The 70950-nt window shown below is 51.2% G+C and overlaps 1 protein-coding gene across 2 annotated transcripts; it reads right to left on the reverse strand.

The window, feature by feature from the left end:
- Positions 1-9263: 9263 nt before the first annotated feature.
- On the reverse strand, positions 9264-57794 carry RBPMS2 (RNA binding protein, mRNA processing factor 2). Of its 2 annotated transcripts, none has more exons than XM_054042046.1 (8): positions 57273-57792; positions 34162-34239; positions 32156-32194; positions 30564-30626; positions 28448-28598; positions 27709-27857; positions 11310-11379; positions 9264-10549 (listed from the first exon to the last, which is right to left on the reverse strand). In XM_054042046.1, exons 1-7 carry the CDS (start codon positions 57330-57332, stop codon positions 11317-11319), a joined length of 603 nt encoding a protein of 200 aa, XP_053898021.1. In that variant the 5' UTR covers positions 57333-57792; the 3' UTR covers positions 9264-10549; positions 11310-11316. The 2 variants fall into 2 exon arrangements, 1 of the variants encoding a protein (XP_053898021.1); XR_008446467.1 differs by lacking the exon at positions 9264-10549 and adding an exon at positions 23508-23661 and having other exon boundaries at positions 57273-57794.
- Positions 57795-70950: the final 13156 nt, after the last annotated feature.

Here is a 70950-nt window from a genome sequence, read left to right on the forward strand (position 1 = left end):
TTCCATGACAGGCAGTAAAGTACGTCCACCCCATGGGAATGCACTGGCTTCAGCTGAGTGGAGGGACTGGGCCAGATTTGTCTCCTTTGCACCATTCAGCTGGCAGCAAAGAGCTGGATTCCAAATATAATTGGCCATCTGAGAATTCCCTGGGCAAAGGGGGCAGCTCCCCATTATGTATTGCTCTGGATGCAGCAAAATAATCTGTAGAAAACCCACTGGCCCAGTAGTGCCCAATGAACTGTGTTTGCCCAGGACACACACCACACCACAGAAACACCAACCCAGGAACCAATCCCTGTAGCAAATGTCATTGCCTACTCTGTCCCCATATCTACTCTGGTGACACCATCAGAGGACCCAACCACATCAGCCACACCATCAGGGACTCATTCACCTGCACATCTACTTATGTGATATATGCCATCATGTGCCAGCAATGCTCCTCTGCCATGTACATTGGCCAAACCGGACAGTCTCTAGGTAAAAGAATAAATGGACACAAATCGGACATCAAGAATAGTAACATACAAAAGCCAGTAGGTGAACACTTCCTGGACATTCTATTACAGATTTAAAAGTCACTATTCTTGAACAAACAAACTTCAAAAACAGATTTCAAAGAGAAACAGCAGAACTAAAATTCATTGCAAATTTAACACCATTACTTTGGGCTTGAATAGGGACTGGGAGTGACTGGCTCATTACAGAAGCAGCTTTGCCTCTTCTGGAATTGACACCTCCTCATCTATTATTAGGAGTGGAGTACATCCACCCTGATTGAATTGGCCCTGTCAACACTGGTTCTCCACTTGTGAGGTAACTCCCTTCTCTTCATGTGTCATTATATAATGCCTGTAGCTGTAATTTTCACTCCATGCATCTGAAGAAGTGGGTTTTTTACCCGCAAAAGCTTATGCCCAAATAAATCTGTTAGTCTTTAAAGTGCCACCGGACTCCTTGTTGTTTATGTGAAAACTAGCTACTTACATTCTGCTGGTTTCTAAACCATAGACCACAGTTAGAACCACTAGATGGCTCACAACCTATTGAAAGCACTACTACCCAATTCCTACACACAACACCCTCCTGCTTCCCTTTACTATAACAGCATTAATACCAAACTGGCTGTCACAGCATGCACAACCTGTTACAAGGTCAGTCCGAGAGGGGGGTGGACGCCTTCGCTCTGGTCTCTGGAGAACGCACTGGGCGGCAAATGGCTTCCCTGACCCCAGCCCACAAATCATTTTGATTTTCCTGTTTCCCGTCCAGTTGATATTGAGGCTGTTCAAGGCTTTGTGTGACAAAAACAGAGAGCTCCACACCCTGAATCAGCCAACAGCCCAGTCACCCAGCGTGGCTGAGGGGGGGCAGCACCCATGTTCCAGCCACTGTTCTGCACAGTCCGGAACAGGGACGTGCAGCTGAGATACCAGCATCTTACGTGAGGGTCCCTACCACTGACTATTGGCTATTCTGGGCTGTGGGCTCTTTTGTTATCTCCGTCCCCTCCCCCTCCTTGCTGGGTGATCCTGCACAGTGCCTGTCCTCAGACACACTCTCCATATTGGTTGCAGCCCCGGCACCATCCTGCGTCCCTCTCTGTAGGCCTGGGGCATGGGGCCTGGGCCAGCTCCAGGCATCAGCACAGCAAGCAGGTGCTTGGGGCGGCCAGCGGAAAGGGGCGGCACGTCCAGCTCTTCGGCGGCGGGTCCCTCAGTCCCTCTCGGAGGGAAGGACCAGCCGCCGAATTGCCGCTGAAGAATGAAGCGGCGGCGGTAGAGCTGCTGCCAATCGCGGCTTTTTTTTTTTTTTTTTTGGCTGCTTGGGGTGGCAAAAACGCTGGAGCCGGCCCTGCATGGGGCAGAGGTGACGCCTGTCCAACTCTGGGGACTAATAATGATTCCCCCTCCCCCCAGGCACAGGGTGTTGTAGGTGAGGGTCTGGGGCCTAGTAGTGGATAGAACACTTGGGAGATCTGGGTTCTATTCCTGGTTCTCCTGCTAGGTGGCCTGGGGCAAGTCACTTCCCTGCGCTGTGTCTCAGTTTCCCCAGGTGTAGAACGGGGCTAATGCGACTGTAAAGCATGCCGAGGTCCGTAGCTGGCAAGTGCTCAGGGACTGCTGGGGATTACTGTTGTTCAGGCAATTCACAAACACAGCAGTTGCAAAATCCTGCCTGTCTGCGGGAGCACCCGAGATGTGGCAGCCTCCTGCCAGGGGGCTAGTGGGCTGTGCCACAGCCAGCTTTCCCAGCACCAGGCCCAGTTTTTGTGGTCACACATTGACTGTCTGAGGCCCAGGGCTCTCCCTGAGAGCAGAGGTTGCAGTAGAGGGGTGAACGCAGGGTCATGCTCCCATACAACACACCACCAGATGGCAGCTCTGGCCCGCTTGATGCCCAGGCACATGCCGCTGGGACTGGCTAGCCAGATGGTCAGCAAGCAGCCAGTACTGGGGGCTGGGCCATGTGCCCAGTGCCAACCCCATCTGACCTATCAAGAACCCGGGATTTGCCACTGCTTGCCCTGCAGCTCCTGGAGGGGCAATGCAGCCTCTGTCCCACTCACAGAAGGCCGCCTGCAGCCAAGGGCCAATGCGAGGGAGCCCAGCGCCCTCTCCCAGCTGCCCCAAACCAACACAAAGGCTCCTTGTCCCATTGCATCCTGCCCAGCCCAGGCTACAGCTGCCCTTTGTCCTCCTGGAGGTGCCAGGGGGTATGTGGGGCCCTGGAGTCCGTTCAGAACAAGCAGGGGTTGGGGGGTGTCAAGTGAGCTGGGTGAATCTGTCCCCCTAGTGCTCACTGTAGGGCCAGTCACTGCAGGGTGTGTCCCAGCACTAGGGTCAGGGTGGCGCTCAGCAGTTGGGCAGCCACAGGGCCGGGACAGAGAAAGCAGACGTGGGGCTAGGGTGGGGCAGGCTGGGGTGTGTGTTGAGGCCTGTCTGTCCGGCCTTGGGCAGCTCACAGGCAAAGGCACCAGCCACTCCCCTCCGAGCTCAAAGCCACTACCATGGCCCAGCACGAGAGCAGCAGAAGAACGAGGTGCTGCCGGTCAGGGGGTCCCACCTGGAGTGTACACCCAGCAAAGGAGCGGGCAGCCAGGCTGCTGCTGCATCTCCATGAGCCCTCAACGCAGCCGTCTCCTTTGCTCAGCGCACATGCCAGGCCATTTAGATAACTCAGCTGCCTGAAGTGCCAGTGTGACTCTGGGTGGGGCTGGCAGGTAGTACTGCCCCGACCATGGCTCTGCCCCCATCCTGCCCCCAGCAGGAGGCAGCAGGCCCCTGGTCACAAACACACGCACACACACACACACCCCGTCTCTAACACACTGGGCGAAGGTAGGACGCAAGGCAAGAAACAGACACCAACCCCAGCGTTTCCCAGTTTAGTGTGACTCTCATGATATTTGAGGTGTTTCCTAAATCCCCAGCTCTTGGAGGCACGTGGTGACCGGAGAAACTCAGCTTTCCCGTTAAAAAAAGGAAGTCTTTGCCCTGGTGGCTGCAGAGAAAGGTTTGAAAAACGTGACCTGAAAGCTCAGAAACCATCTGGCAACGGATGAGAGCCTCATGCTCACTGTAGTTATAAAAGCTTGTGATTTTAGCCAGTTGTGTGATTTTGGGGGCCCTGGCTCGTGAGTTTTGGGTGCATGGAGGTTCCCTTGCCGAGCCCCCTGCTTTGGCAGCAGATTCTTCACAGCCTCAGAGACAGTAGTCTCAATTTCCCTTTGGCACCGCTGCTGACCTTCCTAGAGCTGTGCCCATCAGAACTCCCCTGCCAGCTGTGTGCTGCAGCCCCACTGCCAGCTGTGCCCAGGGAGGGGAGAAGGAGGCTGTTAAAATGACAGGGACGTGCCACCTAGCTCAATGGTCCAGATTTCACTTTGACTCTATCTCCCCTTGTAAGTACTCTCACACCTATTATCAAACTGTCTGTACTGGGCTAGCTTGATTATCACTTCAAAAGTTTTTTTTTCTCTTAATTAATTGGCCTCTCAGAGTTGGTAAGACAACTCCCACCTGTTCATTCTCTCTGTATGTGTGTATATATATCTCCTCAATATATGTTCCATTCTATATGCATCCGAAGAAGTGGGCTGTAGTCCACGAAAGCTTATGCTCTAATAAATTTGTTAGTCTCTAAGGTGCCACAAGTACTCCTGTTCTTCTTTTTGCAGATTTCACTGACCATCCCCAGCACCCAACTGGAGAGCAGCCCCTGCCGCCACCCAGCGGGAGTCCCACAGGCTCCTGTGGGGCAGACTGAGCCAGAGCCCTTCAGGGCAGGAGTCAGCACCACCTCCAGGGCAGGGGAAAGGGAGCAGGAAGGAGCCAGCGCTGCTGGGACATGCTAGGATGGCCCCTGCCCAGGAGAGACCCCTTGGGGGTGAAGGGAGGGACTGCACAGCCACAGCTGTACCCACCCCCAGGGACAGGGTCCATGCCCAGCCACACACACATAAGGCCAGGCAGGGGCAGCTTGTGATCCTCACACACAGGGAGGGGCACACACACACACACACACACACTGGGAGGGGCACACACATACACACACACTGGGAGGGGCACGCACGCACATACACACTGGGAGGGGCATGCACTCACACCCACACACACACACACTGGGAGGGGCTGGGTCAGCCTGAGCACACAGACACAGGGAGGGGCTAGGTCAGTGTGCACACACAGGGAGAGGGTGGGTCAGCGCACACACAGGGCGTGCACACATACACACTCGCAGTTTCTACAACAGCCACGGCCGAGGAACGCTTGGAGCAGCCGTGACCTACTTCGGCAGCAGCACAGGCTGGGCTGGGTCCCTGTGTAAAAGCTGACTAGCACTGGGTGTCAATTATTCATGGCCCAGGCCATGTTAATGCATGTGCTAAAGGTTTTTTAAAATCTTCTCTATAATTTAAAGCCCCGCAGCCCGGCAGCGCTGGCCCCCAGCTCTCCCCTGGGAAGCTTTCCACTTAGGTGAGCAAAGCTGAGATGTGGCTGGATCTGGCAGCCAGACGGAGGGGAGAGGAGGTGAGGAGAAAAGGCTTACCACAAACTCAGCCAGAGACTTGAGCAGGGAAGAGCTCTGAGTGTGGGGGGAGGCTCTGGGGCAGGCCCTGAGACGCAGGCTTGGGGAACCCAGCCCAGTGACAAAACTGGCCCATTCCAGGGGCAGTGCTAGGGGCTCCAGAGCCAACCCTAGGAGAGGTTCAGGGGCACAGCCTCCCAGCGCAAGAGAAGGAGGTTGAATCAGTGACGTGCGTCCCCCAATGCAGCGGGCAAGGTCATGGTGGGTTGGGTACTAGCATCAGCCGCTTTGCTCTGGGAAGGGAAGGTGCCCATTGCAGGCTCCCCAGAGCTTTCTTCCCCCAGCACTGCCAGCCCAGGCCCTGGCCTACATCCCTGCTGCTGCTTGCTTTCAGGAGGATACAGCAGAGTGGAGGGGCTCAGTCTCCTGGGCTGGTGCTTGGCCTAGCTCCCTGGGGCAGGCTGATCTCAGCTGCAAGGAGCTGCCCCCAGCCCCACCTTCTGGCCCAGAGCAGAAGGTGAAGCAGCTCTAAAGCCCCAGCCAAGCAGGGAGGTCGCTCGGAGACATTTGCTCAGGCTGCCCTGCTTGGAGCTGTTTCTCCTGCCCAGTGGACATCAGCGTGAGCCAATTCCCAGGCACCGTGGCCAGAAGGGCTATTTTTAGAGCTGACTTTTTAAACTCTTTGGTTTTGCTTGTTGCCTTTATTAAGCTGCCTGGCTCTGCCCTTGGAAAGCTGGGCCCTGCTCTGGGGGAGAGAGAGAAAACAAGCCCAAGAAGCCACAATCTTTGCAGGAGGAAGCAGAGACATCAGCGGGCACAGCTGGTTGTGAGATCAGAGCCATCACACAGCCCTCTGGGTACCAAGGTTGCCGGCACAGGGGGCATCTCAGCCAGAGGACTGCACAGAGCCACCTAGAGCCACTCAAGGGCAGCGTAGGGCCCACAGCAGGAGCCAGCCCAGCTAAAGGCCAGGAGGGTCCAGTCTCCTCCCCTCCCCTCCTGTGGCCAGCCATTAAATGCTCCCTCCCAGCTCGGGCTAGTAGTGGTGACACTATCCCTGTGCTCTAGCAATGAAGATACCCAGAGCCACTAACTGCTGCCCCTGCTGGGGCTAACCACCTGCCACTCCACTCATCACTGAGCCATGCCAGAGCAAAGAGGAAGGGCGACCAACCCCAGCCAGCTACACCACCGCACCAGTGGCTAACTCACAAAACAGGCGGCCTCCTTTTGCCCCACACCACTGTTGCTGGGACACTATGGGGCATCTTGGCTGCCCCCCCCCCCCCCACAGGCCCATCCTAGCATGGGATTCTAGTAGTTCCAGGAGCAAGGAAAGGAGCTGGTCCAGCTGCACGCAGCTACCCCAGAGCAACCATCCTGCAGCTGGGAACTGGCTCACAGCTAGGCTTGTAAGTCCCATACAGCCTGAGGTGAGCAAGGCCACCCCTCCCCCCCCCACACCCTATCAACTGCGGGGCCTGTTTCTCCTCCAGCCGAAAGGATCTGGAGTGATCGCTTCCGCATGCCTGGCTATTTCATCATTTATTCATAGGAACACGCCTCTTGGTTCAGAGCTCGGCATGATGTTTCATTGGCCCCCAGAGTGGCCCTGAGCCTGTGCAGGCAGAGGGGGAGGGCTGCCCATTCTGCCAGCTTAACAGCAAGAGCTGGTGTTGACCGGAAGCCCACCATGCAGGACTGGCCCCACCCTTGCTAGCTCCTAGAGCGCTCACCCAGCTGGCTTCTGCGCATGGATGGGAAATATTGAACACTGAAGGGGTCTGCCAGGTGACAGCGGGGAGAGCAAGCTGAACCTTGCTGCAAAGAGCCAGTCACCCAGCACACACTGCTCCCCAAGTCAGGAGCACAGCAACACAGGGGTGGAAGCCTTCCAGCTGAGCCCCTCTTGGCAGCTGATCAGAGCATGAGCCCTTAGTAGCTGGAATCCCAGAGCAACCAGGGTGGGCTGGGTCTCTTCTGCTCCAGCAGCTCCGCTTTTGGCTAAGATCTTGAGCTAGTCGAGCTGTAGGTCACACCTGAGTCAGTGTTCAATGGCTGGGCCAGCAGTAAAGGTTGAAGTGAGCAGCTGCTAACATGGGGCTGGGGCCAGCACATGGCCTGGGCTGCTAGACTAATCCTGCCTTGTACAGACTTTGCTATGGCTGCAGCCTCATGTCCTCTTCCCCACCTTGCCTTCTGGAGCTCTGCATTGCCATGGCGTAGAGTAAGGGCTGGGCAGCTGAGCCAGCCAGCTCACTGCAGCAAAGGAGTGTATGAGTACCTGGGAAGAGTATGACCACAGGCAGCAGTGGAGGATGTTTTCCTTCTATGGAGATCTCTGCTTTCCCAGCCTACTCAGGAAAAACAACAAAACATTCCAATGGCCAAGGGAGAGCCCTTCCTAGCCTCAGCAGAAGGCCGGAGAGCAGCCTTGTCTCATGAGTAGGAGCTCAGTGGGCAGCAAAATGGATGGAAGCCTCTGACTGATTAACTTAGAGGTGGCGACAAGCAGAAGTTGGCGCCACACACACACACACCCCTAGCCAGGGGGCAACAGGGTTACAAAATTGCATCTGATTGCTACAGGTAGACAGCAGTTCAACCAGGCATTGACTGCTCCCCTCCAGCAGCAGAGGCTAAAACCAGAGCCCACAGCAATGTGGAGCAAGGGAAGGGGGCAAAGTGCTTACATGATGCCCTTTGGATAAGGAGGTCTACAACCAGGAAAACTTCAGAAGCAGCACCTGGCCAGGACAACACTCAAGCCCTTAGTTCTTGGGAGAGCATATCTAGGGCCAGCTGTTACTCTAGCCCTAGGAAATGCCACCAAGGATCAGGGGAGAAGTACAGGTTTCTAGAAGCCAAGGAATTACTTGCAGGGGAGAGGGTGAAGGGTGGATGGAAAGGGGCAGGCTCCACTTTGCTTACATCTTAGGGCTTCACACAGCAAGCAGCTTGGGGAAGTGTTTGACCTCATCCAACCCATGCCAAGAGCAGAGGGCCTCATGTACAACGAGCAGAGGAAATGTCTCCTTTTGCCTCTCATTGGGGTGTGAGCTAGACTGAAAGCTTCAGAGCTACACAGACCAAGGCCTCTAGAGTTATCCTGAGATAGGTTGAAGGGCAAAAGAAAGATCTCAGCCAGTGCTTCTAGGCAAGACCTGGTCAGTAGCACATGGTGACATTCAGTAAGGCCTGTACTTCTATACTTGCATGCCAGGGCCTACTGAACACAGGCTGCCATTGTGTTCTACTTTGCGGAAGCCACTGCCTCAGCTCTCCCCTTATGAGTTTAGTGGCACTCATTTCACAGGCATGGCCCCACGAGGGACTGTGGGGGAAGACACATCATGCAGACATGCCAACATCCTACCACTTCAAGAGGCTCTTGCAATGCTTTCCTCTACATGTTAAATGACTGAGGAAGGACCCCCACCCCCAACAACTAGAAGTAGGTCAGAGCCTGAAGCATCCACTCAGCCACAGAGTGCTTCTCCTGCAAAGCCAAACGGGGAAGAGGCTTGGGAATGAAGAAGTCCCTCTGACCTAGGAGAAACCATGCTGTACACATAGCAGGGCTGTGAAGACAATGCAGGCAGTGAGGTGAAGTATCTCCATGCAGGCAGGCTCTGACACTGAGTGAAGCTCAAGTAGCTTTTGAGAGTGAAGGAGCAGGTCACTGACTGAGCAAGGTCACAACCCTTTGCAGACATCAGCCAGGGGTGCCCCAGAGTGGCTAGAAAGGTGCCCACTCAGTGCCCTTGCCTTGGCACGCCCCATGCTGAATTTGACTGGGAGGGGCAGTCTGGAGGATTTCTGCTGAGAGGCAGTCACAGCATGTGATCACAAGAACCAGGAGACACTTGGTGACAGACACTGGAGGCTCCTAGCTTGCAGGGGGAGAAAGTCACTCTAGAGCTGGTAAATTTGTGGCTTTTCAGAGAAACAATCAAGCTACTGCCCGTTAGAGTGCACAAACTAACCCAAGCACTTTCTGCCATGAGAGAGAGAGAGAGAGAGATTGTGTACGTTTCTACCAGAATGCCTGTGTTCTGCCACTGACTTGCTCTGTGACCTTAGAAAAGGTCACTCAACCCTGGTGCCTCCCTTTCCTTACCTACGATGGGCATGGCAGACCTGCCTCCTAGGGGAGGCACAGGGCTCCTCTCAGGCTGAGGTGCTTTGAGAGTTCTGGTGCTCAGAAGAAAAGACCACAGACAACAGAAAAGAGTCACAGCAGCCTCTGGGTATATTTTTTGCATTTCATATATTATCCAGTTTCACATTCTCATAGGATCAGCAATTCTATAGCAACTTATTCTCAGAAGTCTTAATACAAGCAAGACAGCCATGGTTGTATATAATACTTAAGCACTTCAATACCAAGCAATAAGATGCTAAAATAAAAAACAAAAATTGCACAGTTTGTTTACTACGCCTGACGGAATCATTGTTACAGAAAAAACTTCTTTCAAGCTTTTAACTAAACATTAACTTATCTTACCGGATTACAGTTTCTCTTCAATAATTGCACACGAAAAACACACAAAAATTCTTTGATGCATAAATATTTCCTTATTACACATAGTACAAAAATACTCGTACTTTTTGTTCTGAATTCCCATAAGGATAGCTGATTTGGCAACACTGGAATCTCTCCAATCAGAAGGATGTGGGGGGAGGGAGGAGAAGGAGGAGGAGAGAGGGAGAAAAGAGTTATAACAGCTGTAAAATATCTAAGTCTGAGGAAAAAAAGATAACCCTGACTTTAAAAAAAAAAAAAAAAAAAAAGAAGAGACCAGACAAGAAAAGAAACCCAGTGCATTGTACTCTAAACAAACATTTTTCAAAAATCTTCTGGTCGGACTGGAGAACGTGGGGCGGGGGAGGTGGACGAGGAGGGGTGAGACAAGGATAGTATTTTTGAAAGCCAAGTCTTCACAGAAGCAAGATGAAAAACCTTGCTGGATCAATAGTTAGGCCAAGACCTGTTGCTACAGTTACACAAATGCTAAAACAAACTTATACACTCACACATACACAAGTTAAGTGTTTTAAATTCATGCCAGAAAACATGCAAAACTGATTGTCTTTCATTTCCTTCAGCAGAGCTGCATAAAGTTGAGGGCAAGGCAGCCTGAGTATTGCTCTGTACAGCTAGGCCTCATTTGGCACCAGTGTCTTGGTAGGGACAAACCCGTCTGTTACCACCAGGATTGAGTCCCTCCATCTAGGCTTCAGTGGCGCAGGAAGGAGAAACTCAGTCTGGGAATCGGTTAGGAGGGGAGGCAGGGGAGGGAAGGGAAGGGAAGGGGAGGACAGGCAGAATGCAGTCCACTGAGCTGGGTATGGATAGATGCACAGTCTAACAGGGAAGCCCACAAGGCTGTACCAGGAGAAATGTGACATTACTGCAGAGTGTCCACAAACCAAACGGATTTTGATGGATCCATTGCTTCATCCCTGGCACATCACTCCAGGAGAGACAAAGAAGGAAACAAGCCAAGAGACTCTGGAACATAAGAGAAGAGCAATGCTCAGTGTGCCCTGTAATTCATTTACCAGGCCATTGTGATTACCTGCAGGGCAGATAGTGTTCACCCTCACCACAGGAGACAGCAAGTGACAAGCTGCCTCCTTCCTGCTGAAGTGGTAACATTAAGCAGTGCTGGAGCTCTGTCCAAGTGAGAGTGTTACCCAGGCACTCACGTTAAGGAGTAGGTTTGGAGAATAGTTGTGCTGGACTTGCAGCAGGCATGATGGGACTCAAAATTTACTACCAGGATCTTCAGTTTTACACACTTACTCTTCGTTACCTTTAAGGATTCTGCAAGCCAGCTGCAATCTGAGTGAGCAGATCTGACATTCAGACCCTTAATGCAACACATCCAGGCCAATGTTTAGTATTAATTTGGCCACAACTTCCTATGCAGTCCTCGGGTTGGGGTCAGTGTATTTACACACCAGCTGTTGGGAACAAGAGGGCCCCAGAACTCATGCAGTTAGTAGAGGAAGACAGAAAAGGGAATTCTGCTACTCCAGTCCCTGCATCATCTAAGCAGGAAGCTGTAGGAGAGGTGTGGGCTATTGAGAACACTTGCCACTCTGCCTGGATGAGTGACTCTTCCCTCCATAATGATATATACAAGTCCCACTCAAGGCAGCACCGCAAGTCCAGGCCAGATTTTCATGCAGCCTGGAGGTCAGGAATGCAAGGATCCAGACCAGATAGCAGCACTGGCCCAGGCCCACTTCCAAGCAAACATACTTACTGAAGAACTAACAAAACTGACGAGACTTCCATCCTTGCTGGGTAGCTTCGGAGGGAGGATACCAGCGCATCTGGAAGAGAAAGCCATTCTGCTACTGTGATAACATGTCGCACTGAGACTAGAGACTGGGAGTTGAACACCCCTTTGCACCACAGAGCACCAGTTCCACCCAGCACATGGGGGGGGGGGGGGGAGAGTGGCCTCCAGACCAAATACCTGGATGCTGTCCCTCAGGAGGGCCTGCTACTACCATTATGACTGCATGCAGCTATCCAGACCCCAGCACCACCAAGGGCTCTTGTACCAGTTGAGCTTAAGTTACTGTGAGATAAGTCAGAAGACTCCTATTCCCATTTTAGGCCCTTTAGCCTAAGAGCCTCTTCCCCCATTTAGCAGGGCTGGCTCCAGGCACCAGCTTAACAAGCAGGTGCTTGGGGCGGCCAAGGGAGAGGAGCGGCACCTGCGGCAATTCGGCGGAGGCAGGTCCCTCACTCCCTCTAGGAGCGAAGGACCTGCTGCTGAACTGCCACCACCGATTGCGGCTTTTCCCCCCCCCCCCCCTTCAAATTGCTGCTGCCGATTGCGACTGTGGCTTCCCCCCCCCCGCACTTGGGGCAGCAGAAATGCTGGAGCCGGCCCTGCCATTTAGCACCTAAGATTTGGCTTTAGGAATGGGGCCAATATGGAGTTCAGCCAAGATGTGGAAGTGGTCTGGATTTGGGACAATCTTAGCCGCCCCCTCCAAGAGCACACAGGCTGGCATTGCCAGTACATCAGTACAACAGGAGCATGGCTTGGCGTCCAGAGTTGTTAGAAGCCATCTTGGTAGGAGCCCACAATAGCGGGCCTGTCAAACCTGCAGCATCATAGTCCTTGTCTTAACACACTGACAAATCATTAACCAGAGTACTCCTGTTCACACCACTCAGATTTGAGTCTAAGACTCCAAGCACAACGATCTGCCTTTTTTAGGCCTGTATATCATAAGCCCTGGCAACAGTTTCCTATGGGAGTTTACCTGGGGGTTTGGGAAGTGAGACACTTCAACACCATTAGAGTGAGGGGGTCCTTTCACACCACCCACTTCTAATAGAGCTGGGGAGAAAGATTTCCTATGAAGGAAGCGGGAGCCACCAGCTGACTGCCATGCACTCCTCTGAAAAGATCACTCATGGAGTCACCGTTAAGGGCAAGTACATTAGATAACAGCAAGACAGACTAGCATGGGGGGGCGCGCACAGGTTGTTACAAGATGCACAGGCTACAGAGTTTGGGGATAGAAAGCTTCTCAAGTTGGCCTGCTGAGTTCCAGCTGTACAGGAAGTGTCTAACACTGCAACTCATGAGGAAGCTGGGGGAGGGGAAGGGGGTTTCCCTATTGCTTATCTAGATAGAGCTATGACATCAAGTTAGTCACAAATTCTCACTGACTCAAACCTTAAAACTAAGGACATGAGAGACTCTGGGTGGAAGGAGGTAGAGAACCAATGCCCAGCAGCCCTGGTTAGCATTAGGGAAGGAATCTTAGGGTATAGTCGCGAGAGGAGCAACACTGATCAGTCAGGAGATGCTCAAGCCACCAGCAAGGATGCTGGGGGTTATCAAGCCATCTGGCATTTTTGAAGACCCCAGCAGGGTACATCACAGTAATTATACTATCAGGGGGTAGCCGTGTTAGTCTGTATCTACAAAAACAACAAAGAGTCTGGTGGCACCTTAAAGACTAACAGATTTATTTGGGCATAAGCTTTCGTGAGTATAAACCTCACTTCTTCGGATGCATCCGAAGAAGTGAGGTTTATACTCACGAAAGCTTATGCCCAAATAAATCTGTTAGTCTTTAAGGTGCCACCAGACTCTTTGTTGTTTTAGTAATTATACTAGTGATCCTGGCACATGGAACTGATAGGTCACCTGCTGTGGCATCCCTGCTTCATGTGAAGTCCCCCTTCCCTATGGCAAGGCATGCCCACACATCTACCCACACACCCATTTCACCAGGGCCTGCAATCCTGCCCCCAGGAGAGAAACCTGAAGGACAAGCCTGACCCCATCAACTTAGACAGCTAGTACAAGATGGGGACATGCCCCTTGGCACAGCTGAGAGTCACAGGGCCCCCTTGCTGCTTTCCCCTTCACTAAGTGGACCAGACCCAGCACTGCAACCCCACTCCCAGTCACTGGCTCAGTAAACTGGGAGGCCAGTTGAGAACTTTTGCTGGAGTAAAAATAGAAATAGAAATAAGATGGGCAGAACAGGCATCTGGCCATCTGCTTTCATCCAGCCTGCTAACAGGGGTATTTGATCCAGTGACAAGGCTACTGGCATATGGACAAGTGTCACTAGGACTCAGAGGTGCTTGTGACTGAGTTTCCCATGAGGACCATGTCCATAGCACAAGGAGGGGTGCTCTGGAACAGCCATGACCTGGTGGATAGCTGCTACTTGTGGATTGGGAGCCTTGGCCAATATCAAGACCTGATGTCCCAGAGCTTCCTCCCCCAGCAGGAGAACACTGCAGCACCAGCCTAGTGGGATCAGCCCTAGAGAAGGGGGTGCACCCAGGATCCTGGGAGCAGTCAGAAGTGGGAAGGCGTTACCATGATGCAGCAAATAAGGAAGACAGAAACATTCCCTGGGTCTCAAGGTGACCTGCCCCACTGCCTTGGGCTGGTCATCTCCCAGCCTGCCCTTGGAGAAGCCACATACCTAAGCCAAGTGTACACAGCCCCTAGAGCTGAAGGGCTGTGCCACTCTGAATGGGGAAGCTCCCAGAGAACAGTCACTGGATAATCCCAGCTCCACTGGGGGAAATGAGGCTAGAATCCTGGCAGGAGAAGAGCAAAGAGACTGCACAGGCCACTACCAAGCTAGAATGTCTATTTAGATCAGGTTAGCAGAAGGTCCTTTACCTTCTAATTCCTCCACTAGAGGGCAGCACCATACTCCTGCCCCATGTTTCTTTAGTTAAATGCCCATTCACTTGCTAACAGCTGGCACTGCATAGCCCTGCAAGGTGCCAGCCTCATCACTTACCAAGCATCAGTGCTAAGGACGAGCTAGAACTGTGCACCTGGGCCTCTTATAGCATTGGACTGAGAATGGCAGCGTCAGGAAGACTGTCCATTTCAAAGGGAAACGCTGCAGAGTTATAGGAGCAGATGATTGTGTCCAGGCTGCTGGCAAATGGCACCTTCCCTGTGGTAGAGGCTCTAGGAGACACCACTAGGAGAAGTTACCTTGGAAGAGTCTGCAATAAAGTTCCACCTCCAGTCTGAGGAATGTGTGGGGGTGCTCTCACTTGAAGTTTAGAGCTGTAGCGGCAGCCTGCGCAGGGTTAAGCCAGTTACTCCCAAGCTAATCCCTTACAGCCAGCTGCTTGCAATAGGCATGCTAGAAAGCAGTGGTTTGTATTAGTCACTATGCTGGCTCTCACGCAGGCCAGGCTGGGGGATGCCACAGGAAGCGCATCAAGAGAGCTAGTCCATGTTTGATGAAAGCTCTGCAAGCAGAGACTGTGCACCTCTGGGTGCCAGGTGGGTGTTGGCATGCTGGGAGAATGAGGCTGACTGCAGACAGATGAAGATAACTGGAGATTTTCCAGCCCAAGTGCTGAAAAGCCAGACCCCTCCATCCTGCTGCACAGACCTTCCTGGAGGTTGTTTTGAGAGCCCAGGCCTGGTAGTGGTACAGGCAGTAAACCTGCCCTGTGCTGTGGCCTCTCCACAAAAGGAACAAGCTGTTCCCAGAACAGACTCAGTAGTTCTTAAAGTAGATTCCAAGACTGCCTGAGTCCCATGTGTACAGCAAGTCTTACTGTGCAGGTAGGACACTGGAGTCCTAATATTAACTCCTTTCCAGCAATCCACTGGATTGCTACAGAAAAATGCCATTCAGAGGCTGTGCTGGAAGCCCCCCTTGATGGGAGGGGTTTGCAACTGGGCTGGCTGACAGACCCCCTGCTTAGATAGTCACTGAGCATATTGCATCATCTAGCTAGATAGCAGGAAAGCTGGAGGAGTCTTCCACCCTGTGGCGTAGGTGTTCTGGGCAGTCCTCTTACAGGAGGAGCTCCTCCTCCTGAGGACAGAGGCCAAGGGGCTCAGCTGTGAATTTATGCTCTTTCCTTTGACACATTTGCTGCCTTGCCCCCACCCCTACTTGGCAGCAATAGGGTCAGTCAGGAACAGCCTTTCAAGCTTAAAAGGTTGGTACAGGCTGGGGCAGGGTGAGCAGACTGAAGCTGCATTTGAGCCCAAGAAGTGCAGTTCAGAACCAAGCCTTCCCAGCATTGGGATCTGGGGCTCATTTGGCCCATCAGGGAGATGGGATGTCTGGGGTTTGAGATTGGGCCAAGAATTTCACAGCCCTGTAAGACAGCATTTTGCATTGATTGAGCCATAACACCTGCAGCCCTCTTTCGAGAAGAGAAAGAAATCACTCCCAGGAGATGCAATGGAAGTGGACTTGAGCTACTGCAGGCAGCCACATGGTCCTGGACTGAGTTACTTTTGTGGTAGCTGAAACCAGCTGAGATTGTCAGAGCTAGAGCATTGCTATGATCACAATGTCAGAGTTCAGAGGCTGGATTGACAGCCACAGAGACTGGGGTGCTGTGGGTTACAGGACAGGAACAGCAGAGGCTGAGGGGAAGTCCCCCCCCTCCTCTCCTGCAACAGCCCCTCTAATCTAGCCTAGTGGGATGACTGAGGCTAATGGCCCTGTTAGTCTCTGGCCCCTTTTGAAACTGCTGATGAGTCCAGTTCCAAGTGGACTTCTTGTGCCAGTCACATGCATGGTGCTTCAGACATAGCAGGACCATCCCTGCCCTGGTTGAGCTTGCAATCAAAGCCTCTGTTCCCACTTGTCATTGACACTCAGGTCACTTCATGTTGCGCGCATTCATTCATTTTAAGGCTAACTGGCATCCACAATATGGCAGCCACTCAGACATGGCTCCTCATCTACAGGTGAAAGTTAAAGCCTGAACCCTCCAGTCCCTCCCAGGCTGCAGGAAGCTCACCAGCCCAGGGCATGCAGAGGCCATGCCAGGCACTACTAGGTTGTATAATGGTAGGGTCTCCCCCCTCCCCCCCCATCCTACCATAGACTCTGGACTGGATGCAGAGCCTCCAGCCAGGGGATCTGGCTTAAGTGGCATTGCCAGAGGGCAGCGGGGAGCGAGTTTCAACTAGGAAATAACTGTCACACTTCCCACATGGTACCAATGGGAGGACAAAGGCCATAGCAAGTCCGAGCTGGAATTAGAACTCCAAGCCTCAGCCCATTAGGAACTGTCTACACTGCACACCAAGCCTGGGCTTGAATCAGGTTTGAGCCCACCCCACCGCCTCAGTCCCTTTGTTGGGCTCACATCAGCAAGCCCTCAGGACCTTGCTGGGGGAGAGGCAAGTCAGACCTGAGTCACAGCAGGACCTGGGCTCCAAGCCCCAGCATTCTGCAGTGTAGATTCAGCTCTGCTGCTTGAGCTGCGTCAGAAGACCCGAGTTGTGCAGTATGGATGTGTTGGCACAGCTGAACACCCAGGTCCAGCACTTGTAAACCCAGGTGTTTCCAAGCCTATGCTTGAGCATCCCACAGACCTGGTTTACAATGCAGTGTAGACAAGTTTGTAGACCATCATGCCCATCCTCTTCAGGAAGATGCAGTCCTACTGTGGTGAGCCACCAGGGCCTAACTTTCCAGAGCCTTCACCTGGGGCAATTCCCTCCCTTGCTGCTTATCCTCTCCCTCTTAAGTAGCTCTCTCCTGGTCCCACTGCCCCAGGGAGAGGAAATCCCTGTGAGCCACAGGTGTTGAATCCAGATACAGATTCAAATTAGGGCCAGTCACTGCTGCTCCTTGCCAGTTACTGTGATGTCACATTTCAGAGTCCTCCTCCTTTAAATGTCCCTCCACACAGGGACAGCTAGAGTTTATACAAGTGTCCCATACTCCATGTCCTCTGTCCCTCCCCCAGACCATCTGGAATTAGTTTCTTCCATCCTCCATTTACTGTGCAGTGCAACTCTAACCCAGGCCAGCAGCCTCTGCTGCAGAGAGGCTCCAGCCCTAGAACTGAGCTGGGCCTCCTTTGCAGGGGGCTGAGGAGACTGGCTCTTGTAGAACCAGGCGGCAGCGACCAAGTACAAAGTACACAAGGCTGCAATCCCTGCCAAAGGGGGTCCTAAATCTAGCCCTTGATCAGTCTCTAGTAGAGAGTAGTGTGTCATCACTGCAGAAATAATCTGGGCTCTTATCCAGGTTTCACCCCTAACTCCTCCCAGCATCCACACACAAGTCTGAAGTAGCTTTGAGGTGCTTTAAGCCAGGCAAGTGTGCCCAGTTCAGAGTTTAAACCCCACATGGCCTGCACAGCACTGGGGACATCCACCTTCTCGCCTGCTACCCAGAGGCTCATACCAAGCATCCCCTACAGACTAGGGCTGGAAGAGACACCAGCTTTAGCCCTAGGGGAGCAGTGTATTCTGAGCACCTACTAGCCCCCTCTTGGCCTGGCAGAAGATGCCACTACTGCCTGCACCTGCCTCCAAGATGGAATTGCTGAAGACTAGCTCCCCTGCTTGGAGTGGGAAAGGCTGCAGGAGCCTCCATGAGGAAGACCTCAGGATTGTTTCTTGGACTGTGGCTAGAACAGACATACAGCAAGGATGTGCATGCCATCTTCATGTGTAAAGGACAAATGGGCTGGGAGAAAAGCCACATTCCTATGATCTAGAGAAACTGACCAGTTAGAATCAAGAGAGCTGCAGCCTAGTGGGCAGTCTGAGGCAGACTCCTTTCCTGGAGGGACATGGTCAGTTCCCAGGGAAGCTTACTGAAAACAGGAGGTAGAAAATTGTAGGTATATCCCAAGATGCTATTGGTTTCTGCCATTGTAGGAAGTGGAAGTGCGAATGGAGTTGAGAGCTTTGGGGGCCTACAAGTGTATCCAAGCCACTGCTCTAGTCAGATGCACAGCTGAAAGGAGAAAAATTCAAACCTGTCCTTAGCCAGTGATGGGAGGCTAGAATGGATAAAGGAGTTTCTTGAAGGCAGCAAAGGGATGCTGCTGTCTCAGTCATTTCTAGAGCCACATCAGATCAGGCTCTAGAGAGACTTCAGAGACACCAATGCAGAGTCCAGAGGGTGAGCTGCTTTTGCCTTGTTCCAGTAGAGCCTGCTATGGGATTTAGCTAGAGTCTACTTCAGAGGTAGCCCTTCACAATTAGACATTTGACACAAATCCAGCTGGGATTCTCCTGTATAGAATGACTTTTGGCACTTGTTCATCCTCCAGTGCTGGCTCCAGTCCTAATGGACTGGATAGGAGAGTGAATGATGGTTTTTGGATTTGTTTGCACCATGGCCATTGGGAGAGATGATTCCAACAAAAAACAGGAGCTTTGCTGAGTCTTCCTCTGTGAGGCCACCCCACTCATACTGGGAGAGCTTCAGGACAGGGACCACATTCCTATGTCTGCACAGGACCTAGTACAATAGGGTCCTCATCCCAGGTGGAAGCTTTGGCTGCTTCCTTGGCCCAAAAGTGTTTCTGTAGGATGTGATTTAGCGAAGAGTTCTGGGCACCCAGCTCTTCATCCCTTGTCTGAGCAGAGACCAGCGTTCCCTCAAGTTTGCTTTGCACACCACAGCTACTTGCCACTTCAGAGCATCAGCAGGGATAGATTTTAGGGTCTTCTCCAAGGGCACAGGGCTGTATCAGCAGAGGTGGTAGAGAATCTACCACCTAATAGCCCATGAGCCAGCAACCAGCATCTCACACTTGCAGCAGCTCCAAGTGCTTCCCCTGCATTGTGCAGTGCAAGATTTGAGTTTTCCTCTTGTCCTTCTGTTCGGAGAGAGGCTTTAACTCCTTGGTAATAGACAGTGATCCAAGCTGCAGTTTGACACTTCAAGTCACCTGGGAGCTGTAATGTTAGCCTCCTGGCTTCTTATATGCTGAGCTAAGATGACCCAGCCAGGCCACTGCTCTCCAACCCAGCCAGACCTGTCCCTGGATTTCTGACCAAGGAAATATTAGGACAGGTGAAGACTCACTCCAGCCTGTGGGAAGAAATTGGAATGTTTGTGGGAGGGTATTTAAGTCACCTGACCTAACCCAATCCTCCACCTGCTCTCTGTACAGGACTCCCACTACTCAGCCCTATGGGTAAACAGTCCCTCAAAAGGATGACCAGCCCAGGGAAGCCACCTAGGGTATGTCTACACAGCAATTAGACAGCTGCAGCCTGCCTGTGATGCAGCTCCCAGGATTGGGGTTAAGGGGCTGTTTAATTGCTGTGTAGACACAAGCTCTGGGACCCTCCCATCTCACAGGGTCTAGAGTCCAAAACATCTACACAGCAGTTAAGCAGCCTGTTAGCAGGAGTCAGCTGACACGGGCCAGCCATGGGTTTAATTGCAGTGTAGACATACCTGTACACTCCTGTACCTCAGAGGTGCTAGTTACTGCCCTTTGCATTGCTTGCCACCTTGCACAGACTAGAGCTAGTTTAGTAGTTCTCAAAGGCAGGTTCAATCAAAGGCACCCATTGCAGCCTCTAGGGGACTGTACAGTAAAGTTTGCTAACAAAAAAAATCCAAGCTGTCAGCCTCAGGCCCCTTGTGCACAGTAATGAGATTGGCATCTAGGCCATGGTGCAAAGTCAGACTAGCTGGCTGAGGGATTGGCGGTGGACTAGCATGAATTCACAGTCCCCAGTACTGCTCCAGAGAAGTCTCCTGGAGTCAGCCTCAACCTGGCAGCTGCAGGGTGGAATCAGTCTCCAGATTGTGCCTCAACAGAAAAGCTGCAGCCCTGACATTCTGAGAGTGCTCAGCACAGCGCAGGCAGGAATGTGCTGTCCAGCTGCCAAGAGAGCTTAACCCCTCTGCACTTCCAGCAGGCTGCAGGTCAACATGCCAGCCACCACCCTGCCCTGCAGGCTGAGGTCTTCACAAGAGGGAGAGGAGATGCCAGCTGAGCCCAGCAAGAGCCAAAAGGAGCCCTCTGCCACACAGGAGACTGGGGGAGTGGTTTCAGCTGACACTGCCTGCCATTGGGGCCAGGGCAATCCAGAGTGGAAGTCACACTGATGTGAACATCCAAGGAAAGCCAAGTACTATCAGCCCACCACCACCACTGAGCAGCAGCAGGCACTTGACTCAACCCATCTGCTCCCAGGGTGTTCCAGAGGGCTAGGATGCAAGGAGAAGCATTTGGCCAGAAGGGTCTGGCATTAGGACCATAACATGCAGCATGGAGACAGCTTGCCTGTCTGCAGCAAGAGCCTCCTAGGGCCCAGCTGGAGTGCAGGACCTGCTACACATGCCCATGCTTCCTAGCAGCCTTGGCTCTGGGGCGGCAGGAAGGAGCTGGGTGATGAGAGCACTTCTTCCCTACCAAGCACCTTCCAGGGCTGGTGCATGCATGGGCACAATTTGCTGCTCAAGAGAGGCATTTCAATGACCATTCAGGTCTCATCCACACAGTGCCTTAGGAAGGTATCTACCACTTGGGCAGGAGTCAGAATGAGATTCAGCTAGGCCTGAGCAGGCTGGTTGTAGCTGGAGAAGTAATGGCTTCCCCTCCTTTCAATAGATTCTGAAGGCCCAAGAATTCCTAGCCTGTGTTAGGCAACTAATGAAGCCCATTTTCAGACAATCCCACATGGGTACCAAGCTATGTGAATCTGGAGCACTCATCCTACTGGGCAGGTAACAACTGAATGTGACAGACTTGCAAAGGCAGGACATTATGCTGGACTAGATGTTGGTTCCCAGCCAATTATTAGAGCCACTCTGCATTCTCTGCAGAAAGTCAGAACTGCTAACAGGTAACAGTCACTGCCTTCTTCAGAGGAAGAAGCTGGACCTCATATTGAAAAGGACAATTGTGCACCAGACTCTCAAAGCCAATGCAACACAAGCTCTCCAGCTCCAGGCTCTCCTCTGTTGGGAAAGGGTCAGATGGGTTTGGCTTCCTACAGGAGATTAACGTCCTGGATACTCTGCAGATGGCTTCAGACCAGGACTCCTCAACAGTCCTATGGCCCTGGAAGCTCACCCCCAAGATACCAATTGTTATGGGTCACCTCAGCGCTCACACTACTTGGCCTTTCTGCCACCCAGCCACATGGCATAGCTGAAGTCACTGTACAGCACTACAATGGCTCTGTCCTCTTCAGCAGGAGCTGGAGAGCTATTTGAGCATCTGCTCTTCTCCGGAGACATCACCTGCAGTCCCCCAGGATCTGTCCCACCTACCTAACCCTGCCGCCCCCTTCTCCCCCCCCCCCCCCCCCACACACACACACACTCCACTGACATCTACCTGCTGGCAGGTCACCGGGAACATGAATACCAGGGTAGTCAGCTGCAGCTCCTCCCTACAGATGCAGTCACCACTTTCAGTTCCAGCAGGACACTAGCCCTCAAGTGAGCAGCTGGCTCCCATTAAGCCTGGGCAAGGCAGAAATACCAGCTGGGAGGGGGAAGTGTGTAGCTAGGCACTGACCTCCCCTTCCATCGATGCGCTCTGCCTCCAGTTGTCGGAAAGCCTCAGGCTCTGCTGCCTCCTCACCAAGTCTGGAGGGCCAAATGTTGCATGGAGGAATCCCTTTCCCACCTCCAGCTCACTCAGGGGACAGCACCCCTTTGGGGAAGGGAGCTGACCAACGAGCCATGCATGTGTCACCTCCAGGCTGGGTAGCTCTGTGGCTGGACCCAGAGGCTGCAGCAGCTGGCCTCTGACAGGCTGCACTGCTGGAAGAGTACATCCCCTTGTGCTCCACTCTCCACCTGCGTCCAATCTGTGTCCATGGGGAATACTTTGGCTCTTGTTTCTGGTCTTGGCTACATACAGGACTGCCAAGGCAGCCAAGAGCCAGGAGAAGGTAGGCAAGAGAAGCCAGGGTAAAGCATGAGGGAGTTGGAGAAAGGCTTCAGTCACTGAAGCCTGCTTCCAGAAGCAGGTTGGCTCACCCAGTCTGCCTGCTCTGAGCTCAATGAGGGGCTCCCTTATGGAGAGCTGTGCCACCAGGGGCCAGGCACAGGAATGTAATGCTTATTGAACAAGTTACCGATATTACAAGAGCCCCACACAGAGCCTAGGCCAGACTCTAGCAAGCACTCTGACCCTTTGACCCTGCAGCAGTAGGGGTTATAGCAGATCTTTACCTTGCACTTCTAGATCAAGCCACAGTCTGGCCCTGGACCCAGCCTGGCCCCTTCCTGAAGGGCCATGTTGGTATAGGGCAAACTGACCTGCCATGCCCATAGCAGTACCTAAACCACAGGAACCAAGGGTCCTGGTCCCCACACTAGCTCAGAGATTACTCCAGGAGCAGGAAGAGCCTCCCTGCACCTCCTCTTACTGCAATTCAGGCCAGGAGAGCCAGAGCATCCCCACACGGCGCCCTTAACCCCTCTGCATGAGCAGAGCATCATGGTGGTGGCAGATGTCCTGCTGCAAAGACCCCATGTTCTCCCCCTGCACTGGGGAACGCATTGCTGTGCTGCTCTGTGCAGCTCCCCCTCGCCCCAGATCCTCCACACCATATTAGTTAGGGCTCTCTGGAGCGGCCTTCCTGGCAACACCGGCCATCTGCCGAGAGGAGCTGAGTCCCAGGCAGGAGCTGGCTTTGTTTGCGCTAACTGGGGAGGAAAGGTGAAGGTTAGACCTGACAGCGTGGGGCTGGCTCGATCCCCTTCGGAGAGTCTGGGAGGAAGTGCCTGACAAGTGCTGTTCTCGAACGTGCACAGTAGAGGATTTAGTTGTGTGCTTCCGTCATCACGTCGCTCGCCTCCCACACCATGTGACATGAGTGAGACAAGGGTGTGGCCAATCGCCTTGGAGGGGGTGGCTGGGGAGAGATGAACTCCTTTGATGCCTAGTAGCAGGTTTTTCCTGCCATGGTTCAATGAGGTTCCTCCCACCTTGCCCCTCAGGGCTAAGTAAATCCTAGCTTGTTGGGGAGAAGTTCAATGTAAGATGGTGCCATGCTGTGGTGCCATATTGTGCTGCCAAGTTGGAGATGTGGGTTAGAAAGAATGCCTGGCATCTCATTCCCCAGGCTCTGGTGGGTGGGTAGCGTGAGGCCCATGCACTGATCGCCAAGGAGATATGGGCTACAGAGATGGGCAGAAGCTTGCAAATCCCGCTGTGCACCCTGGAGAAGAGATGGTTACCTTACCAGTCTTTCCAGACGTGGGGGCCATCACGCTTAGGAATGAAGCTGTAGGACAGCCACTCCACTAGCGGCAATTAGGCATCACTAGGGTGTCCCATCTCCAGGGACAGCTCTGAGCTTCAGGGCTAGCCTGCGCTGGCATCATGGCTGGCGTTCACTAGGGACATCAAAGGAGGGATTTGAGAGAGGGAGGGAAGGCAGATGGGATCATTTAAGTCAGTGATTTGCCACTGTGGGAGTCCCCCTGGCAGAGGCTTGCAGCCGGCAGCATCACACAATAAGCGGTCACAGGTGCCCCAGCCCATTGGGCTATGGCATCATCTCTGGGAGGGCCACAGCAATGCCCAGATAGTATCAATAGTGAGACGGGTAATAGTCAATGAGCAGGTTACTGAAAGCTTCAGAGCTACTGGAGACCCTAGATGAGGCCCTAGACCAGCCTTATACCATCACTTGCCATTGAGCAGGAGACATGTGCACCAATCCCATAGAGCAAGCTTGGCTGAAGCTATTACAGTGAGTCACTCCTAGCATTATATCCAAGAAGGCAAATAGTATGCACCCTTCCAGCTGCCACACCACCAGGGGATGGGATCCCTCAGGGATGGGCAGATGAGCCATGTGCCTGGACAAGAGCCACATGTCACAGGTCTGGCTTTACTTGGGGTAGTTTAACAATTAGTTATGGGTTCATAGTGCACATTTTAGGTCTCCTGGCCCAAGACAGAGTTACAGGAGCATCTCCAACAGGCTATGAAGCTGCTGAAGCCCAGTGTAGGGGCACTAGGTCCCACACTTCAGGGGAACATCCAGGCAGACCAGCATTTTTGCTCACCCTGATTTCCTGGGAAGGAGCAGCTGCAGTGATGAACCTGTGGAACGGTGTATGTGCTTGTATGCTGCGTCACAGTAAGACCAGTGCCCTCTCTACTAGCCACCGTAACCAGTGTGGATGGAGGACTCTGCCAGTGGTCTGTTTTGTTGCATATTGAGAACAGGGTTTGAAGGCCACTTACTCGGCAAAGATTTTATCCACAATTCAAGAACTACAGTCCTCAAATCTAATCTCACCCCCACCCTGCAGCCCCACCCAGCTGGGCCTCTGCAGCAGCAGAGGGCTCCTGCCTATGGATTAGGTGGCTCAGAGCTGGCAGCACTAAGTAATGTTTAACTCCATACATTTTTATTGGGCACCTGTGCACTATGTGGGAATGCCTCTGAGGACATGCCAGCTAGAGATCACAGCATGGGGAGAAACCTGGTAGTGACTCAGAGCTGCAGGAGAGGATATTCTTCCAAAACTACTTTAATGAAAAGACCTGATCAAGCTACAGCCCTTTGCCAGACACTCCTCTTCCCTCCCTGCCCCCAGAGTGGGAAAGGCCAGGTGAATGCTACTTGCATGTGGATGAGCTGGACAGACTTCTACAGTTTTGAAGAAGTTCACGCATTACTGCTCCATTCTGGCTGCATTGTAGTTAGTGCCATCTGCCCAACCACCCAGCACAACATGGCAGCACTGCCTAGGGCAGAACTCCTGCTAGTGGGCATTAGCTCTAATACTGCTTCCTGCAGGGCAGCTAAGGAACTCTAGACACACCAGCCCTGTAGAAGTGTAGCCAACTGAGAAGCTTTTAGAGGACTCATGAGCTAGATGGGCAGAGCTGACCTTGTAAAGCAAGTGCATTAATATCCCTCTGCATAGGTGCTGACTCCATGGGTGCTCTGGGGCTGGAGCACCCATGGAGAAAAAAGCCCCCCCCCTGCCAGCACCTCCTCTCCCCACACCTGCAATCAGCTGTTGTGGCATGCAGGAGGCTGGGGGGAGATGGGAGAGGAGCAAGTACATGGCATGCTCAGGGAAGGGATGGAGTGGGGGCAGGGCCTGGGGTTGAGCACCTCCCAGCACAAAGGAAAGTTGGTGCCTGTGCCCCTCTGGCTCAAGTCCTAGGGAAGGGTAGGGGAGGCTTCCTGGTCTGGGTAAGCCTCCAACTGGATTCCCCTTTCAAGGCCATTCTTGAAGCAGTTGCAGCAACTACATCTCACAACAGCCTAGGGCTGTATGGAGAGGTGCAGTATGCTGACTAATCATCTATGAACCTTAGTCATTCTAGAGTACAGTATCCCAAGTCACTACTGGCCCATTTAGGATGGGCATGTGTACTTCTGATATTTAGCAGAAGTGCAGGGACTTGAGCAACCAAATGATTGTCAGTCAATACAAGGGCAGGCCACTGCTCAGTCCAGCCCTATGCAGCTTATTAGCCTGCTGGACCTCACCTATGTAGTAAAATGCCAAACCATTGGCTAAAGAGGCCCAGCTGGGCAGAGAAGGTCTTGCCATAGTTCAGTCTTTGATGGGTCCTGATGGATAGGATACAGGACACAAGCCTACATGTGCTAATGCCTCAGAGCTACATGGCAACAACAAGAGTGACTAACCATGGCCCTTTGCTGCACATCAGCTGAATCCAGACACATTAAGACACAGCAATACACAGCTGAGGCTCCAACAAGGTTAACTATCCATGGTACCTCTATGGCCTCACAGCCCTGTGGCCCCACACTGGGAGACAGGGCTGGGCTTTTAATCCCAACTTCTAGATGGGGACCTGAGGCAGAGCCATGGTGACTTGCTCAGGTCACCCAAGGCTATTTGTGGCAGATCAGGGGGCAATTCTTGCTCTTCCATGGTCCAGGCAGGGCTCTAACCACTGAACCTGCCTTCCTCTGCCTCCCCATGGTGATGGCATGCTAGGTTTAAGTTAGCACATTGTGGGTCCCAGATTAGAGTTAAAAGTTTAAGATACAATAGGTTCTTATCCCTCCTCCCCTGCAGGGCATCACTACAGGCAGAAGCATCCAAAACCTTAACATGTTTTGATTGGGTTTTCAGTGCAACTCTCAACAGGTGTGTGTGTGGGGGGTGTTAGTCACTGGTCTGGGCACCATTACAACATCCTGGTACTTTGTCCTTAGGGATTCACTCAACCTTCATTTCATTTTAGTGTAGGTGGTCTTGGAATTCCTTGGATTTTAACAGAACATCGGCAGATACTAACCTTTAACAAGGAACCCAAAAATAATGCAATGGCTCCATATTCAAAAAGCTGGTAGTAACAGCCTTAAGTCTTATTTTAACTTTGAAAGGGCAGATTCATAGGCATGCCAAAGCAGCCTGCAAGCTCCAGTTGTGAAGCTTTATCAAAGCAGCTGCAGCAACCTTCTAAATCTGGTCCTTGCCAGACTGGAGCTAGGACATGGGCTCAAGAACCAGGCTCCCTATGGGTGCCAAGGCTTCTGCCTCAGTTCCCCTCCAGGGTTGCCCTGGTGCAGCAGAGCCATGGGGAGCCTTTTGAATACTGCTCCCCAAGCTAGCACATAGCCACAGAACAGAGATCAGTAACAGGTGGGCAGAGACATCTACCAGTGAAGTGTCCGGACACATGACCAGTCATTACTGGAAATGAGATCACTGCATACAGACAAGCTATAGAAGGGCAAGAATTAGTTGAGTTTGGATTGGTCGTCATCTGAGCTGTTGACCTGACCTTGTCTATAGCATAACCATTAACTCTGCCTAGCTATTACTGAGTTGATTCATACACAGCCTGTGCACAAAGTTCCCATTAGTTTTAGCAATGAGAAGTTTGAAAAGCACCATTCAGGACAAAGCTGAATCTCCCAAGTACCTAATTTAACTAACTCCTATGGAACCCCTGCCCCACGGGCAAATGGAATGCAGCCTTGGCTACAGTCATGACCTGCCCCTCCATAAGCAGGTTGCACAGCTTACTGATCTGCCAGCATTTCCTCCCACCAGCCCTGCTGAGCAGGATCCTGCTTGGCTCAATGCACTGCCAGCCAGCCAAGTCCCAAGGGCAGGCTTCCCCTGCTGTCGGCAGCCAAGCAGACTGAACCTGCAGTGCCAGAAGTGTCGGGCTTTCACTGCATGGGGCAGGTGACCTCAGGCTGCCTGTTACTCAGTAGCCTGCACTTTCATCAGGGCCCCCAGCACAGCCTGTTTACTTAGAGCAGCAGCACAGGAATTCACTCCTCTGCTCGGTAGGTGGGTCAAGGTGCAGAAGCCAATGACCATGCCAAACATACAAAGAGGAGGAGGCACAAAGAAGGCTCTAAGTTAATAGTTCCAGAAGGTGCGGGAGGGCTTCCCTTGGGAGCAGGACAGCTGGGCATGACTCACCTGAGCGTGAAGGGCAGCAGCGGCGGCAGCAGCGGCTGGGTATGTGAACGCGGCATGGGGGATGGCAGGGGTTAGCTCTGTGGTGTACAGTGGGTAGGGAGCCCACGCCTCTGGAGATGCTGGAATGAGAGCTGCTCCAGCCAGGTCATCTAGACATTTAGAAACAGCAGTCAGTATTGGAGACGTGCGCCAAGGGGAACAGAGCTGGACTCTGCAGCAGCAAGACCAAGGCTCAGCCACTCCTCTGCCTCCATAGCTCCTTGCACCCAGAGCCTGGTGCAGCTCAGCCACCAGTGATCAAGCTTAGGAAAGTTATGGCTTGATGTGCTGAGAAGTTTAATGCCAGTAATGCCACCTCCTCTCCTGCCCCAGAGGGGAGATCTAGCTACTGTGGAGAGCAAGAGGGGCTAACCCTGACAGCATGGCAGCCTCTATAGTTCAGAGTACTCATGCTGCTATCTACACCTGGTAAGCCCTTGTACATGGAGCAGGCTGACCCCAGCAGAGCCCACAGGCAGGTCCTGCTGCAGCTGTGGGTGAAGCTCTCCCACATTTCAGTGCCCTCCCAACAGCCAGACTGTTGCCTGCAGCAGTAACACTGGCACATCTGAGGCCAGGCTCCTGCCCAACATGGGCATTAATGGCCATCTAGACAGCAACAAGGGAAGCAGCTGCAGTGCCTGCCCCTGCTCCACTGCAGAGCCCCTCCTTGCCCAACGTGGCCCTGGTGGCTACTCACAGGGGTCCCGTGCGATGAAGTGCGCGCCCAGGGCAGGGTGGATGTTGGTGGGGTTTGGTGTGGCCATCAGCTTGCTTTTTGCCATCTTGGTGTTGGCTTTGGCAAACTCCAACCGCAAGGTCTGGGGGTTCTCTGGGTCGAAGCGGATACCCTGCAGGAGGGGAGCACAGTCTTGCACTGAAGCCAATTCCACTCCCCAGGTGGGTTCAGATAAGCTGTTACTAGTCACCTCTCCCTGGCTAGGGACCAGAGCCCAACCTGTGACAGCCAGTTATGCAGAGCGTAGCAGGGTGAGGCCAGGGGACACTAGACCAGAAATGGAGTGCTTGATTCACCCAGGAGAGCTGGCTCTCTAGCACTGGGGAATTTTTCCCTCTTGCCAACAGGTACAGCTGATCTGGTGTTGGAAGCATGTGGACAGGACCAAGCCCCACACAGCACCATCTTTCAGAGAGTGGGTGAGCTTTGCTCAGGGCAAAATTGACTGTGCTGGAGATTGGAGAGCCCTGTTCACACTGGCATTTGCTCCTGTGGGCAATGGGCAAGGCTAGATGCTGGGTAACACTGGGTGGGGATGCACTAGTGCAGAAAAGGCTGCAAACTTCTTGCACTAAAGACAGGAGTGTGAGGCTGAGCAAGCCACAAGCAGCAGCTGCTCAGCTCAAGTAGGAGGAGGCAAGATGTGCTCCCCAACATGCAATAGCCTGGCTTGTCACCTTAGCAAGATTTATTAGATGGCTTAGGGGCAGGATGCTATGCAACGGGGAGGAGGAGGTGGCATACATGGCTGAACAGGTGTGCACTGCTCATCACATCCCAGCAAGGATAATGCCATCAGTGCACCTGCTAGCTCAGATACATTGGTCCCTGGCAGACACCCAGATGCCATGGTGATGGAAATGAAGCCATAAACCCCCCCCCCCCCCCAGATCTATGGGGCCCACTGTAAACCAAGGGCTTCAGAAGTTTGATCCATGATAGCTTCCTGCTAAACTGACTTGTCACCCTCCCTGCTTGATGGCACCTAGCCATTCAGCATTAACAGCAAGGCAGCGCTCCTCTGGCAGGGCTACCACAGGGGTGTAGCTAACTGCTACCCAGCAATAGAGAACCAGGGGTCTGTAGTCCTCACATCTTCATTCACAAATTAGGGCATTAAAGGCACCACTGAGCTCCGCCTACAAGCTCCTACATTTAGAATAAGTTTGGTAACGGGCTCTTCAGTCTAGCTACTGAAAGTTACGAGACCCAATGGCTAGATATTGAAGCAAGATGAAGTCAGACCTGAAATAAGGTGTACACTTCAACTAGTGAGGGTAATTAACCATCAGAACAACTTCAAGGATTGTAGCAGCTTCTCCAGAGGAGATTGGCTGTTTTTCTAGTTCAAAGGGAATTGTTGTGGGGAGTCTCTGGCCTGTGCTATACAGAGGTCTGACGAGAGGATCACAGGGATCTTTGGGCCTTGGAATCTAAGACTCACCCTCTGCTTGTTTGACTATCCCACAACCAAGGGGAGCCAGAACTCACCCAAGTTATGCCACCCCTACACTCCAATCTGACAAGCCGGTTTTGCAGCTAGTATCTCATTTCACCACATGGTTATGAATGAATGAGGCAGGCTGTTGTGATCAGGTGGTGAAAAACCTTTGCCTCAGAGCTAGAGAACCAGAGGACAGGAGGCCTTTAGTCTTCAGCAGAAAGGTGTGATGGGGAAGGGAGAGGGAAAGCTGGTAGTGAACAGAGGGAAGCTGTCCAGTATTTGCTTTGCCCAGCTCATTAGTGTATCAATCAGCAGATAGGCCAATGCAATGCTCCCTAGCTGTGGAGGAGTTCTGAGCAAATGAAGTGCATTGCATTGGCTATAGCTAGTTTCTAGAACAGGCTGAAGTCCTAGTGCAGGTACTGGTCCTTGCCAGCCTATGCTTCAGGGTATAGCTGAGGGGCGGGGATCCTTCACATGCTGCTGACAAGCCAAGTATCCATTTAGCTTGCTGCCTGGTTATAAGTGGCACTAAGCATCAGCTGCTAGAGGTGGGGGTTACAGATCTCCAAATGAACACTGGGGCTGGTTAGCCACACGAGGCCTCAGCTGGAGTCATGGATGGGTACATACGTTTAAGGCATTCTTTGCTGCTTCAGCACCAGATCGGCTATCGAAGGTAACGAAACCTACTGGCTGGAGGAGACAACAGGAGATTAGGTCTGAGCGCCTCCTCCCCTGCTACTCCCTCCCCAAGCTGCCAGCACCATAGCCTCAGCACCAGTCAGATCAGAATCCTGCAGCATTGCAGAGAGCAGCAAGAGGCCAGTATGGCTGCTCTAAACCATAACTTAGGGGCAGAGAATGCAGAGAAAAAGGCCAAGAGTCATACTATGCTGCCAATTCCTGCCCCCCGGTGCTTCTTCTGGCCTGGGCCCAGGGCTGCCCTGTTTGGCCTAATGATCCATCTGCATAGTCCTGTCACAGCACCAGACACCACAGGATTTTCTTTCAAGGGCACAGAGATCTAGTCACCCTCAGCTCTGGCTCTGAACAATGTCTGAATTGCAGCTCCAGCTGGTGTTTGAGCTAGTCTGGGTTTGGGGGACAGTTTTGCCAGGGAAGACAAGTCATAAGGGTTGAGGAGCAGAGTGTCAAATCCCAGCCCCTTTCTCTCACCTGTGGTCATTTCACATCTTCAGAGAGCTGCACGGACACAGGGCAGCAAATTGCCCCACCTCTGCAAGAGCCAGCACGTGCTTAAGCCTTGGGGGTGGGAGGGGACACCACTACTTCCATGCAGCCAGACAGCTCAGGTCCTGGATTAAGCATTCATCCCCCCACCTCCCCCATCTATGGAGTCTGGGGAGCTCTGCATAGGGAGGTGCGACACCTCCCTGTACCTAGGGCAAGAGGGCCCCAGTTACCCATGGGGATTTACACGAAGAGGCTCGGAGTTGGCAGCATCACAGCTCTGCCTCCTGTTGCTAGGCTTTCCTGCTAGCACTTTCCTCCCAAACAGGAGGGACCCAGCAGGAGACTGGTTCTGTGGCTACCCCTCCCCAGCATTGTCAGAGGGGGGCTGCACTGGACTGCATGCCAGCTTTGTTCACACAAAAGCACAGCTCTCAGTAAGAGGGACAGTAGGGCCATGTCAGCTTGGAGTGACAGCTCCCACATCTGAGGCAGAGGCGATGCAGCACCTGCTGAGCTTGTCTGATACTCACAGGCCTGTGTCCTGCCTAGGCTGGGCTACCCTCACCCAAAGGATCTCTTCACAGCCATAGACTGCCTTTGCCCCACCACTGAGTCATCAAAAAGGCCTCTGGTCTAGTCTGCCAGCAAGATGCTTGCTGCCTACAAGAGCTGGCAGGTTGGGCTCAACTGGACAAGAAGTGGAACAGGCCAGGTGGGGCTCAGCATTCTACTCCCTAGGGGGAGTCACTGATGGTCCTGCTCCAAGGCTTGCTGCTGCCCAGCCATGCAGCAGAGGTGGCTGGGAAGACATTTGGGAAAGCTGCACCATGGGCTGGGGGCCAGGGTCTGGATGCAGGTGTGAGCAGGGACTGAGGAGAGAGCTCAGGTTACCAGAGGATGGCAGTTCACCCTGCAGGGACTGTGGCATCCTCCCCGAGCCCCGTCCTGGGAACCTAATCCCTGCTACACCAGAAGCCATGGAACTAATGCCCAGGGAAGGGGAAAGGAGATAGAATAAGGAGAGTTACCTGTTTTGATGTTAGTTTGATCAGTGACCCTTCATAGCCCTGGAGAGAGACCAGAAAGTTAGGACTCCTTAAAGGTAAGGCAACCAGAGAGGTGTCCCAACACCACAACTGACTCCAGGAATCTCCCACCACCCCCAGCTAGTTCCTGAAGCATAACTCTGGATGATCCAGCTGTGGTGTCTGAGCTGTTAGCCTCTCCTCCCAGGCAAGGACAGCCTGGTCCCTCTTCTCCCCTCCCACCCTGCTGGACTTGGCAGGCATTGTGAGTGCTCCGTTCCCACCTGTGCATGCTGGACAGAGGTCTGGAGAGCCTCCAAAAAGCTACTTCGTAGCAAAGCAGCTTCCCCAGGGCTGCTCACAGCAGGAGTCAGGTCTTTAGGAGGATGGACAGAGGAGGCATCCTAAGTTACATTTTTGATTCAGTCTGTTCAGGAAGCTAGATACTGGGAGGGGGGGCACATTAACCCCAGTAGATGCTACTGCCGGCCAATGAAGAGGTTACTGAACAGGAGGAATACTGGAATGGGTATCCTGTATCTGGTCCCAGTCAGCTATTGTTCCTGGTCCCCATGCATCCAGAGCAGCAGCACTGCCTAGACCTGTGGTTTTCAACCTTGTTTCTTTTGCAGAGTCCTAAAAAATTTTGAATGGAGGTGTGGACCCCAGGGGTCCACAGGCTGAAAACCCACTGGCCTCAGCTATACAGACTGCAGACCAGGGCACCAGCATCAGTTTAGTTTCAGACTATAGTCTGGGTTTATAGCTTCCCGGACCAGTTACACACACCCAGGTTTACCCAGGGGAGATGGTTTGTTGTGCCACCAGTGATCAGGTTTGTGCAGTGCTGTGCACAGGGCCTCACAGGGTCATTAACACTAGAGGCAGCACCCCATGCAAGCCTGGATGTCTCTACACAAGTCTGTGGCAGTGTATTGCTTGTGCCCCCAACCCCTATAGCCTAGAACAAGGGCTAGCCCAAGGCACAGTATGTTCTCATCCAGATAGGACTGGCAGCATTTGGAAAGGAGGAGGAGTCTGCCATAGCAGTGTGTAGTGGGGGGAGGGAGGGAGGGTGTACAGCCCCCTCCTCCCCAAACAAGTCTGTTCTCCAGGTACACTGGAGGGGGAAGTTGCCTTGGTAGCTGTTCAGCATCTCTACCAGCCCCTCGGTGATTACCAAGCAAAAAGTTCAGCTGTCACAGGGAATCTGACTCACCTGGGTCAGACATTTCACCCCTCTGCACATTATTAGGAGCAGGGGAGCTCTTCACCTCCCCTTAGAGCAGCAAACCGCAGCTAGAACATGGGACATCCTGCTCCCTAGGGTTCTCCGGTGCAGTGGGGAGCGAGCAGTGCCTGCAGTGGCTTTTAGTACATTGGTATGAGCTCCTGTGAAGGGGGAACCACCAGTGGGTCCCAAGGGGCACCTTCTGGTTTATCAGAGGGGTATGGTGAGCTCCAAGCTCCCATTGACCCTCGGCTCAGGACAGCAAGGGATTGATGACCTGCAGTGCCTGGGACAGAAGGGATAGCCAGCTGAGGCTTCTGTTACTTGGCTGCCACCATCATTAGATGCCTCACTATTGTGACTGAGCATCTACCAGGTTACCCTGAAGGGCTCCTCCCTGACCCCCACTGAGCAGCAGCCCAGGTCCCTTCACTCTTCCCATTAGACTTTCAGACCCAGTAACATCCCCCCTGCCCCCCACCCCAAAAGAAACACTCCCTCAAGCAGATGGCAGCCTGTGCTGCCCAAGGCAGGCTGGCTGGAGGACCAACCGGCATGTTGCTAGCAGGGCAGCCCACTTTAAATTAATGGAGATATCCTATCTCCTAGATAGGTACAGGACCTCGAAAGGTCTTTGAGTCCAGCCCCCTGCCTTCACTAGCAAGACCAAGTACTGATTTTGCCCCAGATCCCTAAGTGGCCCCCTCAAGGATTGAACTCAACCCTGGGTTTAGCAGGCCAATGCTCCAACCACTGAGCTATCCCTCCCCCCACTCACCTTGAACGGTCGGAAGAGCAGGTAGAGCTCTCTGGGTTTGATGTCCACAGGAAGACCACTGACAAAGAGCGTCCGTACCTAGAAGAGATGGGCCCACACTGAGTGCCGGGCAGGCAGAGGCTGGAGCGCTAGGTAGCACATGCATTTCAGAAACATGGCCTCAACACATCACCCTTTGCATTCCAGGCTTTTCCCTGGCGAGAGGGGAGCATCATGCCTATGGCAGCATGTTCATGGGGCGGGGGGAAATGCTGCTCTAGCTCTAGAACTCAAGCTTCCTAGATTTGAGGGGAGTAGTGTCTAGCTAGAGAGGTCATTCAAACTGCTGGCTCACCGTCAGAGGCACTGTAGTGCCTCCTTCATGATGGGGTGTGCCCAGAGCTGTTCATTGAGCCAGCATCTCAGGGGGTGCAAGTTACAGAACCATGTACAATCACTGTTCACACCCAAAACAGAGCTGCATGTGCTCCTTTATGGCTCTACTAGGCCCAGACCCTGCCCCTCAGCATGACCTAGACACATGAGCAGGGCCTGAGACATTGCTCAGAAATGCATGAGCATGGATTAGAGTCTGACTGGGAATTATTTTGAGATAAGTTGCTTTGCCTCAAATATCTTGCCGGGTGCACAGTGAGCAAACAATGGAATTGAAATACTGCAGCTTTCCACAAGCCAAGAGGCCATCTTTGCCTAGGTGAAGAGCCCATCTTCTTGGTACGATTACACAGTCCCAGAACATCCTGCTGGGTCACAGAAGTTAGACCTGCTCCATCCCTATTACCAGGGCAGGAAGGGTCTAGCAGGGACTTCAGTATGTTTCTCAAAGTAAGGGGGCCCAGAACTAGGCCTCTGGGTACAGACTTCAAAGTCAAAATGACAGCAAGACCAATGGAGAATGTTCATTGAAAGCCCCAGTGGTGACAGGGTCACACCACATGCACATAGTCCACTGATTGCTGCTGGAGCAAGTTGATGGCATCAGAGTGACATTCCCATCTCTGGCTCAATCCTGCCCAGAGGACAATACCAGGCAGGCTCAGGGCATGCACCCCTTCATGCCTCAATGGACATCTTAGATCACTGCATGCTGAGGTCTGTCCCCCTCCTGGTGACATACCCAAAGAGCACACAATGCCACTTCTGAATGTGGTAAGCAATTGGAGAAAGCCCAGATCTCAGCAAGATTGGCTTGACTGACTCTTGCACACTTTATGCTCAGAATTTGGCATAAACAGTGCATATGGAATACCTCTAACAGACCCAGATCTGCCTGTAAGAGGGTCCAGACTCCTGACCCATATAGTGATGCAGGCAGTACATAGATCTGCTAGCTCCTGAAGTTTGTCACAGTGCATAGAGGCTTTCTGCATCCATAGGCATGACATGGCTGTCATGCCTGAGCAGTAAGACCTGGCTGTCAAAGGACATTGTTTGCTACAGTTTCCACTCTGCTTGCAGCCTTGGTTGATGAACTTGTCAGCACTCTCCATGGTGCTCAACCCCATCTGCACCAAGGTTCTGGACTTTGGTCTTCTGTCCAGCATCTTGGAGACCTTGAAGAGTCACAGAACCTTAGAAATGTAGTGCTGTAAGGGACCTCAAGAAGTCAAGTCCCAGCCCTGTATTGTGCCAGGGCCAAGGAAACCTAAACCATCTCTGGCAGGTGTTTGTCCTGCTTGTTTTTAAGAGCTTCCAATGATGGAGACTCTACCACCTCCTCCTTGGAAGCCTGCTCCAGAGTTTAACCTCCCTTTGCTGCAGATTAAGCCTGTTACTTGTTCTCTATGTCCAGTGAAGGGAGGACAATTGATCACCCTTCTCTTTATAACAGCCCTTGAAGTATTAGAAGACGTATCAGGTTGCACCTCAGTGTTTTCTCCATACTAAACATTGAGAGTCCCCCTCCTCCCCCGAATCTTTCCTCATAGGTCAGGTTTTCTAAACCTTTTATCATTTTTGTTGCTCTTCTGGACTCTCTACAATTTGTCAACATCCTTCCTAGAGAGTGTGGTGCCCAGAATTGGACAGTACTCCACCTGGGGCCTCACTAGTGTCAAGTAGAGCAGGACAATTACCTCCTGTGTCTTGTATACAAGATTCCACTTAATACACCCTAGAACATTAGCTTTTTTGCAGCTGCATCTCATTGAGAAATCAGTTTATGGTCCACTAATCCCCAGCTCCTTCTCAGTACTGCTACCCCCGCCCCCCCCCAGCCAGTTATTTGATTTTTCCTTTGTGAATGAAGTACTTTGTACTGTCTTTAGGACTTTCATCTTGTTGATTTTAGACCAACTCAAAAGGACCATGACAAATTAGAGGACAAGTTTAAATCTCTAAAGTGCTTGCAATGCCTTCCATCAGCAAGGATCATAGATTTACTCCCCACTATTATTCAAGTCATTAATGAAGATTGGCCAGCACTGAACCCAGGACTGACCACTGTGGGACCTACTAGATACACCCTTCCAATGTGACAGCAAGGTAATGGTAATTTGAGTACAGTCTTTCATCCAGTTGTACACCCACTTTATAGTAAATTCATCTAGATCACATTTCCCTAGTTTGCTTATGAGAATGTCATGCAAAACTGTTAAAAGCCGCACTAAAAAACCCCCAAGGTCTGTCATATCTGCTGCTTCCCTCCATCCACTAGATCAGTAATCCTATCAAAAGGAGGAAATTAAGTTGGTTTGGCATGATTTGTTAACAAATCCTTGCTAGCTATTCCTTATAAACCCTATTACCCTCCAGCTGCTTACAAGGGTCTTGTTAGATACCTGGAAAGATCTTGAGCAAATTTATTGAAATTAAGCTGACTAATCTATAATTCCCTGGGTCCTCCTTGTGCACCTTTTTAGAGACGAGCAAACATAGTACCTTTCTCCAGTCTTCTGGGACCTCTCATCCTCCAGGAATTCTCAAAAGGTAATTACTAACAGCTCTAAGATTGCTGCAGCTAGTTGCTTAAGTACCCTAGGATGAATTTCATCAGGCCCTACTGATTAGGTCACATCTGTATAAATATTCTGTAACCTGTTTTCCCTATTTTTAGCTTGCATTCCTTCCCTGTTAATATTGTGTTGAGTAACTTCTTTCTAGTTAAGAAAATGCCCATTTTGCCTAAGCACCTCAGCTTTCTTGATATCAATTTTTAACTCTCCTTCCCTGGAAAGTAGAGGGCCTGCACTTCCTTTTGTCTCTTGTTCTGAATATACTTGAAGACTTATTGCCTTGCGTCCCCCTTGCTAGGTAAGTCATTTTGTGCCTTAGGCTTATGCGGAGGCTAAAGAGGTTGTGGAATCTGTCTCTGGAGATATAAGAGTAGGTTAGATAAAGGTCTATCAGGGATGGTCTAGACAGTATTTGGTCTTACAATGAGGGCAGGGGACTGGACTCTATGACCTCTCAAGGTCCCTTCCAGTCCTAGAATCTATCAATCTATGTAGAAAAAGTATTTTTGTACTTTAATCATTTAACAGCCAGTTACTCCCTGCAACCATCAAAGTCCAGCAGACCATTCCAGTCCTGCAAGTGATTGAAAATTGCTTAGTGTCTAGTCTTGTCCTGCCTCCCCAACCCACTTTCATTCCTGACCACCTGCAGAATCCACTTTGCTGTAGTTATGATCTCAGCTTGCTAGGTTCCTTCTACCTATCTGGAGCCTCCTTTAAGCTGTACCTGGTCTTGGCAGGCTGGACCCTTGCTGAGGTGAGTCCTGGGGTTGTGAGTGGCAGGAGTAGCATTTGAGAGTGATGGCTATCTCCTGCAGCTGGACTACCTGCTCCTTTGAGAGACACTATCAAAAGCAGCCACCATCAAGCTGTGCAAGTCAATCCTGCAGCCTCACTGGAGAGGTGACTGGTTCTCATGCAGTACAACTGCTGGTCAGAGCTGCTAAGAAACCAGGGACCCAGCGGCTCAGCCACAGCCAGCATGTAACTGATGAGTAAGAAGCACTAATGGGGAGGCTGGGGAGTATCTGCTGTGTATTTTCAGAAGAGACCAGCCCATTTTGCAAACAGGAAGTAGCTATGTCACCAGTGCTAGGCCTGCACGTGCCTCAGCCATGTGAAACAGCCTTCCCTGTTCAATATTTCAGGATGTGCTCAGGTCCCAGAATGGGATGTTCTCTGTGCAGCAAGATACAGGTCAGATGGTTTTGAAAGTGGTCCTGCACTCTTATCAGCAAGCCCTTGCAACAAGCATGTTAGAAGGGAGAGGCATCATTAGCTTATAAGGACCAGAGTGATGTGGAGACAGTCCCAGGGAACAGCATGAGCAGGAAAGACCCAGGAGACTGGAGAATACATTAAAGTTTGGTCAGACTCAGGACAGAGATGGATATGGTTGGTAGCCCACTGAATTGTGAGCCCATCAACACTAGGAAAGGGCTCCACTGCTGGCTCCTAGAGAGGCTCCCCAACTTTTACCCCCACTGCATTGTTCAAGATGATTTCACCACCAACGTGGTGAAACCGGAGTCTTTTCAACACCATGGCAGAGACCCAGGTCTCAAGCACCGGCCCATGACAGGAAGCCCTATTTGGACACCAGCTGGGGGGCAGAGTGAGACTCATCCTGGGGAACCTACATCCACTGCCAGCAACAGGGTATTTTCTTCAGATGGGCAACCAAGCCAGCCAATTCTTGCCTAGGGACCCCCTTGCCTAGAGCACCCAAGCTGTGACCAATGCTGCCTGCACACACCCCCAGCCCTGCCCATTCTTAGCCCAGCCACACCACTGTACTGCTCTACCACACTCAGCCCAGCCCGATCCACAGCAGAAGTTTCTCCCCATCCCCACTCCAACTCTCCACCCAAGCTACCTGGAAGAAAGAAGCAGGGTGGCTTATCACTTCCTACATCACCAGCACTCAGCCAGGTGATTGAGGTGGTGACTTGGACAATGCCATGGCTGTCTTGCCCAGCTGGTGGGACATCACTTGTGAAATGCATGATGTCACATGCACAAGATGTGTCATTTGCCTATTTCCAAACCTTCCACCTTAACAGGTGGTGTTCAGCATAGGCCAGCATGCCATTGATCCCACTAGCTCTAATTCTGGGTCCAGTAATCCCCAGAGTAGTGGAAGACCTGGGGAGAGGGCCCTCAATTGCCCCAATGAGAGACCCTGCCCATGGTAGAGGGGAGTTAATGTCACCCTGTTCTGGACATGTGCTACAGGAAGTGGTCTCCTGTCCAATCACTTGGACATTTCTCCTTCTCCCCCTCCCCAAAAGCCAGAGTTACACCAGCCAACATTACACCATTGATGGCCAGTGGCTGACAAGCATGCCAGCAGAACTCCTAAAGGTTCTAGGAAGTTACTGCAGGCTGGGAGTTTCCCCAGCAATCCTCAAGGGGACACGGTTTAGTCTGTCTTTTCCTTCTGCTTTCTTAATCCAGGAGCAACCCAGCTGAGGGCAAGAGACTGGCTCCTCATTGACAGCCACAGGCTTCTGTGTCCACTTAGTCACTAGTGGAAAGTGACTTTCACAGCAGCCACCTTCTCACTGTGTGGGGAGGAGGAGTGTAGTGGCATTTATTGAAATCCATTACTAAACAAAATCCAGCCTGGGTAATAACTTAGCTTAGTGCCCAAATCACTTGAGCACTCCTGATTCCTCACGCCCATAGTCATGGGCTTGGGTCTTTTCCCCACACCCCAGATAAGTCTGTTACTTTAGATTAAGCAAGCCCCCCCCAACCAAGAAGGCTCAGTGGTAGTGATCCAAGATCAGGTTAGAATCCAACACTGTGCTGGCTCAGGCCTCAGCATGGGCCCACTGCTGCTTTACTCCATAAGGCAGGCCCCTCTGCATCCCTAGGCTGGCTAAGAGTAGGACATTGCTGCAATGTTGCTTCATGTTACAATTTCACCTGAAGCATGGTGGTTGCCCGTGCATGGGAGGAGTTCTGCAGTGTAATGGCAACAGGAAGCAGCCCAGCTTCAGGGCCTTTGGGAGCAGCTTCAGCAGTGGCAAGAGACACTTAGTTTCTAGATCACCCCATATTTTAAATATCCTGAGGGGTCTGACTATGTCAGAGGCCAGAAACAGCTTGACCCCCAGCAGTAAGCCTGGTACAGAGACAGGGCATTACTCAGCATTTCCCCTCCTCCCACAGCATTGTGGGAAGCCTGGGAAGTAATCTGTGGCACTCTCCCAGGCAAGAATCGAGAGCAGTCCTCTCCTCAAACAGCTAGAGAGCAGCCGAGATGTACTGTTGCCCGTCCATCATGGCACTCAAGAGACCAGCAGGCGCTGAGGCAGGAAAGCCCTACATTAATCGCTTTATATACAATACAAAGATTTTGAAGCCCATTGGAGCAAACAGAGCCCTACAGACCAAGGTTGTCCAAACATCTGTAACTCCACCTCCCTGGATGGTTAAGTGAAGTTTTTAGGAAGCCTTGCAATCAGAGCACCTCAGCAGGGAGCAAACTCCCTTCCAACCCTATGTGCGACTTGAAGATTTGGTTTCTTGGTAAGTGTTGATTTCACCAGACAAGCTTAAGATATTTCCCTTGGTAAATGAAATTTACTGCTAAAGCAGAGACAGAAAGCACTACCTGAACTAGGAACTTGATTTAAGACTATTTGCCAGACACTCAATGCAATCTAGGTTTGAATTGTTAAAGCTTTCACTTTTTGAATTTCAACTGTCATTAAGTTGTATGAATGCCCTCCCCCAACTGAAAAAAGTCAAAAATAAAGTCAGTTATGAGACAATCAAGTTGTGCCAAGCCCAGTTCTAGAGTAGCATCCATGTGCCATATAGGCTGTCACAAGAGGACTGGATAGGAAAGAGGTCAGTATAGACAGATTCTCTTGGCTTTGCTAGAGTTCTGCTGCTAGCACTGGAAGTCAGTGGAACAGAGTGTGGTTCTAAACATCAGCTGTGCCTCCTCTTAAGGCCCAAGGTGCTGTGTGCCCAGGGCACAGCTGCCCTGCCCACAAGGAAGCAGTGCAGGACTTGTGTGCTGCTAGTCCATCCCGGTCACAGGAGATCCGGCCACTGCACATGGCTGCTGTTTTGCAGAGTTGTGTCAGCTCTGGATGAGATGCAGCTGGGGCCACTTGACGATAGCCGGATGGAATGTTGTGAGGCAGCGGCCTGCTCTAAAACCCGGGACTTATAAGGCTCGAGTGATGCAAGGAACATGGGGCTTGCAAAACAAAAACGGCAGGAAGGGAACATTTGGAATCTTAACCATGAAGATTACAAATAGTACATTTGCTGGCAACCTAATCTTTCAGTCCCAGATATTCTAGCAGAGCCTGTTAATGTCAGGAACTTAGGCACCATGTTAGAGAGAGCAGATTTGGAGAGTCTGAAATGGAGTGCCATACAAAATGCAAACATATCAAGTAGGTGGTCACTGTCCCCTTCTTGCCCCCAGTCTGTTGCATTCCTCCCCTCTTTAGTACTTTGCTCTTTTAAGAGCCAGACTAAAGCAACTAAATGAATCAAACCACATGTCCCTGTAAGTTAAGTCTTTCTATAGCTTGAGGTCGGAGTCATAGCAACTCTGGTGTGGTTTGGTTAGGAACAGGAGTCATGCCTTAAATCCCAGTTTCCTGCTCTTTATAAAGGGACTTCTCTCACCTATGGACTGAGTGCCTGGAGAGCTGCAGAACCTTAGCTGCCAGCTCAGGATGAGTGAATGAAGCCTGTGGCCCAGCAGACAGTGGCCTCAATTTAGAAGCTCAGTGGAGAGGGAAGTCACACCCCAGAAGCATGCTGTTCGGCCCGCTTAGAGGCCAAAGAGGGAGTCAGGTGACCTGATATGGCCCAGCTTAGTGGCAAGCCCCTGCACACAAGCAGGCTTCTCCACAGCACTAGGTCTGTGGCCTATATGGCTGCAACAGCAGGCACTGCTTCAGCCTGGAACCTCCCAACTCAGATGAGCTTGAAGCTACCAGCTAGTCATTCAGTACTGGCCTCCTCCCTTCTGAAGAAGGAAGGTGCTAGGTAGCATCAGGTAACACTGCTGCGAGGCAGAGTTCTTGACTGCTCCTAGTCATTTAAAGACAATGGCATTTGGTGGGGGGTGCCCCCCATTCAGCCACATGCCATCTTGGGCTGGTGACTGCCAAGCTGAACTTCCTGATAAATGCAATAAACTGAGAGCTACTTAAGACAAGAATGGGAGGGACCAGTTTACACAACTGCTATGCATGGCTGAACATCTGCTGTGCTGCACCCCAGAAGTGGCCATACTACTGAAGTAGGTAGAGAAACATCCAGTGTATACCCCATAGCAGTGCCGCAAGAGGGGAGTGCAGCAAGTGATTTCATTGGTTCACCCCTGCTATCCCCAAACACCAGATTGCCAGTGACATAACCAGGATCCTGACAAGCATTTGGATTGGTTTTTGAAGCAGAGTTCTTTGTTTGTCCTCACTGTGACCCAGTTGCCTGAAGAGAAAGGGGGAAGATTTAGGTTCCCAGTGTGCCGTACATTGGGGAGGGTGGTGAAGCCTCATTCTGAGAGCTCAAGGAGAAGAGATCCCTTCCCCCAAGACTGCACCATCCAGCTGTGGTGGTACAGCAGCCCACCCTCTCTGCTGGCACACAGGGAACCAGACATGCTCAGCCTGGCACATTCAGCCACTACGACTCAGTCAAGCCTTTCCGCCCAGCCAAGCATGACTGACATGAAGTCATGGATAAGAATGACAGATGGAGTCAGAGGAAGCCCATGCCCGCCTGCCCCCCCAGGAGTGTGCCAGTATCTGGGCCCCACAGTAAGTACAGCAACGACTCTGAAAGGGAAGAGGCATGGGGATGGAGGCTTGAGTGTTTATGAGAGTCAGGTTTACAGTGGCAGCCATTGAGAGCAGATATAAATACAGCTGTGCTGGCTACAAGACAGAACCATGTGCATGCACAGGGGGATGTTCCCCTGCCTCTTCCAATAAAGGCTGTTTAAAGGCTCCTATTCAAGCATTTCATCCTCCTGCACATCTGGGTGGAGGAGTGGTTCTAAAACTGGGTTTTAGCCCAGCCACAGTGGGGCCAAGCAGGAAGACAGCACTGAGCTAACTGGGAAGCGGAGACAGACGTGGGTTTCTGCCTGAAGGAGCAGGAAGCCTACAGCTGGAGATTAGCTTGGTGCACCAGGCTATGCACCCCGAGATTACACTCACTGGCCTGGACCGGAAAAGCCTTGCGGTGCAATTGCCCAGCTCCAAGCTAGTTTACTGCTCTGCTAGCCCAGCTCCCCTCTTTGGGGCAGCCTGGGGATGTGTTTTGGATATTGTAGCAGATGCGTTAGCAGCCTGAGCACCTGCCAGAATAGCACCTTTTCACCAGCAATGCAGTCTGTTCAGGGAAAGCCAGTCTGCCATTTAAACTGAGAGCCCATTTCCATGGATTAGCCCAGCCAGCTGGACAAGCCTGCCATGAGATGTTCCTCCAGAGGACAGCTGCTCGAGTCCCAAGCACTCATGGCTACCTGAAAGTAACTGTTGGAGTCCAGCAAATATACGATCAATCCCAGAAAGGCATAGCCTGTTCCTAGGCCAGCCAGAGGCATTGTTAGCTGCGAGTGCTTCCTCCCTGCTTTACTGAGTACAAGGGTTGAACAGAGGCAGCTAGAGAATACGGAACAGTCAACATCTTGAAGGTCACTCAGCCAGTCCTTTGCTAGTGTTTATTGTACATGGGGACATACCGCTGCTTGGATTTTGAAGCCTTGTGTCAGTGCTATGCGGCTGGAGCAGAGAGCTTCTGCACAGGTACTCACAGGGAGCCAGCTGGGGAAAGGTTTCCTCACACTGAGGTGTCACATGTCTCCAGTGGTACTAGGGCAACTGGGCCTTTTATTAAACTGGTGTCAAGGCCAGAGATTGTAGCTCACAGGGTCACCTTGAGCCATGGGACTTTCCTCTCCAGGTAGCTTGTTTAGGAGGCATGTACAAAGTTCAGTCCAGGTCCTAGTAACTGCACCCTCAGAACTACAACTGGCATCGCTTGCTATGGTAAGCGAGGACAAGACTGAACTGCACACCCCTACAGGAGGTTCTGGGTCAGGGAAGCCTGCGCAGCACGTGCTGTAGCTGTTCTGGGGGAACAAGAACATCTGTATCTGTGTGTCAGCCTCCCACCTTCCAGCAGCAGCAGGAAGTACATTAGGTGAGCCTGGAAGTCAAGGGGCAGCCCTAGTTGTGTGCCTGATCTGCAGCTGCAGAGAGCACTGGCTTTACCAGCACCTCTGCCTAGCTTATACCAGGCCTATCACACCTAGAAGTTTAGCTTGAGGAACCCACATGAGCAGCTGCAGGTACCCTCTCTAGCATCCACAAGGAGCTGGCCTCCTTGAGGAACACCTGCTTAGCTCCCCCAAGCAACAGGTACTCCTGTTTTCCCTTCCAGCTGAGGTCCCTGCCAATCACATGCAACCCAGCTGGCTGCTCAGCCCTGCCAGAGGCCTGGGTGTGCCAGGGCTGCTCAGTCCTGACACCCTGCCAGAGGCCCAGGTGGGCCTCTCACTCCCAGACTGCCCTTTCTGTTGGAGTGGACAGGCCTTGCTCCTAGACTGGCTCTGCATCATCCTTTGTGATGCAAGGCAGGAAGAATTCCAGATCTCCAGAGCCATGGATCTGAGGAGCTGCAGGGGTACAGAAGTCACCTGAAGCACCAACAGGCCTGTGAGCATCCCCACAGCCCCTAGGGATGTCTTGCTCCACTCCACCAGATGAGCTACCAAGTTCCTGTAGTCTTGGCTTCTGCAGTCCTAGTACAGCAGGAAACAAAGGACACCTCTGGGAGGAGTTTAGTCCAGCCTTTACTAGTCCCTAGTTTGGGTCTGTGCTGCTAGAGGTGGGTCTATAGGCAGCACAACTCCAGTACCAGCACATGCCAGGGGCTCCTGACTTCAGCCAGCATCTGTGCTCTGACCCTCCTACTGCTCCAGAGGCAGGCAGCAGCCTGTGGCAAGACATGGCGAGGGAATGAGATAACCTCCCAATGCAGACATGAGGTGCTGAGCACAAGTGGCACAGGCAGGCAAAACAAACCAAGAGCAGGAAGCCCAGGAGGAAGAGTCTGGAGGCTAATAAAGCAAGTGATAAGTTAGGACAGAGCAAGGGGGAAGGGAAGGGGCAGCACTAAGAGAAGCCAGTAAAGAACACAGCAGAGGGGAACTGCTCCCCACCCCTCCAGCCCAAGGGAGCCCTGGAACAGCCTACCATAAAGGGTGGGGACAAGAGGGCAGCCTTCCCCTCCCTCAAATCCAATGTACACAGCACCCTCAGTGTACCCATGGGCTTAGGGGACAGCAACACTGCAGTGGGAGTGGAAGTAATGGCTGCACTTGTAGGCCTACCCAAGCTAGATTAAAACTAGCGTGAGTGTCTACATGTGCTGCAGGCACACCTCTGACCCAGGCCCTCTACCACAGGGTTACTTCAAAGCCCAGTCAACCCACCTATTGCTTGTTTGGGGGACACGTTCAAGGACAGCTCTGGATCCTGACCCTAGACAACTGTTTCTGGAGAGACCAGGAGGAGCCATGGCTGGCCAGACACACTAAGGCATTTAAGGAAGAGGCAGCTCTGCAGCCATTTTGGAGTTGTTCCATCTCCCCTCCCCCTGCCTCCCCAACCTCCAAGGAGGGAGTAGGGATCGAGGGTGCCACAGGCTGGTAAGGAGAACCTCTGACCTGGAGAAGATGTAAATTTAGGCCATGCCATGTTTAATACCTAGTGTTCTTGTGGACTCAGTTCCAATGACTGAGTGTTTAGATTGAGATTATCCAGGTCAGACTAGAACCGCAATGGGCTGTTCTGGCCTTGCTATCAATGAAGACTCAAGAGGGTATCCATGCCAAAGCACAGCTGGTAACTCCAGCATACTGGGTCTATCTGCCCCACACAATGACAGCTCTGCCCAGTCCAGGAGCAGGCAGATACCTAGCTACCTACACCACATTGGACAGCCACACTGGAGATAACACCCCCAACAGGATGGAATGAGAACCACTCTGAAAGGGAGCTGCAATGAAGAGGCTGCATTCCCCTGACTGGTCACATAGCTCTCTAGCCAAGCTTGGACTGAGTCTGCACAGACTCTGGGAGCTTCCTTCACAGGCAGTTGTGGGGATTCTGCTGCATCTCCCCCTCTAAGACCAGAATATCATGCACCTTTGGGATCCTCCTCATCCCAGGAGTCCCTAGTCCCAGCTCACAAGCTTGGCTGCTGACTATGCTTGTAGTGCTCTCCAAGCCAGCATGGTGCAGCGGGCAGCAGGAGTTCAAGACAACTCCCTCCTGGGACCCATTGCAAAGCTCTTGGCCAGTTACGGACAGGATCAGTCCAACCCCCCCACACACACACACACACCCACCCCATGTGAATGGCAAGGCATGTAGCCAGCCATTGACTTGGGGGAGTCATGTGACAGGGTCATCTGCCTTTAAACTTTGAGCCTGGTCCTATGAATGGAGCCAAAGAAGAAGCTTCCAGGTAGTACTCCTGTGTCGGGCCTGCACAGTGGGGCAGTTCAGCCTTGACCCTGACAGCTGCCAGAATCACCATCATTTGGGCTTCCCCTCCCTCTCTACTGCAAGGGATTTCACCTTGAGTCATCCCACCTACCTCCCCACCATCCCCTGCCTTAGTCAGCAGCCTTGGAGACAGGAGGCTTGGTGAGGGCTTCTTGATCCCAGACCAGTCCACTCCATTCATTCCACACAGGCCATTGCTAGGCCAGGCAAAGGTCACTCATTGCCTGCAGCTCTGGCCCCATTGCCAGAGTTCCCAGGGGCGCCTGCTTCAGTTGTCCCCACCCCCACCATGCTGCATCTGCTGCTCACCCTGCCTTCCAACTGAAAGAACAGTTGGCACTACCTCAGCCCCAGCACACTGGCTGCAGGGGGCACCACCAAGTGGCTGTGCTTGCCTAGGGCTAGCTCTGGCCTTTAAGCCACAGCCAGTATCTATGGGGAACATTCCTCCGCGCGCCCCCCCGCTCCCCCCCCCAGGCCAGAAAAGGGTGGGAATTAGACTCTGTAGAAGTTTCCCCTAGTTTCACCTTCCAGGCTGGCATCACACCAATTGGCACTTATATGGCCATCACTACAGCACAAGCACCTCCCAGGTAATAAAGTGGTGGTTTACAAGTGACACCTGAAGGAGTGAAACTACAGTAGAGTAGAGGTTTTTGCAAGTGTGCCTAAGTGGGTGTGGCTGGCTGAGTGCCAAGTGCCAGCGAGGACAGAGCCCAGGAGCAAGTTCAGTTCTTCAGGGCAAGGTCTGATCCTTCAGCAGTGACACTCCCTCATTCTGTCTGTTGCACTAGCCACCTCCTCTCAGTACACAGGATTGGTTTTGTCTCATGTAAAATGCAGTTACCCCTTCCCACCATGCCCAGGGGCTGGTCAGATGGCACTGCCTCTCCTTTTACCTATAAAGGTCACCAGCATCACTTCCTGCAACAGCTTGGGTTTTCCTTGGTCTCCCATCCAAATGGGATCACACCTGACTGATGTGATGATCACATGATGTCAGACTGGTGGTATGGCTACATGATAGGTGTCAGAACATGGCCCACCTGAACCTGTGAATGTCAATGCTTTCCAGATAAAGGTAGCAATTTGGGGTCTGACAAAATATTTGTCAGTACATGTTTGTCTGGAAGCAATTACCACTTTTAGGACCCTTATCCAGCATTAAGGTTGTTTCTCTCATGTCAGCAACTTCCTGTGCTGAAAAGGCTCTGCATGATGGAGTCACATTCCATCCTGTCAGGGGAGATTGTTGGTAACCTAGTGCACATTTACCTTCCAAGACCAAGCTCTAGGTAAGAGGAACCAGATTTCAGCTACCTCGTTGTTTAGATGTAGAACAGTAAGAGGGAGGGAGGGGTCTTTCTTTCTGTTGTATGCATATGGTATCTTTATAACATAGGAGCTTCCTTGCCTTCTGCAGAGACAGCTACCATTTTATGTGTTTCAGACCCAGAATGAGCCAGTGCCATGTGACTTGTTTTCCTGATCTGAAAACACATGTGCCTTTTAGGTGAGAAAGTAATTAGATTCAAATCTAATGATTCATCTGAATCAGTGCATAACTTTAGAAAGCAGATCACAGGTAAGGCTTGTTGAAGTCTGAGATTAGATATTCAATTCTTCCTTGTTAGAACACTGAAGTGGCAGCTAAGCCAGGAGGTCCTATTTACCTGTCTGTTGTATACAGAGATAATACCTCTAACATCAGTGGGTACCACATTTAAAACTGGTCAAGACTGTGGAACTCACTTCCACTAGATGGAGGCCAAGAGCTTAGCAGGGTTCAGAGGTCAAACAAATAGGGTAATTCAGGTACATAAGCTAGGGCAGACATTTGTCAGCAATAAAGCCTCCTTCAAGGTAGAACCCAGCCATTAAGTGATGTGGAGCAAATTTATAGATGCCAAGGCCAGAAGAGGCCATTGTGATCTAGTCTGACCTCTTAACACAGACCAGAGACCTTCCGCAAAGTAATCCATAGAGCAGATCTCTTGGGAGTAATTAACACAGGGGAAATATTTCCCTATTACAGGGGTTCTTGTGCCTTCCTCTGACAAGTCTAGAACTTGTCAAAGCTGACAGACAGGTCCGTATATTTTATATTTCATTTGCTTGGGCACCATACTGAAGGCTAGAGACCAGAGTTCTCATTTTAAGCTACTATCAGGTTGGCTCCAGGCACCAGCAAACCAAGCATGTGCTTGGGGCGGCACATTCAGGGTTGGCATTCCAGCCAGCATTTCCCCCCTGGCTTGGGGCGGCAAAAGCCTAGAGCCGGCCCTGACAGCAGCAGCGTGTCCTGCATGGGGGTGCCCTGGGGCCACTGCAGTTTGCATCTGGTAGCAGCACTGCAGCTGGGGCTGGGCGAAGCAACCCAAGCCACCCAGGGACTGCAGCAGGGCAGCCAGAAGCAGCAGCAGGGCCATAGTGGGGACTGGTGCCTGAGTCCTGCTCTCTGGGCTACCCTGCCCCTCAGCCCTCTGCCGGGTGGTCCCCCAGCTCTGCCCTCCTGGGTCCCAGCCAGTCCTAGAAGCAGGAGCCCCAGCTGGAGGGACCCTGAGCTGAGGTGTGGCCCAGGAGCCCTGCTGCTTACCCTGACAGCGCAGGACCAGCTGGAGGCGAGGGGGGAGCGGGTGGAGTCAGCACTGGTGGGAGGGGGTGGGGAGAAGAGAAGCCCAGGGCTGGGGCAGCAGGGAGTTTGGGGGGGGGGGGGGGGAGGAGCCCAGCACTGGGGTGGCAGGGGGAGCCAAACATTTTTTGCTTGGGGTGGCAAAAAACCTAGAGCTGGCCCTGGCTACTATGATTCTACATGCCTACTTTGAGAGCAGGCAGCCGTAGCTGACTGGGGGCTATAGGTGCGCAGTGCCTAGGAAGGGTCAGACAGCTATAGCTTCAGTACATAGTTATGGATTAGAGGCACAGCTGTGGTCTAGGCCCATCAGTTTCACTTTTGCATTCGGAGCTGTGGTGCTTGGTGGCAGACTCAAGGAGGTTTAGGATTTGATAGTGCTCCCCAGGTGTTGAGAAGGGGCCACTGTCACTACCAACATGACAAGCAACATATGGAGGAGGAAAACAGAGACCCCATTTAACTGCATGGAATAAGAGTGCTTTGTTTGAGACAGAGGCCAGCAAGGAAAGCTGGTTTGCATGACAGTGGGAACCTAAGCTATATTTCCCTAAGATGCATAAGGAGACACCGGAAGAGTTGTTTCCTCTAACTTCGAAAAGAATCCCCAGACTCTGATCTGACAAAGGGAGTGATCTGTGTTAGCAATAGCAGGCGTTTGGGTGAGAACAGCCCTAGAGCTAGGCTTTTTATCATAAGATGTTTTGTTTTGAGGGGGGGTGTAATTAAGGCTACACTATCCATCTGGTCTGTTGGAGATTTGTCCAAAAGAGGCAGAAGACTGGGTTTTAAACCCAGGCAGTACAACACCCAGGCATCTGTATCCATGTTCTAATAGTGTTTCTCAACCTGGTGGTTCTGACCAAAAAAAGGGGTCTCCAGGTTACAGTGGGGGCAGGGGTGTCATGAGATGGTATGGTATTGCCACCCTTACTTCTGTGTTGCTGCTGGTGGAGGCACTGCCTTCTGTGCTGAGCAGCCAGAGTGTGGCAGCTGCTGGCCAGGAGCCCAGCTCTGAAGACAGAGCCACCAGCAGCAGCGCAGAAGTAAGGGTGGCATAGTATGGTATTGCTGTACTCCCCACACCCCATTCCCCAGCCCCTTAGCAGTGTCTATTTGGGAATTTTAAATATTGTCACCCTATTTTACACTTTTCAAAGGGCTTCAGTGCCTTTGACTGCAGGGATAATGATTACATGCATCATTTAGTGCTTTGAGTATGTACAGTAATTTGCTATCACTTCGGGGGGGTCATCACAGCCTGAAATATTTTCAAAGGGGGCCCAGCAAAAAGTTGGAGAACTCCTGTTTGGGTAGCATGGAAGAGCAGGGCCTAGAGATGTTAAGCCATGGAGACTGCTCTAGTGGATGTAACTGGTGCTTGATTGACTCAGCTGGGAGATCACTATAGATCAGGGGTTCTCAAACTGGGGGTTGGGACCCCTCAGGAGGTCATGAGGTTATTACATGGGGAGGTGCAAGCTGTCAACCTCCACCCCAAACCCTGCTTGCCTCCAGCATTTATAATGGTGTTAAATATATTTTTTAAAGTGTGTTAAATGTATGGGGGGGTTGCACTCAGAGGCTTACTGTGTGAAAGGGGTCGCCAGTAAAAAAGTTTGAGACCTACTGCTATAGACAGAGCCAAACTTTACTGGGGTGCTAGACCAGGAAGAGGTGGAAGTGGTCAGAGCATCAGAAGTATGGCAGGAAGATATCATTGGCTAATTGAGAGGCAATGAGAGCTGTTGGGGAAAGGATAAGGAATCAAAGTAGATGGAGCATTTGTGGCCATACCACCAGGAATAGAATTCCAGGACCTGCAATCCAGGCACTCAGCCACTGTTCTCAGAGGGCTTTAGTGACCGATTTTAGCTGAATTGGCAGAGATGTTCTTTACAATCCAGGAAGTGAAGGCATAGGCACCATCCTGGCTCTATGTATTCCTACCCTGCTTGGGATGCAGCAATTGAGAACAGGAAAGCTTAGTACAGGTGTTTATTGCAGTAGTGCTCAAGGGCTGACTAACAGGCCCCATTGTACCAGGCACTGTACAGACAGGCTCTGCCCTGAAGAGTTTATAATCCAAGTAGACAAAACACAGCATAGGAGGAAAGGGGTACAAGACAAGCAGAGTGAAAACTGATGGCAGCTACTGTCACTAGCTATTCAAGTTCTCCATAGTAAGGATGGGGCACTGAACAACAGTCCAGCGTTGGTCAATTTCAGAAGAGTAAGTTTTGGAAAGTACAGTACATCTGGAGAAAGTGAAAATCCACTTGGGTAGAATGCAGCTTAAGCATACAGAGACATAACTGAGGTCAGACCAGTTTCTCTAAAAGAGGAGAGACCAAGAACAAGAGCTGGCCAGTGTGGTTGCATGAGGACTACTCAAAGATTAAACAGGAGTCTTAGCAAATAAGAGCATCTATTCTCATCTCTTACCAGCTGGTGAGTGTTAAGTGTGAGCTCCCCGCCAGCCCCATTACATCATGGCTAGGAAGAGTGGTTGAGTTTAGGTCAAGCTTGGCTAGAGTGATCTAACTCAGTCCTTTTCTAATGGAGACAGAGCCAGCCTGGGAGGTGGAGACCAGAAGGACTTCAGCAGGAAACTGGATTCCTGTTGAATTCTCATGCAAGGTATCTGCCATCCTAGCCAGAGGCTGGATGTAGCAGATGAGTCTCTTCAAGAGGATTCCAGGGACAGATCCCTTGGCTTCTCACCAGGTCTCTGCCCCAACCTCACAGGTGCCCCACATGCCCTCTCCCCTCCTTTATATTTGCTGCAGGCTAGGAGCTGTATGGAACCTCTTGTAGGTCTACTGGCCATCACGGCTGTGAAAGTTAACTCCCACCCCAGGGAGAGGGCAAGGTGACAGCCATCTAGCAAGTAACACTGTTTAGAACAGCATTGCAGTTGACAAAAGAGGGGGGGGGGGAAGATAGCTCAGTGGTCTGTGCATTGTCTGCTAAACCCAGGGTTGTGAGTTCAATCCTTGAGGGGGCCACTTATGGATCTGGGGCATAATCAGTACTTCATCCTGCTAGTGAAGGCAGGGGGCTGGACTCAATGACCTTTCAAGGTCCCTTCTAGTTCTAGGAATAGGATATAATAATAATAATAAAGAGGATTGATTGTAAGTCCCTGCTCTGGGGTGCTCTCCTGGTTCTGTTTGTACAGCACCAGACACTGGGGTCCTGAGGTGCTAGTGCAGTATCAATAAGTTGCTGTGTTTTGTTTACTTGTGTGCCAACATCCCAAGCAGCAGTGCTACTTACTAGAGCACTTTGTTTGCTGAGCCAAAGTTAGTGGCTGGAAGAAGGGCTGTAGAGACAACTTTGCATATCAGTTAGTTCAGAATAGCTTGGCATGTGGACTGATGACTGGCTTAGACATGTAAACAAAGGATAATGATAAGTGGCAGTGTATCAAGTTTGGGGAGGTGTCTGGTGAGGTAGGCCAGGGACTAGTGTGAGGCCCTGCTATTTAAGCTTTCCATTATGGCCAAGCAGTGGGAGAGAGGGACACATTAATAAGATCTACAGAGGACACTAATCAGGAGAGGTTGTGAAAGACAGGGACCTTGAGATTAGGTGCCAGTGAGGTTAAATTTGAGAGTGACACAGACAAGTGCCAAGTGGGAAGAAGGAGAATAAGCCAAGGTACGTGTGTGTTCAATGAGAGGGACATACTGGTTTTGCTGAGAGGCTTAAAGGGTGGTTGTGGATGCCAACTTTGATAGGAGTTTACAGTGTGATGTGGCAAAGAGACCAAATTACCCATGCAGAGGCACGTATCTAGGAATAGAAGTTTGAGGGCATTCTGAGAAGAGCAGAGCACTCAGGGCAGTAAGGATTAGATCTGAGTGAAGATGCTAGATAACATACTGCTTGCCTCACCAGTGACAGGGAAGAGGTCCTAGCCATATTCCAGAATTCAAGTGAGCCATGGTTCAACATTAGCAACATTGAAACTGACTAGAATTCTAGTCAGTTTCAAGACCCCAAATTCAAAGTCATGTCAAGCCCCCTACTAGTTTTAGTCACTTGTTTAAGTAGATCTTTCCCCTACTGATGTGAGATTCCCTGCTGCTTGGGGTGGGTGGGGAGGGGGTAATTGGCTAGACAAGAGAAATGAATCTTTCTATAGCATGCTGTCAAATACACATGGAGAAAAGAAAAGTTCCCTTCCACTCACTCAGTCACCCAAAGTGTTTGCAACACTAGGAGGAAAGACTTTAGTCCAAAGCATGAACTGAGATGGCCATGTCTTCTTAGAAGGATGCAGCTACAAGAAGGGAGAGGAATTTGAGTGATGCAGAGAAGTCCTGTGTAACAAGGAATTATGGGAAGAAGAAAGGGGAAAATGTCTAACACACACAAGGACACAACCTGACTGGAATGCTCTTCCCAAAGAAGCAGTTCAAGCGTATAGCTTTGGGAATTAGGCAGCTACATCCAACAAGGAAGAGATGTACTCTAGGAACAAGACTGCTTGGGAGGGGCCAGGTGTCTTTGCATAGAAGCCCTCAGCCTTTTCCATACCATGGCTCTCTACCCTCGGACCAGACCAGCACCCCCTTTCCATGGATCAAGGACACTCACTCCCATTAGAAATGACAGGGTGGCCATGACCCCCACCTTTTATACAAGCCTGTGCAGCTCTACTGATTTGTGGATTGCAGATGCTGCTCCCCTTTGTGCCCTTCCCTCCCTGCCCCCCTGTGGGCATGCACAGCAGCCCCCCTCTACTGGAGGACCAGGATGAGAGCATGCCAAACAATTGTTTTATTCACACCCCTTTGCTCTCACCCTGCTCATGGTGGACAGACATTGAAATACAGTTGAGACTGGCTTTCTTGGAAGAGTCTAGTCCCATCCTAGTACCACACATCACTGTTGGAAGGGCCAGGTGTTCCTACCTTCCCCATGCAATAGCATATTGTCACAATACCGGCATATATCCAAGGATAGTAGAGCTTCAAGTCTCCACTTTGCTAGTCCACCAGCCAATAGCTCTCAGCAGGGCAGCAATAGTAAACCTTACTCCAGCATGAGGACTGATAGCCTGACAAATTACCTTGCACAACACTTACTAGCATGCTATGGGGTGCACTAGATAGTAGTTGAAACAGAATTACACCTAATTAAGTGACCCAGGATCTTGGGTTTCACTGGGAAGTTCTGCAGGTCAGCGAATAATCAGATCAAAGATTTGCAATGGGTTTTCCCAGGCATTAGTGCCTATTAGTTAGGCTGTACTGTAGCAGATTCTCACAGGCAGTGCTGATCAACTGCTGGTAATAAACCCCTTCCTTTGTTACAGAAGCATTAACTGGACTAGCTTGGCTAATTAGGGGTAAGGGAAGGAGAGGGGAAACTAGGAAAGTGCCAAGCAGGGGGAGACAAACCTGAAGTTAAACCCATGACTAGAAATCCAGGCATGCTACAAAATGCCGCTGCTGCAGCCACCACCATATCGCCAGCTGTACCAAGGCACTAAGTATTAGACCCCTCCTCTCCATCTAAACCCTTAAGAAATTCTATGGAAAAAGAAAAGTCACCACGCTGTTCCTAGACAGTGCTTTGAGCCATCTCACTCCACTAGCCATTAACATCTTCCCAACCCACTTCCTGCCGACCTAGGTAAGTGCTATCCTTTGTTCCTGCACACACATGCCCCCCCGCTCCCCAGAACAGCGAGAGGGTGGACAGGTAGCCTCAGCATTAAGGGGTTTTCTTATGTAGCTGTTGAGAATTCCTGATCAAAAGCTCAGCATGCTTCACCAATGTACTGGAAGCATTTTGCCCAATGCCAGGGTGGAAACACAGCCGCCATTCTGCACCAGCAATGCTACACGGCTCCTTGTAGGAGAGTTGGGGGAGGGGATGGGAAGAATAGCATAGCCAACTGAAGCTACCAGGGAATTCATGCTTCCCTCCAGCACTGAGCACTACACACTTACGACGGTTAGCTCTGCACCCAAAGGGCGAGCATCCTTGGGCTGATTTCAGAGAAGTCTGAGCCCCAGGAAAAAGTCAGGGACTGTGCCAAGTACTCTGGTGCAGTGACTAATGGGGACACAGACATTCTGGTAGAAGAAGTGATGGCAGCGACATGGAGGGATTGTTTTCCCTGCTGCCCAGCAGCATGCCACAAGGCAGGAGTCAAAGCAGTGCAGCCATCCGGACACCAGGCTGCACGGTTTCTGTTCTGGGCTTCTCCTGCAGAGAGCAGCATCCCAGGTCGCTCTGCCATCCCTCCCCGCACAGGGTTCTCAGACCCAGCACAAAGCTAACCAGAGTCCAGATTTGCACCTCTAGCCATCAGTGGTCAGGGAGGAGACAAAGAAGCCTGGCAACCCTCTGTGCCCCAAGTGGCTCTTACTCACCCACTATATTGAAAGCAGAGAGAGATCTCCAGCAGAGCATGGCAGCCCTGTTCTGGCCAAGCTGGGGACAGCCCAGGCACACTGCAACCACTGGAAGTCCCCTCAAACCAAGAAGCTAAGGATCCTTGTCCTCATTCCCCAGAGCCACACTCTAGGCTAGGGCTCCTGCACCAGGCAGGGCCAGGCTAGCCGATCTCCCCAAGGTCACGCAGGAGGTCAAGCCAGGCAAAATAGAATGACAAGGAAATGTTCCTGACCTCTAGCTGGCCTGCAACAGTCCTCACACCAAGAAGCCCGTACATTCTCAAGAGGAGAGCAGGAGATGGACCATGCAATTCACACCAGATTGGCAAGCATTTCAAGGCTCCAAGGAGAGCACCTCTCCACACCCAACCAGGCCTGCTTAAACAGCTGCATTTCCCTATGAGGGCCCCTCCATCACCCCAGCTGCATGCCAGGGATTCATTTAATTCTGAGCTGTTCCCCACCCCCAGGAACCCTCCACCTAAGCTTTGGGGTGAACAGGAATCAGGGCTGGATGAAGGGTGTCATCCTTCCCCTCTGGGGGCTGTGAGATGCCCTTTGCCCAGCAATACAAACAGGAATGGGCTGTACTACACCAGCCAGCAGCACTTAGTGTATGCATGTTTTAGGGGTGGGGGTGTAGTTGGGGGGTGGGGGGTTACCAACCTAGCCAAGGTTTCTTTGAAAGAAATCAAACCAGCTCACAGTGGGGCACTTTTCCTGACTTGCCAAAGCTGATGCTCTCAGGTTATGGCAGAGCCGCCCCTACACACACACACACACACTTAAGATCACTTTAAGCACCAAGTAGTGCAAGGTTTTGAATGGTGAAATGGGAGAGAAAATTCTCCTGGCTCGTGACTGGGGTCCTGGAGAATCTGAGGGCCAGTCCCAGCTGAAGGTACAGAAAACTATCCCAGACCAAGAGCCAAACTCAGGGATGGCAAAGGTCAAGCCTTGCCCCCAGCCTCAGACAAGATTGTTCCCAGCCCAACAGCAAGGTACAGCCTTGCATTGGATGCCTGTCCACAGCGCCACAGGAGGGCTTAGAGCAGCTCTGGCTTTCGCTGGAGCAGGGCTCCCACACAGCAGATTTTTAGAAAGTTAGTTTGTTCTCTTTCACTGCTCCACTCGGAGCCGGAAGAGAGCAGGAATCTGACTGCACAGCCAACCGCCCAGCCCCAGACAAGGTGGGCACTGAGGAAGAGCAGGGCTTACATTTCTGGTTGATTTAGACACTTTAGACAGATTAGATAGGGTTAGCCCTGCAGAGGGGAAGTGGGGCATACTTGTAGTAAGCACCTTAGGTGCTCTTTAAGGCTAGCGCGTGTCCCCCTGACAAGGAGTACACACTCAGGTCCCCATCCCACCTAGCTCAAGGCTAGAGAGACCAGGATCCAAATTCCCCATTAAGCCCTACACTCCCCTAGCCAATTTACCACCCCACCCCCAGAGACAGGCAAGGACCCCCAAACCTTCCCTCCCAGCCCCCTCCAAGGAAGGGGGCAAAGCCCCCAGCAGCAGCAGCTGCTCCCCAGCCCCCTACCTCCTCCTCGATGTTGTTGCTGCTGTTACTGTGCTCGCTCTCCTTGTTGAGGTTGCTCATGGCGGGGGTGCAGGGGGCTGAGTGGACGGTCCTGGGTTCTTTGTAGCTTCTTTGTCCAGGGATCGCAGGGCTTCCCCCGGGCTTGGCTCTCTTGGGGGCAGGAGGCTCTCGGGGGAGCTGCGGTCCTGGGCTGGGCTTGGAAATGGTGCCTGTGGGTGACCAACAAACAAAAGGCTCCGGGGTGCAGCTAGGTGCGGAGACGGTGCCCAGGCTGGGTGCCCTGGTGCTGCCCGGGAGGGTGCGGGGCGGGCTGGCCACCGCCCAACTGAACGGGGGTGCGGCGTGGGCGAGGTGCGCGGTGTGGGGGGAAACGCGGCGCGGGGCTATTTGTACCCGGCCGGGCTCACATGGAGTTGGCTGAGGAGCAATTAAGGGAGGGGGAAGGTGCCAACGAGCTGCAGCCGCCGGCCCCGAGTACAGCCCCGAGCTGCCGCCTGCGCCTTTTCAATACGGTCATCAATGGCTCGGCGCAGCCCGCCCGGGCGGGGGGGAGGAGAGGGGGGCTCAGCTGGGCTCCGGCCCGGCCCCTCGCCCTGCATCACCGTCTCCCGGGGAACCCGCAGCCAATCCCCGCCGCCCGCAGCCAACTTTCCTGCCCCCCCCCACCGCTTTTTTTTTTCACGAAAAACTTTTTAAACTTTGATGAACTCGCACGATTGAACTTTCTTAAAGGGCCAGCGGCCCCGTTCCGCCCGGAGCCGGTCCCGGCCCGTCCCCACTTTGCCGGCCCGCTCCCCCGGCTCTGACCGAGCCCCCGGCCCGCTCCTCCGGCTCTGACCGGCCGGCCCGCGCCCCCCACCCACTCTGCTGCCTACAAGGCACCCCCCACCCAACCGGTGCGACGACATCCCCCCTCGCAGCTCCAGCTAGCTTGGAGGAGGGCCGCACAAATAGAGACCGCAGGCGGGGTCACGCTGGATCTGCCGTGGGCCATCGAGATGCTTCGGCAGTTGGGTGTACCAGATGCTTCAGAGGAAGGGAGAAGAGCCTTGTAGAGGGGGTCTCTGCCCCCACCCCCCAGCCTGATCTCCATGGGGAGAGGTTAGCTTAAGCCCTGAAGTAGGGAGTGTCATACAACAAGTGGAGCTTCTCCTATTGTCCCACTGGAGCCTGCTGCATCTCAGCACATCACCTTAGGCACTCACATCTAGCCCCGGGATCCAGCCCTGACGTTTCCCCTCACAAAGACGAGCCTGGTGAGGAAATATCTTTTATTGGACCAGCCTCTGTTGAGGGGAGAGACAAGCTTTCCCTCCAGTGCCACAGTGTCACTCTGAGTACCTTGCCCACACCTGAAGACCCCCGTAGGTCCAAAGCTTGTCCCTCTCCCCAACAGAAGTTGGTCCAATAAGAGACATTACCTCACCCACCTTGTCTCTCTAATATTCTGGGACCCACAAGGCTACAACAACACTGCAGACATTTACACGCACACACACACAACAGATGCCAGCATATTCCAGGACAACAGCACCATCAGAACTCAGATCCAGCATATGGGGGGGAGGGGAGTCTCTATTGAACCAATGGAATTTGCAGGGATGGGGGTTAAATATGGGCTGGATACATGAGGATACATTTTTCCAGTGTTGTTATGCCAGGATGCCTAGATCTCTTTTCTTGGTGCTCAAGCCAGTAGCTAGACTTGTTCTCCATTTAGGCAGTGGAATTCGGGGGGAGGATTTTACCAGACCGCTAAACAATGCTCATCTCTCTAATGGGCCAAGGCATGCCCTTGGGGAGTGGGGAACAGGGGAGATGGAGCAGGAGCAGTTAAGAGGAGAAATCAATATTTAAAAGAGACGAGGATGACTGACTGTGTCTTGGAGCCCTGTGAGAGGAGGATAGTTGGAATTGTCTGCCTTTAGACTGCATGCTCCAGGCACAAGGTGGGGTCTTCCCTTTGTGTGGCTTGTGACGATCTCCTGGTTGTGATTTTTGTTCTTGTGCTTTATTGAGCAATTCAATAAATGTAATTTACCATAAAAGGAAGCCGGAAAGAGCCTTTTGGGGGAATACGCATTTAGATTTCATTGTGCAAATAACCACAAATCAGAAAGGTGGGAATTGTCAAAATTCTAACAAGGTAACGAATCCCTGTGTTTTTCTGTGTTCTCCCTGGGTCACTCAGCGTGGCGCACACTCTTTGTTCATGGAGATGACAATTTTAGTCCAGTTTTGGTCCAGCTCCCTCTAATTCTGCTGTTTACATAGGGAACAAGCCTAGTTGTTGCAATTGCACCAATAAAATCCATTGTGGTCCCACAAATATGCAGATCTGGCACCTGGACCCAGTGAATTTTGACCCTGCCCTGCAAATTCTAATGCCTAAATAGAGAAGTGATGCTGGCTAGTTTTGTGTTTGACTGAAGGGCGGGTGGTACAATAATCCTGTAATTGCTTCTCTAACCTATCCCCCTTATTGGATTTCTCTTTTGTTTAGTTTAGCTGTTCCCTAGGGAGCAAGTAGCTGTGCGATCGCCACTGAGACGCCTTCATTTAGCTGGTATTGCTGTGGATTTACCAAGCCTGCCATAAATGTGTTTGAACCCTCAGCTCCTCTCTTGCCTGCAGAGCAAGGCAACATGAGGATAAAACACCAGAGTCCTGTTCTACATTGCTGCTTCCCCTGCCAGTGGATCTGCAATGGTGACAACATCTGGTCCTAAATTTGTCAGGGTCGACACAGCTCTAGAGCAAGCCCCGGCCCAACTTCAAGGCTGTCTCGGCTTTGTTTTCACTTTTTCTCTGGTGGCTTTTTAACTGTCTCTTGGTTCATGTTGTTGTTCAGGCATGTGACTGTCAGGCAATAGAATCTAGCAAGTGACATGTAGGAGTGGGAGCCAGAAGCAGACATGGCCCAGTTTGTCACCGCAGACAGTGTATTCTGTGAATTTCAGTTGGTGAACTGTCCATGAGAAGGTCATGCTTTGGGGGAATTTTAGTCAACCGTTCAATGAATAGTTTATGTGAACAACTGTTAGCCTATGCTCCTGCACTGTTCACTGAGGATACCCTATTAGAGCTATGTGTTTAGTCCCCAAAGTCAGAGCTTCACAAATTGTGCTCCATAGGATCTGGCTGATCACACAGCGCTGGCTCTTCTTCCTTCCTTCCAGCTACTGAACTGCAGCACAGACCACTACAGTCCATTCAATACCTTCCCATATCACTCTTCCATGGAAGTAATGGCTGCTGTTGGCACACTATTGTACATGGGAAGGGAGTGGATCGGGGTAGTGGTGGCTGGGAATGGAAGGAAGGGTGATGTCTTTGTGAAGGCGTGAAGATGGTCTGTGTGAGCACAGCAGGGAGAGGAGGAGGCTGAGTCATTGTGGACAGCCAGGGTGGTGTTTTGTGGGATCACGGATGTAAGGCCAGGTGATTATGAGATGATCTTTGTATAAAAATGTGATCCAAGAAGTCTGAGTCTCTCTGACCTCAGTCACATGGGAATATCTCTGTTCTCTGACTGGGTGACCTAAGCTTTAGCATCCACTTCCCCGACTGCCCAAAATGAACTGAGTTTCATGACAACATTCAACTTGTTCTACAACTGAGCGCATCTCAGCAGCAGGCCTGGCATTTATCTTCAGCGACTGGTTGGCAATAACATTTTGCTCTGATGAGTGTCCTAGAACTGCTTGCTATCAAAGGCGGGAACAGAGCCAGACAAATTTCCATTCAGAAATCACAATTGTTACCCTATAGCCAGCTAGCTTTATTCCTGCCTTGTGACCCCGCTCTGCCACTGACTCACTGTGTGGCCTTGGCCAGATCACTCACAGCCACATTTTCAACAGCAGCCATGGCCTTGGGGTGACTCCAACTTGAGACACAGGAGGCAGGATTCTCCAAGCTGCTGAGTGCATGCACAGTTCTCGTGGGCACAAAGAGCTGTGGGCATTGAGCACTTCCACAGCTCAGGTCCTACCTGGCTCAAATTGGGTATGCTCAAAATCGGAAATGCTTTTGAAAATTCCACCACCCTCCACTACAGACTAGACTCACCCACCCACGGCTGTCGCTGCAGACCCTCGGGTTTGGGTAAGGAGGTGCTGGAAGGCTGGTCCTGCAGCTGGACGGAGTTATGGTTGTGTTGCACTCGCTGTGGCAGAGGTAGTCAAGCTAATGCAGCGATGTGTGTCTGTGGAAGAGGGAGCAGAAGGCACGGACTATTGGGAACCTCAACTTTTCATTGCCTTGCTGGAGGCTGTTAAGAGCAACCTTAACTCACACGCAGCGCAGTGTTTTTGTGTATTCATTTCCCAGTTATTTCCAAGAGGCAATGACAAAGCAATGACTCCGTTTACCAACATCCAGGTGTCTATGAAATGAGCCCCTGCTAAGTCAGAGATCCTGAGCTTCATTAAACTGATTAGCTGGTTCACAAGTTCTGCCCTGAATCAACTGGACAGTAGAACTGCTTGGAGTTTTTTGAATGTGAAATTTTTTGTCAAAAAGCGTTGCCGTTTTTGCCTGAAAATACTACATTTATTTATTTATTTATTTGTTGCAAAAATGATTTGCTGTTTACATTTGCTTTAAAGACCATTATTTGAAGCAGGGGGAAAATTCATCCAAAAATGTTGACCTGCTCTCCTGTCCAGCTGATTCAGGAACAGAGCTCTTGAGCCATCTGCACAAAGAGACGGATCTTTGCCATAGCGATGGTTCCGTCAGTGCAGAGCAAGCAGCAATGGATTGTCCCACATCCTGTTCTTCTTTAAAATCTTCAGCCAGTTCAGGAGGGCCTGAACAGTTTCACGGAGGCAACAGTTTCTATGGTGAAGATCCTGATTGACAGGAAACTATAATACTTTGGTCTAATTCTGGTTACTGGGCTTGGTGTATGGGTACTGGGTGATGCTGTTGGCCTGTGATACACAGGATCTGATAGTCCCTTCTGGCGTTAAACTCTGACTCTTCGGGCATGTGTACTCTGCAAAGAAAAACCTGCAGCGCCAAGCCTCAGAGTCCAGACAAGCTTGTGGGGCTCAGGCTGCAGGCATAGCTGTGTAGACCTTTCCAGCTCAGCTCTGACACTCTCCCTCTGCAATGGTTTTCAAAGGCCAGGCTCCAGCTCAAGCAAGACAACTACACTGCAAAGCACATCTTCAGCCCGAGCCACGTGAGCCCGAGTCAATTGACCAGGCACTATGGGTTTTTCTTTGCAGTGTAGCTGTCCCCTCTGATCCTTGATGAACCACCAGATATTACTCCTGGCCATCATGAATCAGATCACCACCATTCATACAGATTCAGATTTGATGAAAATCCTAATTTTTTTTTAATTTGGGTTAATTAACAAAATAATGACGTAGCCCCAACAAGCCCACCAAACTCTCACTGGGCTCACTTTTTTGACTTTCTCCAGTTTGTAGTTTTTAAGCCAGTGGGGTTGAAAGATCACGAGACTCAGAATGTGAACTTCTGGGGGACAATTTGTCATTGATTAGAACTCAGGAAATCAGTAACTGGTTCTCTTCAAACTCTTGCAAAAATTCCAGTCTTACTGGGAGATTAGGGGCTGAATATTTGGGGCAGATGCACTGCGTTTTGCACATGCAGTTGAACGCCCATTTTAAGGATAAGCAGAATGCAACCTGAACTATAGTATCACAACAATGGTAGTGGGTCCATTGATATTGCATCACTCATGCAAACTCCTTGCTTTCCACTGGGAGGTTGGAATCCACTGACTCCATTCTCCACCTAATACCCACAATGCATTTGTGCTGTGGCCTCTGCTATGTGTTCTTGCTGGCCCAGCCCTTCCTGTGTGATGTGCCTTCACAGCTGCAGACTATAGATTGCGCTGCCCCAGCCAATGCAGCAAGGAAGCCCAAATGCACTAGGGAGAAACCCAAAGGCCATGTGATGTTCAGGCAAAGGCTTACAGTGATGCCATTACAGGCTCACACGCCAGCAAGTAACATGTAAGCGTTATTGTCAGAGCCACACGAAACATGCAGCTGGGGCAGGGGAGGTGTTTTGTTTCCCGGACAGGGGGGGATCCAGCTCAGCGCAACAGCAGGGGGCACCCATTCAGCTAGTTCACAGCAGATTTGCCTATATTCACTAAAACCAGACTCCTTCAATCAGACCAGCCCACCCTGTGGGCTGATCTTGGTCTAGATGGGCAGATGCAGACAGAAGTACATGTATTAGGTCCAATGCAGTGATTCAGACTGTTCTATATAGCAGGAGTTCTCAACCTTTTTCTTGCTGAGCCCCCCCCTCAACATGCTATAAAAACACCAGGGCCCGGCAGGGAGGGGGAACAGGGGCTCCAGGCTGGGGGGGACCCTTGGGCATACACATAGTTTTACTTCTATTTGGCGAGGGCAAGGGCTGGCGGCACTCAAACCAGCTCCTCACTGCATGGTCCATTAAGGGATCGCCACCTCCACCCCCTGACTCACTCAGGAGGCCACCCAGCCTGTCTGGGCTGTGAAGGGATGCAACCAAAAATATAACTCAAAGTGGGGGACTCAGTTCAAAAAGTTTGAAAACTGCTCAGGGTGCAGGGATAGGGCAGCTAGGGGCTGTGTGTAGGCAGGGGGTTAGCTCAGGGGGTAGCTAGGGGCTGTGTGAAGTGAGGGGTGTAGCTCAGGGTGCAGGGAGGGGGTAGCTAGGGGCTGTGTGGAGTGAGGGGAGTAGCTCAGGGTGCAGGGAGGGGGTAGCTAGGGGCTGTGTGTGGGCAGAGGAATAGCTCAGGGTTCAGGCAGGGGGCTCCCAGCGCAGCTCCCAGCTTCAGCGGGGCAGGGGGTGCTGGGGCTCCCGGCTTCAGCCCCCCACTGCTCCTGACTTGGGGAGGGAGGTTTGCTGGCTTCAGCCCCACATTGCTCCTGGCTTTGGGGATTTTGGGGAGAGGGGCCGCCGGCTTCAGCCCCATGTCACTTCCGGCTTCGAGGCCTTGGGGGGGAAGGGGGAAGGCCAGCTTCAGCCCTGCGCCACTCCCAGCTGGGGTGGGAGGGACCACCGACTTCAGCCCTGTGCTGCTCCAGGCTGGGACACGGGGGCCACCGGCTTCAACCCCGCACAACTCCCGGCTGGGGTTGGGGGGCCACTGGCTTCAGCCCCATGCCACTCCTGGATTCAGCACTGGGGCTTGGGCCACCGGGTTTAGCTGCAGGGCTCTGCGGACCCCAGTTGAGAACCGCTGCTATATAGGGTCTGTGTTTACTTACACAGGTACATTGGGTACAGTATTGTTATACAAGAGTCCTGCTTATACTTGACACAACACAATGATTATGATTATTAGCAGTAGTATTAGAGTACTCACAGCAAAGCTGTAAGTAAGATCAACCTAGTAAGATACCCTGTTCCTAGAAGTTTCCAGGGTAAATAGACAAGACTGACAAAGGGTGGGAGAATAGAAGTTCAGGTAGGCACCAGGTCTATAGGGACTTTTGCACCTGGTGGTTTTTCAGGTGTGTCAGGGCTCCAGGACAATGAAAAGGTGTTTTTCATAGATGACAGTAATGGTCAATGTTCGCTGCATGCTGGGGTCCCCTGCCCATGCTGTGAACCACCAAGGTTGATCTGTACCAGGCTATGCACAGTGGCACAGATTTCACAGGATGATTTGAAGCTGGAGCAAAAGGCTGTGTGGACCCCATTGATTTTGATTTAAATCCAATTTATTTCACGTTAGCTTAAGGCGATGTCCTCACTGTAAAAACAGGTGTGCTTTTTACAGCGAGATAGGTACCTCAAGAGAGCATCTCAGTATGAAATCCTAGTGGAAATGAGGCTCTGTAGTTTTTAACCTCGCTGTGGCTAGTTGAGGTCAGCACTACACCCCCGGCTAGGATTTACCTTGACTAGCTATAGCAACATGCTGGTGTGTCAGAAAGATCGGAAGAATAGTAAGAGGCTAATATGGCTCCCTCAGGAGCTCTTCAATGATCTGAAAAGAAAAGGGAATAAAACAAAAAGTAGAAATGTGGACAGTTGCTATCTAGTTATGTTTGCACTGCCAACATGTCATAGAATCACATAAATGTTATAAGGGACCTCAAGAGATTGTCAAGGCTAATTCCCCCCCTCTGGCACTTCGAGTGCAGAAGGTGGGGGCCTGCAAGGATTCTAAAAATTAATACTGGCCACTCCAGGCTGGTATTAAACTCCCAAGATTACATCTTTTCTCTGACCTTGGATAGGTAGATGCTGCCACCACCCAAGTGCAGACTCCCTTTGAGAGCCCAGGAAGGAGCACTTGGGAATTCTTTCCTGTGGGGTACCCTCAAGCCCTGTCACCCCCGGAAATCAGCTGTTGCCATCAGCTAATTAAACAACGTACACAACCCTCTTAAGACACAAAAATCCAATGTTGTTCTTAAAAAAGGTAAATTTTATTAATTAAAAAAAGAAAGAAAGAAAATACATCTGGAAACTCAGGCTATTGCTAGATTTTAAGAGAGCAACTACAAGGATTAAGCACCAAGAATAGCTTTCTTGAGGTCCAGCTTAAAGGTTACAAGCAAAACAAAAGCACCTGGGGTTAGCACAGAGGAATCCACAAGCCATAACAAAATAAAAGGGATAAACCTAATCGTGTCTTCCTAGCCATTTACTGATCTACTTACATATCTGGGGTTTTAAATGAGTAGTTTCTAGGTCTAATACTGATGATTTTTCATACCTGGCCCAAGCTTCTTACAGCATAGCTGCTTCTCTGTCCTCCTCTCCCCTGGAGAACAACAACAGACAAACAAAAGGGGAGTCTTATTTCAATTTTAAAAAGTTCTAGCCTTCCCATTGGCTCCTTTGGCCAGGTGCCCACTCACTTCCTTTTACCTATGCATAGCAGTGAGACTTTTTAACCCTTTATAGGTAGAGCAATTAGAGAACAGATACTAAGAGGGATTTTATAGCTACTGGCTGGCTGGGTGTCCATAAAAGGGAGCTGCCCTCCCCCCACCATCATTTATAACAGAGGTCATCAAGTCCAGCCCCCTTGCAGACACAGGACCAAGTAAACCTAGATCATCCCTGTGGGTGTTTGTCTAACCTGTTACTAAAACTTCCAATGACGGGGATTCCACAACCTCCTTTGGAAGCCTATTCCAGAGCTTGACTATCTTTATTGTTAGAAAGATTTCCTAATATCTAATCTAAATCTCTCTTGCTGCGGATTAAGCCCATTACTTCTCATCCTACCTTCAGTGGTCATGGAGAACAATTGCTCACCATCCTCTTTATAACAGCCTTGAACATATTTGAAGACTGTTGTCAGGTCCCCCTCAGTCTTATTTTCTCAGGACTAAGCATGCCTGGTGTTTTTAATCTTTCCTCATAGGCCAGGTTTTCTAAATGTTTTATTTTTCTTGTTCTCCTCTGGACTCTCTCCAATTTGTCCACATCTTCCTTAAAGTGTGGTGCCCAGAATTGGACACAGTATTTCAGCTGAGGCCTCATTGTGTAGAGCAGGACAGTTACCTCCAGTGTCTTACATATGACACTCCTGTTAATGCAGCCCAGAATATTAGCCTTTTTCGCAATCACATCACTTTGTTGGCTCATATTCAATTTGTGACCCACTATTACCCCCAGCTCCTTTTCAGCAGTACTAACACCTAGCCAGTTATTCCCGACGGGGTGGGGGGTAATAGGCACCTATATAAGCAAAAGTCCCCCAAAACAGGACTGTCCCTTTAAAAACGGGACATCTGGTCACCCTAAACATAACCTATGTTGTTTAGGAACTAGTTTAAGCTCAATCAAAATAAGTTACTCTTAAACCAAAACCAGAGTATTCACAGAGCCTTTGGAATTACAGTTTGAGTTAAACTAGTATGACTTCCTTGTGTAGACAAGCCCACCGTATTTCTAAAGCCTACATGGAAGAGGCTGTGCTTCCAAACAGTTAAAGCAGGGCCTGGCCCTTTGGGCTCTCAGTTCTGTTGTTGACACTGGCACTGATGCACGTGATGCCACTTTATCTCTGGGTGTCTCAGTTTCTATAAAATATAGGGACAGCACTGCCAGAGTCCGCAATGAGACTTCCTGTATTTGTTAATAATTTAATTATATTGATAAATGTAATAATAATAAAAATATTATAAAATGACCGATATTAATAAATGTAATAACAATAAAACTCAATGAAATGTTTGTAATGTTGTGAGACCTTTGGTGGGAAAAGTTCAGGCCAAGAATGATAAAGCATGACAAGGAAATAGAATGAAAAGTTTAAAGGAAAGAGATCCTTTAATGTTAGGTGCATGTAACATCACTAGGAGCACATCTGGATTCATAGGCAGAGGCTCAGAGACATGTGAACTGGATATTGAGAAGGTGTCTGCACTAGGGAGTGAAATGAAGCCGATGCGGGAGAGCCGAGAGCCTGCCCTGGGATATCACTTGCCACTGCTGGAAGATCCCTGACCACGCAGGTCACTGTTCCCAGCTCCTACCCCGGCAGCCTAGCCACCAAAGCACACACCCTCTGGGGCGCATCGCCCTCTTGGGTAGCTGGGCAAGAGGAGGGTAAGTGTCCAGTCTCAGACCCGTGACTGAGTTTTCCTGATAGACTCAGCTCTATGCAGCACAAAGTCAGCTCCAGCCCCATGGGAGGGAAGGACAGATCCCTTTCCCTTGGCACGAAGCCTGATGGCGTCTCCTCTTTGGGTCCACTATGCCTCCAGTTGGAAGTCCTGGGTCATTGCTGCTGGGCTACCAGCATGGCTAATAGCCAACGAATGGTTACCAGTCTTGGTTATTCTATTCCCGGGATTTTTATGAACATCTGAATAATTCTGTTAATTCTGTTTCCAGCGCTGCTACTGGATGGCTTGGGCACATGGTTTTGTCTCTCTGAAAATCAGTTTCTTCAGCAGTGAAATCACTTTTCCAACCCTCCCTGCACTGTATAAAATGCTTGGGGACCAGAAGGGCCATACAAGGGGCTATTGTACCTGAACTAAGGTACACATGTATGGCTTACCTGTGCACACTGGAGAAGGAGCACTAGGCAGCCCATTCATCACACAACATTGTGCCTGGGCACTGAGCATCCATACGAAACCCGGCCAGGGGGGTGGGATTCAGAGCCTGGACTCTAGCTTGAGCCCAACATCTACACAACTATTTATAGCCCCACAGCCCAAGCCCTGCGAGCCCAAGTCAGCTGACCCCGGCTCTGAGACCCACTGCCGCAGGGTTTGTTTTTGCTGTGTAGACGTACCCTCAAAGGCACTGCGCTGCCTGTGTTATGCTTTCCATATGATCCACTCCAACAGCTCAGCCTCGGCATGGACAAGGAAAGCCGAGACAGACTTTTGGATTTGCCTAGACTTTCTGGCTTGCTCAAGAACGTCACCTTGGCCAGATGCTGCCACGAGGCAATTGTGCGGGCAAAGCAGCGCTAGGCTTTGAGCACCCTTGAACCAAGGCAGCAAGATGTCACCTACCCACAGAACCTGATGAAAAGCAAGCCAGGCCACCAGTGCACAGCAGCCTGATATTTCACATTGACTCATGGCCAGCACTGGGAATGTTTCCTTTCAAACATGCACAAGCCAAATCCATCCTGTATCTGCACCTGCAGGGAAGGAGGAAGGATGGTGCAATGGTTAGGACACTACCTTGGGATTTCAGAGTTCAATTCTTTGTTCCATCACAGACTTACTCTGTGCAAGTTACACCGTTTCTCTGTGGCCCAGTCCCCCATCAGTAAAATGGGGACAGTAGCATTTTCCTACTTCACAGGAAGGCTGAGAGGATAAATACATTGAATACTGTGAGGTGCTCAGAGACTACAGTAATGGGGGCCAGATAAGTTCCAAAGATATCTAGAAATAGGGCTATAATTAACCAGCCTCCATGGAGAAGTCAGTTGTGGGGCTAAAACCTGCAGCCTCCTCAGAATAGTGTACTATTACTGAACTTCAAGTGTCAGCTGCATTAGCTCAAGCCAGAGGAAACATTTTTTTTACAGAGTCCCTTGTGCATTCCTTGATGTTTGCTTACTACATTGCAAGAACAAGGGGCCAGTCAAGGAAATTAAAATGTGGAATTGATAAAAAGAATTTTCTTTTCACACAGTTCATAATTAACCTGTGGAACTCACTGCCACAAGAAGTCACTGAGGCCACAAAATTAGCAAGCTTCAAAAAGGACTGGACATTTTTATGGCTAACAAGAATATCCAGAGTTACCATCGTGACGGGTTAGATCACAGAAATCCCCTTGGGAACTGCCAACTGATGTGCCAAGAATACTTCTGCCCCTGCTTTCCCTTCCAGCTCGGGACCCCCGCACCCTGTCTTGCTGAGCCAGACATGCCCGTCTGCTCCAACACAGACCCAGGGTCTGAATTACTTGCCCCAAAGCTGCAGACTTAACTGAAAGCAGCTTACAGAAGTGTTCTTGTCTTTAACACTCAGATGCCCAACTCCCAATGGATCTAAACCCAAATAAATCCATTTTACCCTGTATAAAGCTTATACAGGGTAAACTCATAAATTGTTCACCCTCTATAACACTGATAGAGAGATATGCACAGCTGTTCCCCGCCACCACCACCACCCAGGTATTAATACATACTCAGGGCTAATTAATAAGTGAAAAGTGATTTTATTAAAAAACAGAAAGTAGGATTTAAGTGGTTCCAAGTAGTAACAGACAGAACAAAGTAAATTACCAAGTGAAATAAAATAAAACACGTAAATCTAAGCCTAATACAGTAATACAACTGAGTACAGGTAAAAATCTCATCCTCAGAGATGTTTCAATAAGTCTCTTTCACAGACTGGACGCCTTCCTAGTCTGGGCACAATCCTTCCCCCTGGTACAGCCCTTGTTCCAGCTCAGGTGGTAGCTAGGGGATTCCTCATGATGGCTCTCCTCTTTGTTCTGTTCCACCCATTTATATATCTTTTGCATAAGACGGGAATCCTTTGTCCCTCTGGGATCCCACCTCCCGCTTCTCAATGGAAAAGCACCAGGTTAAAGATGGATTCCAGTTCAGGTGACATGATCACATGTCACTGTAAGATTTCATTACCCACTTGCCAGCACACAGGTATACAGGAAGACTTACAGGTAAAACAGAGCCATCTGCAGTCAATTGTCCTGGTTAATGGGAGTCATCAAGATTCCAAACCACCATTAATGGTCCACACTTTGCATAATTACAATAGGCCCTCAGAGTTATATTTCATATTTCTAGTTTCAGATACAAGAGTGGTACATTTATACAAATAGGATGATCACACTCAGTAGATTATAAGCTTTGTAATGATATTTTACAAGAGACCTTTTGCATGAAGCATATTCCAGTTACATTAGCATATTTTCATAAAATCATATAGAGTGCAACGTCACAACCATAATTAATGCTAACAAATATTTTTACAAGGACATTAAACCTACTTCAGTGCTTAAGCTGATCTCTGTTAGCCAGGATGAGACCTATGGGCAGGGAGTGGGGAAAATATTATCCCCAATTTGCTACTACAGGGTTCTTACGCCTGCCTCTAACCAGCTGGTTCTGGCCACTGTCAGAAATGGATGCCTGGCAAGATGTACCTTGGGTCTGACTCAGTTGATTCCTATTAATAAAAGGGAGGGCATGTCTTCTTGAGGTTAGAGCAAAGGATGGGAA

Source organism: Malaclemys terrapin, chromosome 10, assembly GCF_027887155.1.
Source record: "Malaclemys terrapin pileata isolate rMalTer1 chromosome 10, rMalTer1.hap1, whole genome shotgun sequence".
Classification (NCBI taxonomy): domain Eukaryota; kingdom Metazoa; phylum Chordata; order Testudines; family Emydidae; genus Malaclemys; species Malaclemys terrapin.

Coding starts and splice junctions, on each gene's coding strand:
- RBPMS2 (XM_054042046.1), bottom strand. CDS start 57,332: ATGAGCAACCTCAACAAGGAGAGCGAGCACAGTAACAGCAGCAACAAC. Junction 32,195..34,161: donor TGCTCTTCCGACCGTTCAAG/GTGAGTGGGGGG, acceptor GTCTCTCTCCAG/GGCTATGAAGGGTCACTGAT. Junction 28,599..30,563: donor CAGCAAAGAATGCCTTAAAC/GTATGTACCCAT, acceptor CCCCTCCTGCAG/GGTATCCGCTTCGACCCAGA.